Source organism: Juglans regia, chromosome 5 (genome assembly GCF_001411555.2).
Source record: "Juglans regia cultivar Chandler chromosome 5, Walnut 2.0, whole genome shotgun sequence".
Lineage (NCBI taxonomy): Eukaryota > Viridiplantae > Streptophyta > Magnoliopsida > Fagales > Juglandaceae > Juglans > Juglans regia.
Window position 1 is genome coordinate 8160464 of NC_049905.1, and position 72089 is coordinate 8232552.

The following is a 72089-nucleotide window of genomic DNA, read 5'->3' on the forward strand; positions in this document are numbered from 1 at the left end:
TAATAATAGAGTATTCACAATAACCGTCTCTTCCATATTTGCTGCGTAGCGTTTACTACTCGACGATGACATCCCTCCTAACAATTAGTCTAATTGTCCAAGCAAATATACCCTTGAGATGTAATAAATATAATTAGGAAAAATCTACTCATAGGCCGGTCTATGATCACACGGCACACGAATTTTTGGCAAACCGGGTCCACTTTTCTTCCTCCGGTCCATCTCAACTCTCCCTCCCCGAAAACAGATTTCCCTCTCTCGACCAAAAATCAAGCTTCTCCCTCCCCAAAAACCATTCCCTCTCTCAAGCGTCTCCCTCCGAGATTCACAACCTCTCTTCAGAAAACCATTCCCTCTCTTGACTACCACTACCACGATGGAAACTCGACCCCTCGAGCTAGATGTAGGACAGAGCTCGACCCCCAAACCCACGACGGACTGAGTTCGACCCCCAGAAAAGAGACGGATCTCGACCGAGAGAGAGAGAGAGAGAGAGAGCTTCCTGCCGGTGTTCTTCACAAAGGCGATTTGGGTAATTTTTCTCCTACACCTAGGACATTGTCTGGGCCAAGAGCCATAGTTGATGCTGTTTCCATTGTCTGTACTCCTACACCTACGTAAAGTTGTTTCCATTTGGATGCTGTGCGGCAAGACCCAGCCAGATGATGTCTACTGGTTGGTAGTGATAGGACTCTTAGTACCTTGCATACCCAAAAGGGGGCTCCGATTAAAAAACAATGTTTTGATTTTGTTTCAAATGCCGTGTAATGTAATCTCATTGTTATGGTGATTGTAATCTGGACTATGGAAATATGTAGGGATATGGATTGATAACGCCACTTTGAGAAATGAATAACAAGTGTTTGTAAAAAGGACTCAAAGAAAACATTTTGCCTCAATACTCAGGGTGCCCCTCAGTTTGGTACCCTTGATATATCTTATGTAGAATGTATTTTTTGGTAATGTTGTTTGCCTAATGAATTTTGCATGGGGTCTACTTTCTAGGACTACTTTCGTGTGTATGACCACTTTATTTTGGCAAATCTGTTGATGGAGTCCTTTTGGCAAATCTGTTGATGGAGTTCTTTGCTGTTGATAGAGCTCTTTTGACAAAATGACCACTTTCTTTGACAAGGTGTCATCTTCTCCTTATTTTATCATGGAGTTCTTTGCTGTTCTTAGACATATTCGTGAACCATTTCTCCGCAAAGGCATAGATTTGTGGTAAAGTGTTTATAACGCCTCTCATATACTGGATGTTGGGTGTTATGGTGACCATTATAAATTAGCTTTTCCTCCTAAAATCTTCTTCGTAATCTCATATCTGCTATTAATATTTGGTTGGAGCTGAAACACTTGGAACTTCATTTTTCATTTCATTTGGTTGGAGCTATTAATATTCGTGAAACACTAGGAGCTGAAACACTTGAAGGTGAGATATTGTTCAGTTCAATTTCATTTTTGTTTCTAATAAGCACCTGTAAGGAGGGAAAACTGCACGTCATGACTAACCAAATCCCAATTAAAGTGATATATTTAGGAATAATCAATGTGGTCTAGGTTTAGGAGAGGAAATGGTTTTCTGAAGTTGATAAAAGAAATAACAGTTAATTTATTGTATGCCTGAAGTATTCAAATATATCTAGTTCCACGTTTGTGGATTTGTCTTGTGAGCTTTCATTTTCAAGAAGCCTGATGCTTTTTCTTTTTTTATAATCATAGTGACTTTCTTCGGGTATAGCTATCATCTCTATGTTTATCATCATTGTACACCTTTCATGCTAATCCATTTTGATATTTTATCTATTTGGAAATTGGAATTGGTATGTTATATGTATATCTGCCAACCACAAGTTCAGAAACTTAAACCACAATCTCACAGCCACGTGATCAGCAAAAATGTACACTTATTAGCTCTAATAATTGTATTGTATTGGAATAATTTAGGAACAATAGTGAACTAGAATATAATTTCTTTGTGAAGATTCAAACTTTGTCTCAGATTTTTGCATCCTGATGAAAGGAATATATCATGACTTTTCTCTACTGTTGGTTCAGGTGTCAACTTGGCACTCCTCTCTACTAGGGTCATGTCATCCCGGCTTTCCCATGGAACCTATAATGGTGGACTACTTTGAACAGAAGCTAGGACAATTGCACGAGTGAGATGACTATGGCTGGATACTTGGGTCAGAGTAGACTCTTGAATGTCACCCTACTTCACTCTTCATTTGCATTTCCTCCATTGTGGCATTCCATCGAAACTCCGAATCTTTGGGAAGGGTAATAGTTTTGGCAAAAGAAGCCAAATATAAAGCAATGGAGAAGAAGTATAAGGGAATCTTAAAAGTGTTGTTGACATCGTAGTTGTCGTTTATTGTGATTTTTTATGTAATTTTTATGTATCCCAAAAACATGTCTGTATGTCGGGCAGTGCTTCGACTCATGTAAGCTATTTTAGTTTTGGACAACTGATTGTAATGAACATGTGATGTAATTAGTCGTGTTTAGTAACTTTAATGAACATGTGATGTAATGAGTTGACTTTTGTCAATGTTTATGAATGTTATGGACAGGTTTTGACATAAGGGCCTTTTCACTCTCTCTCTCTCTCTCTCTCTCTCTCTCTCTCTAGTGCAAAATGCTCAAGATGTAATGCATGCAGATAAGTGCACTTAAGCATGCATTACGAATATATACATGCAAGCAAGAATATACGGCAAATTAATTAAGAATAATCTTGCAAATGCTGTAAGAGAGGCTGTATATACATGCAGCAACCTGTAAATCCAGCAACCTTTTTTGTTTTTATTTTTTTTTGTTTTTAAAACAAAATAACTAGTTATGTTATATACCGAAAGGTGCCATACCGAAAGGTGCCATACCGAAATTGAAAAATATTGGAATGCAGCAAAACAAAGCAAAGCTCAACCTGAATGAGCAAAACTCACATACAGTCAACCTGGTGCATTTATAATAAATGAAATGCAGCAAAACAAAGTATAACTCAACCTATAAAAAGCAAAACTCAACGCTAGCACAACCTCTAATAATCCCAAAAACATTCCACCAACAATTGTCACATACAACCACAATAGCGAAATAAATGTGCACAAAATACTTCAAGATTTCTATGATTTATATAATAATGATTTTTATACAAGTACTGCATTCGACTATCTGTACATTCTTTACAACCACAACCGCCAACAAAAAGGCTCCACATTTTACAAAATACTTCAAATAACCCATCAAAAATATAATAATGATTTTCATACACATTGAACACCCACAAATCTATACATTCTTTACAACCACGACCTTCAATAGAAATACTTCAAGAAACCCATAAACAATGCTTCACAAATTCTCATCATTGCCCGATGGTGTTTGTTGTGTGACAATACTATATTAGGTTCCAACAACAACATCTTCAACGTTAGCACCAACTTGGGGGGCTGGGACCTCAGCAACTCCAACTTGTTCATCATCAAATATTTTTCTACAAGTCTAATTTCTAAAATGTCAGAAAATACACATCTATTAGAAATGAAACAAACATCAATCCAACAAATATACAATTAATAAAAAAAACCGAGTACATGTTTCTTCTTTCTCTTGGTTGCGGCCTTCTCCAATAGTGAAAATTATGTTTATCGCTGCTTTCTATCCAATGCAATTCTATAAATCTCTCTCCCCACTTCTCCCATCCCTTGGTAAGTAGAATTTTATGAACCTCAATAGATTCTACTTTAGTGAATCAATAGACAATCACCATGTAAATTTTCCATTAAAAAAAACTAGTATAAATGAATCATAGTTTTGAAATGAATTATAATGGTCTGTTTTAATAGGTAGGAATCCCTGCACTGCATGTTTATTCATAAATGTAGCCGAGAAATATAGATATTAGTTGTTCATAAATGTAGCTGGAGCAACAACAAAAAAATGATTACTCGTACATTTAAATTACATACATCATACATTTGAAAACTAAAATAAAAAAATAATTGACTTTTAATGCAATTTTCTCATACTTACTTCATCAACTCTGTTACACAGCGCATCAAAAAAATAAAACACCTAGCAACGGCACTCATATGTGCAACCCAATTGGCTTTTAATGCAATTTCCACTCTTACACAAGACATATAAAAAAAAAAATTAACCTACACTAACACCAACCCTAAGTTCCAAGTTCACAAACAAATTGAGAAATAAAATCTATCAAATATACTGTGATTTTCGGGCAATAGTAGGAAAAAAAAAACTAAAGGAAAGAAAAACCCAAACTTTATCTACTGTGATTTTCGGTGCTCTGTTTTCTTTGCAAGAGTTGACACAGGGGTAAACCATCAAATGAGAGCTCCACGTAGAATGGAACAAGCAGCACTGATCTGGAAGCGAGCTGAAGTTGAAAGAAAAACATAAAAACGAGATTGTAACACATAAGAAAAACGGAAATGGCTCAAAGATTATAAAACAGGAAAAAAAAAAAAAAAGGCAAAAACCTGTGACGTTGAACGTGGAGCTGAAGACTCGTCGATGCAAGCTGATGTTGGCGGTGGGTCCGTCGTGGATAGCTTCTCGTCGGTAGTCCCAGATGGTGGCGAAAGTGAAATGGCCTCTGTCGGAGGAAGAAGAGGCTGCTGGCTCTGCTGGCTGGAAGAAGAATGGAGGAAGAATGTGGGTGTAGGGGGAAAAATGAATTCGAAAGGGTATAATTTTAGGTTTAACTAAACGAGCGTTTAACAAAAAAAAAAAAAAAAAAGGAAGAAGCCAGATCACCTTTCGTGTGCCGTATGAGAAAAAGGGGAAGGTGTATAGAAGGACTCATATAATTATGACAAAAAATATTTTAGGCATAATTTTTTTCTATAAAGTTAATTCATAAAATGATGTAATATGTCAAATTATAAAGTTAATTTTATCATAAAATATATCTAATTAATCACGTAAAGTTACATCAGTTTATTAATTTACTTTTATATAATTGCTTTGTATATGTAACATTTCTCATTCACATAGTATGATTTCAGTTGAAATTGGTTGTGAAAGCATTTGTAACAATACAAATAAAACTCAAGCCATATATGAGACTGTACTCTTAAAAGATTAATTAATATTACAATTGCAACTCGTTGAAATCATAAAGTGTAAAAATTTTCGTTCTCAAGTAATTTGGAATTATATTCACCACTTTGTGTATGCAATTAATTATGTGGTCTAAGGTTTTTTCTTTTTCAATTTACTTTTGAGCAATTTCATGCTTAGTAGTTGTAAAACGTATACGTTTATTGAAGATGTGCAAACTTTAATTTGCTTAGATCAAGAACTTAATTTAAGATGACATTTTACCTAAAGTCATAATTCATCCTTAGTGCTCTTTTACTTACTATATACCGAATTAAAGTTCTTTTCTAAGATTGTATCTAAATCCTTACAGATTTGGCAAACTTTTATGCTTTGCTTAATTGGATGCCAATAATTATTCTTTCTTAGAAAAATTCCCATTCCTTCCTTATTCCGCAATTTTCTTACTACCCCTGAAAAATTATAACTTTTTTTTGTTGAGTTATTTTTAATTGACTCTTCATGATATTTAACTAATTATTATTCTCAACTGGTCTACTAGTGATTAAGGTTAGTCAAGTTTTTCTCGGGGAGATATATTTTAGAATGAAAAATTTTGCTCATTATTCTCACATTACATATATATATATATATATATATATATTTTCTTATCAAATATGTGGTGTATAAATAAAAAGTAGAAGAATTCAATTAGTTTAGGAAGAATAAAACAAAGAAAATTTTAAAAAAAAAATTAAAAATAAGTATAGCGTGTGGTGTGTGGGGATGATGAGTTGTAAAACTCTTTTAAAATTGAAAAATGATATTATGTCGTTTACGTTTACCTTCTCAATTTGACTGCTCATATATTTTTTTTAATTTTTAATTTTTTTTTTACTTAACAGTTAAGAAAGTGAATATTAGTATATCGAATTTTTTTTTAAAATTTTTTAAATATGTTTAAAAAATATGTAAAAGAAAAAAAAAAAAAAAGAAGAAAAAAGTATAGTTTGAACTACGGATACATCAAGTGACAAACTTGGGTGGCATAGTTGTACTCTCTCTTCAAATTAAACCAATGAGATAAATAGAAAACATCTTCATCGGGTTATGGGCTCAGGTTTCGGTTTTTTTATTAATCTCTGTTAGGCCCATGAACTCTATGGCCCATTTTTCCTCTTAGGAGCCTCGTCCAGTTCCTTGATTACCCAAGCCTGTCAATTAATCGAATTTGTTCTTTTTTGCCTAACATTTATTTATTTTCTATACTCTCAAGACTAGACCACAACGAAAAAAGAAAAAAGAAAAATATTTTTATCCCCTTCAAACTACTATTACTTTGAAAATATTTTATAATTTATATATAAAAATTATAATCTTATAATTAAAAACGCATAGACGAAAACAAATTAAACACTTGTGAATAAAAATAATATTATATATCGTCATAAAGTTTATAAATATAATATAATCGTTAAAATAAAATTAAAATTATCTTCTAAAAAGTTAATTATTTTTTATATAAATTCTATAGTTACTTAATTCTTTAAAAGTTTACGTCTATGTTCGTAAGAGCACTCTCATTGGAATAACTAAATTAAAGTACATTTTTTATGAATGTAAAATGAATTTAACTTTTAGCTATTCCATTTATATAAATCTCCACATTGGAATAACCATTTTTTCATTATATGACAATAAAATAATATAAGATGAATTTAATTTTGACTATTCACATCAAATCTCCAAATTGAATTATCTATTTATTCATTATATAGTAATGAGTAATTAATAATTTTGAAAATTTTTTAATTTTTTTAATTATGAATTTATTTTGTTTTATCATATTTTACTATTTATAATATTATATATTAATTTGTAATTGTATTCTAATTATATTTTTTCAATTGCCATTTAAAATGGAGAGAGAAATAATTAATATTAAAATGAGAGAGAAAGAAATAATATAAAAAAGATTTGATGAATGAATAGTGTGTTCCAAATTTAGAAATTAGTTTAGATATTACTGTAGTTAAATATTTGGAATATAGCTAATTCAATGTGAGTAATTTATTTACTTAATAACTAAATTCTCATTAGATTTAATTTTTAACTAATACAATGAGAATGCTCTAAGATTCTGAAGATACGACCGCAGGTTCTGACATTAAGCAAAGCTAATGATGAATCTTGGGGGACGCCAAAGTTTTTTATTTTATTTTCTTACAGAAATTTAGGTGGTAAAATAAATATTTTTTGTAGTTTTTTTTGAAGATAACGAAGGCTGGGAGAATAATATTTAGGTAAATTAATGATAATTTATTTTTAAAAACTTTTAAATTTTTTTTCATTAATATTATTTAAATAAAAATATTTTTTAATTTTAGAAGAATAACGAAGAACATTACTTTTTTCTTATCTTAAGGTCTTATTTAATTTATCAATCTATCTTATCTCTTTATATTTAATTTAATTTTAATATTTATTACAATTATATAAATGCATTTCAATTTTGAATTATGAATTTTTTTATATAATTATTATAATTTTTTTAAACCTCACATATATTATATTTTTAATCACAAAAAATATTTTATAATTTATTTAAATATGTAAACCTCAAATAAAAAAAAAATATATATATATAAAATGAATTAAAATAAGTCTTGTCGTTTGTATAACAATTTAGAAAATATTTAAATAAATAATAAAATGCATAAGAAATAACTTTACAACTTTACATGTATAAAATTTTCGAGTTTTATTATACAACTTCCATCATATTTTATATTATTTTAAAATTTTAAATCTTTTAGTATTTTTTTAAAATTTTTTTGAGTTTTTTTTAAATTATTTTAAATTTTAAATTTATTATTTATATAATAAATATTTAATAAAAAAAATGTAAAATGTGAAATTTGAGAAAGCTGTGAAGATTTATTCAAAATTATCTACTAAATTCTGACAACACTTGATCCGTACTCTCCCTCTCTGATTTTTCCTCAATATATAGAGTCCATGGCTCCCATCAATTTGATGCAGAAAGAAAGATGGCCACAAATCCCAGCAGCAGCGAGACGACAGTTAGCTTGAAGCTCCTCGTAGACAAAAGCTCAAACAAGGTGGTGTTTGCAGAGGCCGGAAAGGAATTCGTGGACTTGCTCTTCGGACTTCTACAGGTTCCTCTCGGTTCCATCATCGGACTTCTTCGGGATAATGACTTGGTAGCTGGGTCAGGGTCCCTGTTCAGAGTCCATGAGAGTATCCAAAACCTTGACCCCTCCTATCTTCTTCCAAACCAAACCAAGGATTCTCTCTTGAACCCTAAACCAGCATTCTCATTCCAATCTTCAACTCTTACTCCATTGTTGCAAAATTTCGTTTCACCTGATCAAGAGATCAGGGCTAGCTTTTCGCAGGCCTTTTCTCAGGCCAATCCATTTGGATATATTACTTCGCAACCTCCAGTCCTTGAGAAAGGGTATGTTAGAGGTGTGGTGACATACATGGTTATGGATGATTTGACGGTGAAACCCATGTCAACCATTTCTAGCATTACCCTTCTCAACTTAAACATCAAAGACATGGGTTCTGTCCAGGAGAAGAAGGTCGAGATTAACATTAATAAGGTTAGATCTTGCTGTTTCTTTCTTTTTCGAGAAGAATATATATATACATATATATATATATATATTTTTTTTTTTAATATGTTTTCTACTGTCATATTTGATTTTGAGTTTGTTCTGCATGCATTCTAGAGGTTGGAGCTGATGAAGCTTTCACTCTACTCCACCACAGTCCTGACAGACCTTTTCCTCGGGCACAGGGAGTAATCTTTCAAGCCAATCCGAAGAAACGTGACTATTTAGTATGCATGGGTATGTCATATGTGTGTAAAAGTAAAGTATTTTGCAAGGGAAAATCTTCAACCATTTAAATGGTTTTGGGAAGAAAAAGAAGAATTTCTGGGCTGTGTATGTAACTAGATCTGGGTTTTAGTAAAGATAGTGCTATATATTTCCTTTGATTCTCCATATGATTAATCATTCTGATTGAAGTTCACTTAAACGGTCAAGAAATTGCACATTCTAACTTCTTATTATTCAATTTCTCACACTCCGGCCGTATCAAAGAACGAAACATCAATGAAAAGAGTGCTGTTAGATTTACATTCACAAACTAATTAATCAACAAAATAATTTTATAAATTTACGCCAATTCATCTGATTTGTTAAATTTATTTTATAATAAAAATAATTTTATAATTTAAAAAATCACATCAAGCGACTAGAATTATTTTTGTATTAGAATATTTTTCAATTAGAATTCAAAATCAAATATATAAGTAATGTTTGGCACGTTTATATTGTTTTCCCGTCCTTGCGATAAGTTTAATTTTTTTTATAATTAATATCATCAATAATTAATTAAAGTAGATAAGGTACAAACTGCTTTACTTTTTTCTCTGATCAACAAACTTTACTTTTTCCAGCAACCTGTCTGTTTGTAATTTTTTTTTTTTTTTTAAAAGATAGCCCAATTCTTATTGGTAAAGCTGTCAACAACTTTTAAAGATGGCCCAATTCTTATTTGTAAAGCTGTCACCATCTCGGATTACTTTTAGACCTTAAGGTCGGATTATTTTTTAATTGTTAAATAATTTTTTTTTTAAAAAAAATCAAATATAAAAAAGAAAAATAATAATTATAACTGAGTATGTGAGCGCCGTTTAATTATTTTAAAAAATATAAAAAAATATAAAATTTATATTAAAAATAATTAATTTTTTATTAATAGATTTAATTTTTTAAAAATAATTGTAAAATATTTACATATTTCACGATTGTACGTAGCATTACACGTTTATGACCGACTTCATCCGTGTTTCTAAATGCACATTAGTTCAGTTTTTAAAAATGACAATGCCAAGGATCTACTGGGAGCTCTTATTTTTTTTTTTAGTTTTTCTTGGTGATTAAAAAAGTTTTGTTTAATAATATTATAAATTTTTTTTCAAAACAAATATTTAAAAGTATTAAAAAATATTTTTTTATATTTTTAACACTTTAAAATATTTTTTTAAAATAAATTTATAATATTGTTAAACAATGCATTCTTAATCATTAAGTAGTAAATAAATTTATATATGAAAAATACTATATGCAATCGGCTTAGGGAACCGCGGGGGAACCCTCGCCCCCGTGGAAAATGAAACGGGGCGTTTTGGCCCCGTTTTTCTGTTTCTTCCCTTAGTATTTTTTCTTCACTCCATTTTCGTATCCCTCCATTCCTCTTCAACAAGTTTTGTTTTCACCCAGCCTCCATTCCTCTTCAACCCAGTCAGCACGGCGACTCCCCTTCGTCTCTGCCTCTCCCTCTCGGAGTTAAAGCCGGCCAGCCATAAACACTTACACCAGGTATGATTTTTCCATTCCCCAGCTTGACATCGGCGGGAAAATCCCTGTCAATGGTGCCGGCACCTACCGTAGTCACCCAGGGAGAAATATTCGTGACAGAGAGCGCACCCGGACCGCCGTTACCAGCTGAGGCGGAGACGAAGACCCCAAAATCGTAGGCTCTGAAAGCAGCAATGGCGATGGCGTCGAGGTAATATGGTAAGAAGATGACGCCTACGCTCAGGGAGATGAAGTCGACTCTGTCAGCCACTGCAGTGTCGAATGCTGCGAGGGTCATAGCAACCCGAGTTCCAGCAGACCTTGTAGGAGGCCAGGCGAGCTTTGGGAGCCATGCCGACAGCAACTCCGCGCGAGTAACAAAGGGTAGAGGCCGGGAAGACGTAGCCAGAGCAAAAGTATTTTGTCGATGAGGTGGAGATGGAGATGGGTGAGAGGAGAAAGATGCGGAGAAGGTGGAAATGGGTGAGAGAAGAAAGAGTAGGAAGAGGGTGAGAGAGGGAGCCATTGGAGGGAAGAGCTAGCGAGATGGCTTTGGAAATGCAAATGATGGTGCTGTGTCACGAAAGAAATTTTTCTCCGTTTTTGTCGATTTTATTTATTTATTTTTTTAATATATCTCGACTGACGTGACACAGCCGGTTCCCCGGGGTTCTCACCCCCGGTTGCCTGTAGCAAAACTCGTAACCATACCCCTTTTCAGACACCGACTAAAGGCTTCTGACAGCCCATGTGCAAATATTCAATTCACGCCTTCCTTCAGTAAAATATGAATTAAAAATTTATAACATTAATGCACAAATTGATGTGCAATAATTTGTATTTAAAATATAGGAGGAAAAAATATTCAAATTTTTGAATAAATATATTTTGATATTACAATATTTAATTTTATTGGAATACATAATTACGACACAAATATTTTCGATTTCCTAATTGAAAAAATAATCAATAAGTCATAGCTAAAATAATATATTTTCTAAAAATATTTTTTGAAAGAGAAATTCTATTTGCAGTCCCTACTTGGAGACTGCATGTGCAGGCCCCTTATTAAATGAAAAAAAACATCATTTTAGAAGGGATAGTTTTGTAATTTTAAAAAAATTTAAAGATAAAATTGTCTAGGCTTGCATTGCAGTCCCTAAATGGAGACTGTATTTAGCATTGCTCTTTTTGAAATATTGAATAGTTTAACAGTTTGGGTCTTGGGGTTTTATTAGAAAATTTGAAACTAATAAATTGGGGAAACAAATATCTATCATACTTTTAAATTTTAATACAAATAATTATCTATTACAATAATCAAAATTATTCTAATTTATAATTAAAATAAAAAATTTCGAATTTCTTATACAATAATTTTTAACTAGTGGTAAGCTTTGAGCTGTGCACTCTAAACCGCATAATAGCACCACCCTTGAATTTATATTAAAACGGGACATGGTGCTTGTGGGCGTTTTACACCCTCTAATGGGACAATGACGAATTATTCTTTCAGAAATGTTTTGGGATTTGAATTTGAATCAGAAGAAGTTTCTGAATTTTTTTTTTTTTAGTGATTAAAGAAGTATTTTTTAGTAATATTATGAATTTTTTATTTTTTTTAAAAAATATTTATGATGATTAAAAAAATACATAAAAAGAAAAAGTGAAATATAATGTTCGGGACAAAACTTCGGGAGCCCTAGCATTACTCATAAAAGACTATCGACGTTCCCGGATTGCCTCACACTTAACGTTAAATGCTGCTCCTTACTCCTTAGCCTTCCTCAATCCGTTCCCCTGATCTCTCTGTCTCTCCCCTTTAATCTCTCTCTTCAAGTTCACTCTCTCAAGCTCTCAATCCATTTACCCAACAGAATATTTATGTTCTTTCTTTTGACCAGACAAAGTAATGCTCTAGAGTCTAGAAGCGGGGGGAAAGTGGCTATCCCTATCGTCCTTTGGTGTCATACGTATGGAGGGAAAAGAAAGCAAATTAAAGAAAGGAAACACCCTCTTTACATCTTTTTCTCCTTTCTCCTTTTACTATTTTTTTTAATAATACTACATATAGTTATAGAATGTATAATAGTCATATAGTCATTTTAAAATAGAGTGATATTTATTATTAAAAATTAATTTTTTTCTCATTTAGATCTCGTATTTATTTACTTTTTTCAAAGTGATTGCACGACATTTACGTACTCACGACTGCAACTATCATTTTTTATTTTTTTGCTTCATTTCTTCTCTCGTCGTCTTCGTCCATGCTGATGCTGCTTCTATTTCTTCTTCTTTTTCTCCACATTTTCTTTGCTCTTCTCTTTTCGTTCGCTTTCTTCTCTCCTTATTTGTCTAAAGCTTGTTTTCAAGATTCACACACGTTTTGAGTTGATATGTTCTGACAATTTGTCTTCAACATTTTTAGATTTGCTGAATCTATGTTTTTATTTTATTTTTTGTGATATAGTTTATGGATTTTGGGTTTTTCTTGTTTGAGTTGTATATAACTAGGTGAATCAGCTCATAGGACGGGGATAGACGGCTTCCATATGAGGCGGGGGCTATATATGGCCACCTTGCTCAAGCCTGGTTGGGGGCAATGAGGTAGATGTGACGATTCGTGTTTTTGAATTGTGTCAAATCATGAACATTTGACTATATAGGTCAACTTAAACCTGATTTATTAAGCTAAACGTATCAAACGTGTCATACCCTAACCCGACCAATTTAGATAACGAATCGTGTCGTGAAACCTGTTTTAAGTTGTTTAAAAATTAATTAGCTAGAAATAGGTCAATACGACACGACTCATTTAAACTCGTTCCATGTAAATTGGTTGAACTAACATGTATAACCCATTTGACGTAATTAACATAATTTTACATAAAAGTTAAAATCTAAATTTATTAATAACCACAATATCTTAAAAATAAAACTACCTACTAAACAAATATCAATATTCTTCAAAGTTTAACATATAATAAAACCAAGATTATAAATTCTACAATAAAAAATATGAGCATAAGTCCAGATTTACAATACCAACAAGAGAAATACTAATATTACAACTTTAATATATATATAATAAAATTTTAATTTTCAAATAAAATCTAAGCATGTCAAAATGGGTTGATTCGAGTTAAATGGGTTGACCCGTTTATAAATTGTGTCTTAACGGGTCAACCCGTTTTGACACAAATCTGTTAACATCAAATCCAAACCTGCTAATTTCGTATCGTGTTTGTGTCGGGTTCACAAGTCGTGTTACATATCACCACCCCTACAATGACGGTTGCTAATTGCCCACAAGTAGCGACCTATTTTGTGGGGTCAATTATTTTTGTAGAAGATCTTCATATATTAATATTCTTTTGACATGTTTCCAAATCAACAATGTGTTAATAAACAATATTGCAAATAGACTTATTTAAAAATAAAAAAAGAGAGAGTATTCATATTCTTATGTTCGGGTGGAATCAAATAACTCAATATGATGGAGTGCTAAAATTATAATAATATTTATTAGAGGAGTAAAATTGGTTTTTATGAAGTTTTCCTCATATAAAAAAAAATTGAAATTTTGGGAGTTGAAGGCCCCCAAGCTAATACCTAGTTAAGCTATGACTGTTCATCCGGGTTCTGACCGGAGAATCCGAGTATGCCCGGATCGGAACTCAGGTTTTAAATCTAGGCTGAATCTAGATCTGATTAGCCCGGGTTAACCCCGAGCCAAAACCCGTATTGAAACTGATTTTTAAAAACCCAGAACTCGAGTTCCGGGTTGCACCCACTTTTTTTAAAATCAAAGCCTACATATTATGAATATTTTTTCATGAAAAAATGTTGATGCAACATTCAAATTCTATTTATTTAATTTTTTAAAATAAAATTGTTTATATGAAAACCACATATTACATTGTTTATATGCATTTTGAATCTTCAATCAAATGATTATCATCTATTAGCAGTATGATTGATCTTTAATTTCCAAGAATCCCAATTAGTAAATAAATCTAACCCAGCTTAATTATGTTACTTTCATAGCCCATCATCCCCAAGATCAAGTACATGCCAGAAGTACTTTTGGTGTTTGAATGCGAATAAGAATTGAGACTGAATTATTGGGCTATCAATATATTGATCATGTCAAGAGCCACGAACAAGAAATATCCATGATAAAAAGTTGATTTTACAGGAAGCATTTCATACACATGTATACAAACCAAATACGGGAGGAATTTGAGTTTTTTAAACCTTGAAATCTGGGTTACGGGTTGTACCTTTTTTTTTTTTACAAAAATTTCTCCTTTGAGATAATTTATATTAATGTCTATGTCATATATATATATATATATATATATATATATATATTTTTATATATATATATATATATATATAATATAGTAATTCACACGATCGCATGCATGCGGTTGAAAATTAACAGAGAAGTAGTGACATATTGTCAATACGTAAGGTTAAACATGATTTTAACTCGTTTTCAATTGATGGACTTTCTTGTACGATTAAATGATTTTAGAGAAATATCACTTCAATCTCAATTCTATCTCCATACTTAATCCCTTTGTACCTTTTCAACCAAAATGCCATATACTTAATTTTGTATCGAGAGTCAAGGACAAAAGCTACATAAATAATCGTGTTCATTATATACGTGCTCCCCCAATATTTCTCAAACTTAACCTTCATATTAGATGCCATACTCATCAAGTTAACATCATCATTTTTACACATTTTGTTCAAAGTGTGCTCAATCATACAAAATTGTTGAAATAGTATATGTGTAGCACGTACAATAATGAGAAATTTTCAAGGTGGCATTATAAAAGGCCTTTCAGAAATTTGAGAAATATCATAACACTTTGCCAAACCTTAAACTCAAAAGCAATGAATCCTCCATTTCAGTAAGCACAAAAATTATTTTGCACTTTTCAACAACACTCAACAATAGGCATGTTGAGTTCCATACAATAGAAAAACCTAGATGTACCATTTTTCCACTCTCAGTATTCAATCTCTTTGTACAATTTTTAAACATAGCAAATCTCGTAGGCGAAGACTTCACAAACCTTTCTGTATTTCTAATATCGATTATTGCATCATATATATCTTTAAACCATCACACACAATGAGGTTTAAAACCAGTGCACCACACCACGTGCAGAAACTCACCTCCCATAATAGTATACTCTTTATCTTTTATACTCATTCTCACATGATCAATAACAACATCATTACAAGAGGCATAATTTATAGTGATGGTAAGAAGCTGGTCAATCTCTCAATCAATCATGATGGACTCTAATATCTAAACAATGGTCTCACCTTTGTGATTAGGAAAATGGTAAACCTAATGATTTTCTTGTTCAATACCCAATTTCTTTCAATGAAGCGAAATGTAACACATATAATTCATGTTTTGCACCGTTGTCTATATACTAGCTGTAAATAAAATCTTTGACAACATAACGAAGCCTGCAACTTTTGCTTCTCGTATAAATTTATAAAACTTTTTTGTAAAGTGGTCCGGGATGATGATAAAGTGTACCCAAGCTCTAAATTAGTCACAAGTTCAGCAAATGTCTCATGCTTCATAAGCCTAAATGACAATTCACATCAGATGAAATATTTGGCAATCGGCACCCTTGTTTTTTAAAGATTATATTTTCCTAACTCTTGAGGATTAGAATCTTCACCATCAATCCTAATTCCTGATTGTAATGGCATTTTATTCGTTCCAAGTTTTTTTCCTCTAATGAGAGAGACTTGACAAGAAAATTGTAGTTGGTGTGTCAGGGATGAAGTGTCATTTTTATAATGACAACCAAATTGGCTCGAGCAGTAATTGCATTACATGGGCGCTAAGGTCAATTGATTTAATTGCACTAACTTTTGTAAAATGATCTCATACCATAGATTGATAGCTAGCCTCTTTGTCTCTTTTTTGCATTTGGAGGGAGGGATGTTGTTGGATTTTCGGTATTCATAGAGGAAGACATTAAATTACTAGTATTTTCCCTCCAAATCCAACGATATATGGGTGTTGTAGTGCTAAAACCATTAAAACTATCCTCCATACGTTTTAAAAGAATAAAGAGAAAAAATATAATAGAAATTAAATGAACAGCAACATAAGCTATTATAATCGAACACAAGCTAGATTCAAATACGATAGCATGATTTGCTAAATTGCTAATCATGTTATTGACAAAACTCAATAACCACAAAATACAAACCATAGATGTAAATTGATCAAAAGTGATAGGGCCTTTATATAAACGAAGAAAAAAAAACAATCAATCTAATTAAATATGCAGAATCAAGATTCTGGTGTACAATAGATTAATTAGTTGGGTTTAGATGTTAGTTAATTAAGTACTTAAGTGATTAATTATGGTAATATTTTATAATGTGTAATACTTAATATATAGGCTTTGGTAGTTTCATTATATATTACAATGTATAACCATATAAGAAATGTATTCAGAAAGATGTAATAATTTTATAGTTCAATATATGGTTTATATATTAATTGTAAAAATTTCATTAGATTTAATATTTTGTTTTGTAATTTGATATTTTTAATTATTCAATTCATTCAAAAAATATATATAAGAGTATAAATAAATCTCGAGTATTAACTCGACTCGGCTCGAGTTCGTGTTTGATCAGCTCAAACTTGACTTGGCTTGACGAGCTCTCAGCTTGAACTCAAACTCGAACACAAATTATTTGAGTCCAGCTCGACTCAATAATCCAAAAACTCTACACGGCTCAGATCGATGCATCTGTTTTTTTCTTTGCAAGTTTTATAGTACATAATATTCTATTGACTATTGAGCCCATCTAGAGCCTTATTAGCTGGAACCCAACTTTTATTCTCGTTTATTTATTTTATTTTTATTTTTTTCATTTTTCTTTTCTAAGCCCAATAAGAAACTTATGAAAAAGACGAAGCCCAGTAAGAAACTCCCCTAAAATTCTCTTCTCGGTCTACAAAAAAATCTTTCTTATGGTTTCAAAGTTCAAACAGCTTCTTAACAAAACCTTTACAAGTAAAGATACGGCTTCTGTGACTGTAACGGTCAGCAACCTCTGTAACAGTCACCGGTGACGATGGTTATTAAATAGAGTAAAGATAGTCTGCAGCCCCATTCTTATTCTTTTAGTTGACCGCTTGCATAATTATTTTATTTTATTTTATTTTTTTATTTAATAATTAAGAAAATAATTTTAAATGTATTAATATATTTTTTTATTTTTAAAAAATATTAAAAAAAAAATATTAGACAATACGTCCAACAGTAAGAGTGGGACGGCATAATAACCCACGCTATTAAAAATAGGGAAGCTGGATTTCGGAGAGAGATTTGAAGACGGAGGAGGAAACTCCCGAATTCCAAACGTCGTTTTCTAAGAGCACTTCTAATAATACTCTATAATACGATTTTCTTTAAAATGTAAAGAATTTTTTTTAAAAATATCCTCCAATAAATCTTGTACTCCATCTTTCATATTACATTATGCTATAATAACATCTTATATGTGGAGGGAATTATCCATTCTTGTAAACATTTTAAACTAATTTCTCTCTCGTACTGTTTGATTTTTTCAATTTCTTTAAAAGTAATTTATTTTTATTTCAGATTCTCTCTCTCATTCTCACACTTTTTTCTTTGCTAGGCGCCAAAGACAAAATCTAATTTTTTCTTTTCATTATATAATTTTTTATTTTTATTTTTTGAATTAGTTTATATTTTGGTTTAGTTTATAAATTTGGATTAATTTAAAATAAAACATAATTATATGATATTGTATATGGAAAGATATTACAAATAACAAAAAGTTTAAGGATATTATTGATAGTTAGAGAAAATATTTGAAATGAATAAAAAAATATTAAAAAGTATAATATTTAAATAATATGAAAAAAAAGTAGATAAGTTGATATATGATATATTGCAAAAATCAATATGTAAAATAGAAAAAGTAGATTTTAGTGATGTATTTTAAAGAATAGAATGAAGAATCGATCCATTAAAAGTGCTCTTAAAACAAAATGTCGTCATTTTGTAAGAATAGGTAAGTTTTTTTAAAATATATATAGCTAGGCGGATACTGCTCGGGACTACCCACCTGTGACTGTTACATAAAAAATTAGACAAGAGATCGAACCGAGAGGAGATTAAGCTCAGGTTTGGATTGAAAACTCATTTTAACTAATTACATTATTACAATTTTTTTAAAACTTCTACACAAAATATAATAAGCAATTTAATTTTTTCAAATTTTAAAATAATAATAATATTAAAAAATAATATTCTAACAATATTTTATTATATCATATTATATTATTCACAAACCATCTCAATTAATTAGTTTATATTTTACATATTTTCTATTTTATTTTTTTTAAAAACAAAATCAAGTAATCAACTAAAAAACCAAACAAGAGCAAAGACAGGAATCTAACTTGTATGTTATATTGTTATATCGAAAAATTATATATATATATATATATATATATATATATTAGGTCAAAACAATGTGCAAAGACATTTAGATTAAATAGTTGTTTTACAAAAATAATATATTTTTTTACAAAATTTATAAAAATAGTTGATGGCATATATAATTTAGAAGACATTGCTTCAACTTTTATACAAGTAATATAATTAATAGAATATTACAAATGTACTTTAACAAAATGATTGAGTTTGCATCATCAAAATGATGGTATTTAATGGCGTGTTTTGGACCAAATGAGATTTATTTTCCTTATTTTCCTATATATTTTGTTGGATAACTGTATAACCTCATTGAGAATATTTCACTATTGTGGTTATGTTTATAAAATTTTGGTACTTAGGATTACTAAGTTGTGAAATTTATTTCCTTATTTTAATGTATTTTTTTTATTGGACCATTCTTTTTCAGATTGGGCTTGTTTTAGTGTGTTTTATTCTCTTTTGGGCCCAACCCATTCGGATTTGAAGCCAAGCCCGTAGCCTGCAGCCCAGTCCTCCATTTCTCTCTAAACGGCACCGTTTTTGATGTAGTTATCTCCACTTCTATCCTCTTTTCGGTGCATATATATTCTCGGTGCTCCTAAGAATCTGGTAGTTTCACCGATTTATTTTATTTTATATTTCAAATTATCAAGCAATATTTTTCATGTTGTAGAATACGATATTATAGGATCTGGTTTTGCTTTTCCATTCATTCATTCACGTAATATGAAGCCATAGTTGGGCTTTGCCAAGATTGCTGTCAATAAAGCTTTTATTTATATAATAAAAAAAATGTAATATGAAGCCGTAGCTTTATCTAACCTTATAGCCCATCGAGAATCTTTTCTCTTCTGGCTCCAGTCTTTGTGATAGTTCTACTTACGTTGTGATTCTTCATTTAAATTCATCGACAGAAATTCACATGGACTGTTTCCAGAGTTTAAAAGATATTAGTCCTTGTTCCCCTGTATTTTGTGGAGTCCTTATCAACATGAATTCTAGAACTTTTTGTTGTCAAATGGATTTTGAATTCATATGATTAGTGGCTCTATTAATTTCATACAGGAACATGATACAGGTCTAGAAAGTTATGAAACCCTTGCTGAATACAATAGTGATTAAGATTGGCTTGTGTCAGTTGGATCCCCTGGAATGCATTGGTGGAACATAGATAATTCTTGCTGTGATTTATTGTGAGCTTCGTGGACCTGCATCATGTCATGATTGGCTTGTGTCAGTTGGATCCTCTGTGATGTTGCTTTCTTGCTGTGATAGTGATTAATGTCTGTGGCATTACAAATTTTAAGAGAACATAAGGCACCCTCTGGAATGCATTGGCGAAACATTCTTTTTTGAAAGTTGTCCTTTTTATACATGTTAGAGCTTTTGGATGTACTTCAACTCCTATTACTTGTTTTCTGTTATCAAGCATCTGCACAGACACACACTTTCTCTTTCTTATAATACCTTGTTAGAACATATTCTCATTACTTTGACGTGATGTTTCATGTGTCTGCATAATATCTTAACATACTCCTTCATGCATAATCAGGGATTACCATACTACAACTATTTTAAATGGGCATATAGTTGTGAAGACAAAGAAAAAGAACTAGTAAAGATAGAAGCTAACTTGTATTGGAAGGAGGAAGGACTTCTAAAAAGAGAGGAAGAAATTGTGAAGAGGGAGTTGGTAGTCCAAAACAAAGAAGTTGAAACTGAAAGGCAACAAGTAAACATCCGGCATAAACGCATTGTGCTTCATGTCTATTGGGTCATTACCATATTAATAACCATGTACTTGATACAATCAAAATGAAGACTCGCTTAATGGGAATTTTGTACATTGTATGTTAGGGACTATTTGGAATGTTGTTGTGTATTATGGAACTAATTGAAATGTTATTGAGTACTATAAGAATATGCCACTGGACGCAGGTTGATTTAAATGCAACAGCTTTATTGTTTGCTGTCCTCCATTTTCAAACACTTTAGAGAGTTTGTCTTAATGTAAAGCTACACACAAAATAAATAATGATTGGAAGGCACATAAAGAAACTGAAAAAGTTTCCATTTGTAGAATCACAAAAAAGAAACTGAAAAATCTTATATAACAAATTATTTATCATCTTGTTTACAATCACTTACTCACAAATGGCAATCACTTACTCACATATTGTTTACAATCACAATTCATAGAAACTTATTCTTTGAACTAGGGGTGATAAACGGTCCGGTCGGACCGATTGTACTGGTCCGACCGGACCGAGACTTAGACCGGTCCTGTCTAGTCCACATTTTAGAGAACTGAAAAGTTTCGGTCCGGTCCACGGTCCAGGATTTTTCCGGACCGGACCGGACCGAATGGAAAAAAAAATATTTTATATATAATAATTGTACAATTAACAATATCAAATTTTAAATATATTAATAATACTTGTTAATATTTTATAAATTAACAATATTTTATATATATCTTCATCTAACCTATCACTATTAACAATATAAAATTTTAAATATGTTATTAACACTTGCTATTATTCTATGAATTAACTAATATGTAATATCGATTAGTTAATTATATAGTAATTATATAAATTAATAATATAATTTTCATCTAATTTATTATCATTGACCATATAAAATATTTTTTTATTGAGTTTGTTACATAATTCACATTAATAAGTCACTTAATTTAATTTAGTATTTTAAATAATTTTTTTATTAATTATTTAAAAAAATAAAAAAATTAGGCCGGACCGGACCGTCCCTTTGGGTGTTCGGTTCGGAAAAATTCGGTTCAAACACCGGACCATTTGCACCCCTACTTTGAACAAATGTGAAAAATCCAAAATACACTTGATACATCTCAAAATCATAAACCAAAATCCCCAAGATCCGGTTGTGTTCCATCCCCATTATCCGGTTGCGTTCCATCCACCCCAAGATGCATATGTGAAGATAATATAACATAATTTAATAGTTATCCACTAGATTTAAGTTCATGCCAATACCAAAATATCAAATAGAGTTGAAACAAAAATGAATCATTAAGTATATTTTCTTGAGTCGCAATCACTAGTTCGCCAAACTGGGTTCCACTAGACTCAAAAACCTCGGGGATGTTTTCACGCAGCTAATACCAAAAAAATAGATGAAAGTAACCCGATTACACAAAATATTTTTATCAATTTCAAATAATAATGAATATTTTTAGCCATCCCACGAAGCGCTTGTATTTTTTCACTGCTTAAGCTTGAGCTTCACAACCTTTCCATTTGCCTCCAAAATCTTTAGCACTCAATACAAGATCAATTAAACAAGGATCATGCATCAAATCAATTAAATATTAAGAGCTCATTTCTACATTGTAGTAATTAGAATAAGGAACTCAAAACTCTTATTCTGCATCCACACAACACTCAGTTATTCTTATGAGTTACTTCATTTTACTTTTTGTTTTTTTCCAATAGCTTCTTGTTTTCTTGTTTCTCCACAATATGTTTCTGTCTCAAATATCATTTTCTTTGAAGAATCTGCTAGAGGGTACGATATTATAGAAGCTGCAGAGTGAGAGGCATACATAAAGGGATTTCATCATCATTGCCCTGCTTTCCGGAACTGTAATAGGTAATGAGTATATGTTTTGAGTGTCTTCCTAAGGACAAGCAAATAAGCTAATACTTGGGTTCTAACAAGTCACAAAAATCTATAGATCCAGAAGAATTTTAGAAAGCAAGTCAACAAGATTCTGGAATGGAAAAAAATCTAAAGAATTGTTGTGTGAATCTGTAATTTTTTGGAATTGATTACACTCTCCCTATGACTGATGGCGTATCTATTTTCACAATTTCACAATCTTATCAATTTTACGACATAAATGCCTGGAATTGCAACTATCACTGTGGAGATTGAGTCAAACACAGAAAAAATGAACAAAACATAACAATAAGGAATTGTAAAATAATAGCCAGTGTGGAACTATATGCAATATTTGTAAAACTGAAGTACCACATCACTTATCTCTCATACTGTAAAACTATCAAATGGAACTGAAGTACCTGTCTGACACATTGGTATTGTTAAGCTCACAACTTCCATTTGCCTCACTGATGTTTTATGTGTTCCACCCTTCACCTTTAATCTCTTCTCAGCTAAGAAACTTGCTACTTCACTCACTTGCTGTCTCATTTTCTTTTCTGATTTGTGCTTTATTCAGGACCTCTTTCTTGGACAATTATTGGGAAGGGTGAAGTGAGGGATGAACTTTACCACTTGCTACGAACTAAAATTTCTCCTTCAAATCTAGCCACAATACTTTTACAATTTTCAACACCCTCTCTCACTGTTTCAGCTTCTGTTTTGAGCACTGTCGGTGTTACCGACCTTTGGCATTGTCGCCTAGGTCATCTATATTTTCCTTGTCTTAGTTTGATCAATGATCCTATTATATAGAACCATATCTCTTCCATTAATACTAAGCCTTGTTACATTTGTCCAATGGCTAAGTTACATCGACTACCATTTCCTACTAGTCAACATATGACATCTTCTCCTTTTGAAATAATACATAGCGATTTATGGGGCCCTTGCTCAACAACTGCATATGATGGGTTCAAATATTTTTTGATAATAGTGGATGATTTTATTAGAAGTACATGGTTATACTTTCTTCATAATAAATTTGAAACTAGAAAATGCATAGAGTCTTTCTACAATCTTATTAAGACTCAATTCAATCTTAAAATCAAAATTTTAAGAAGTGACAATGGGGGGGAATTTCAAATGACTGAATTTTTCAACAACAAGGGCATCATTCACCAAAAAAGTTGTGTTGCCACCTCTCAACAAAATGTGATTGTAGAAAGAAAACATCAACACTTGTTAAATGTCGCTCGAGGTTTAAAATTTCAAGCTGGTCTTCCAATTGAATATTGGAATGATTGTGTTTTAACAACCACTATTTAATAAATAGGACCCGGAGCCCACTCCTTCAAAATAAAACACCATATGAGCTTTTATTCAACTCTAAACCAACTTATGCTCATTTGAAAATTTTTGGCTCACTGTGCTTTGCTTCTACCCTCTCTCAAGGTAGGGAAAAGTTTGATCCTCGTGGTCGCATATGTATTTTTCTTGGGTATCCCTTTGGTATTAAGGGATACAAACTTCTTGATCTTGAAACAAGAACTACTTTCATTTCTAGGGACGTCGTGTTTCAAGAATCAATTTTTTCCTTTCATTCAATTCCCTCCCTCACTTCTTCCTTCACTAACCATCCAAATATGGTCTTTACTAAATCTTTACCAGACTCCCTAGATTGTCCAACTTCCACTCCTTTTCTTGACCATCCCTTACATGCACATCCAGATGCCTCCCCCTCACCCACTTCCCAATCTGATTTACCCTCCCAACCAGAACCCCTTTTCTCCTATTCCTTTAATTTCTGGTTCTCCTTCTACCCCACCACTTCGCCGATCCACTAGACTCAGGAGAGCACCTCAATACTTGCAAGAATTTCATTGCAAGCATGCCTCCCTTCATGAACTAGCTCAATGTTTGTCCAAGTCTTGCACAGAACTCACGAGTACTTCTCATCCTCTTGCTCACTATCTTTCTTATCATAAATTTACTCTATCTTTTAGTGCTTTTTCAGTACCATTTCCACTACATCTGAACCAGTCACCTATAGGGAAGCCATAAAACATCCTGGTTGGTGCCAAGCTATGGAAACTGAATTAAATGCCTTAGAACAAAATCACACTTGGTTCCTCACTGATTTACCTCCTAGAAAACAAGCCATTGATTGTAAGTATGTCTACAAAATTAAATTCAACTCCGATGGGTCCATTGAGAGGCTAAAAGCCAGACTTGTTATTAAAGGGTTTACGCAACAAGAATGCATAGACTACACAGAAACCTTCTCTCCGGTTGCTAAATTAGTAACTATTCAGGTCCTCTTATCTGTGGTAGCAATACAAGGCTGGTCCTTAGATCAATTTGATGTACATAACGCCTTTCTACATGGTGATTTAGATGAGAAAATTTACATGAGAAAACTCCCGGGTTACACTAAAGGAGAACCTCACCAAGTGTGCAAATTAGTTAAGAGCCTCTATGGCCTTAAACAAGCTTCAAGACAATGGCACTCCAAGTTTTCTTCTTCTTTCATTGCTTTTGGGTTCAAGCAATCTCAAGCCGACTATAGTCTCTTCACTGAAGCGGATGGCACTTATTTCACTACTTTATTAGTATATGTTGATGACATTATGGCTAGTAACTGTTCACAGTCCATTTCTTCTCTGAAAACTTTTATGCATACTCATTTCAAGATAAAAGATCTTGGTTGTTTGCGTTACTTTCTTGGTTTAGAGGTTGCAAGATCCTCTAAAGGAATACATTTATGTCAAAGAAAGTATGCATTAGACATACTTTCAGATTCCGGTTCCCTTGGATGTAAGCCACTTAAGTTGCCCCTTGAACAAAATTTCAAGTTGAGTAACGATACAGGGCAGCCCCTTTCAGATCCCAGCCTTTATAGAAAACTAGTTGTGTAACGCCTCGATCTCGCATGGATTGAAGAGTTACTCCTTATAACTTAAAACTCACAATTCATCAATATATTTATAGACTCCAAAATATAAAGTCATCAAAATACTACAAAATCTCTAAATAAAATCCGACAATTCTCAGAAATCTTCTATAAGTAATCCACTATGCTTAAATAATCATCTCACTGATGCTCCATAATCCTGATCCTTAGCTAGACTATTCAAAATCATCTGAAAAATATTTGGAGATAAGGGGTGAGTTATCAACAACTCAGTAAGTAGAAGACATATACTAGTGTGTAAACATGAACATTTACAGAGATCAGAATGCAGAACAAAACATTTTCATTTTCAAAGTGCGGAAGCTGAACATGTTATTAAAATATCCGAGCGAAGATTCAAAAATAAATTCATTCAAAAATATCCTTTGGCATAACATAAATGATGATGATCATCATCAGAACATCATATCAGAACAGAGGCCATGTATAACCCCCGTGGTAGAGTTGTGCATCTACAGATAGCCAAGCAGAACATAAATCACTCTGTCATCAAGGTGTGCACTCAAAACAGAGACCACTACTATAACCCGTGGTAAGGCCGTATCTACTATTATTACCCGTAGTTGGGCCATATCCACTATTATTACCTGTGGTTGGGTTGTATCCACTATTGTAACACGTGGTTGAACCGTATCCACTATTATCACCCGTGGCAGGGCCGTAACTGAACAGAGCTGAAACAGAATCAAATTCAGAATTAGAGAGTCATGCCAAAGGTTTTCAGAAATCGCGTTTTATCCAAATAAAGTACTGAACAAAATCTTCAGAACAGAACAAAATCATATCACAACATAATTTATGCACAAGTTTCATATTCGCTCTCTTTTTCAAAGTTCAGAAACAGAATGTCAAAAATAAGTTCATGTCTACACCAGTCATGACAGAAAATACTTTCTTCTTAAATATAATCTCATGAGTAATGCAGAACAAATAACAGAGGTAGTTCAAATTTATTTTCCTAACCAAAAATGTATATTTTCCAAAAATCAACCTCAGCTCATTTTATTTTAATGCAAAATCTAGTATAAGAACCCCGCTTTCCTGAATTACTTAGCTTTTCAGAAATTTCCTCAAAATGTCGAACAATTATAAATCGTCACCTGTAAAATAATTACGTAATTCTCGTAAATTTCTAATTACTCACGTATTTCGATATTTAAACCTAAACTTCTAAAATAACCTATATAATTCCTCAAAACTTAAAATTATAAATCATCACTTTCTAAAATTATCAATGTTGATTTAATAACTTTGACTTAAACATTTAAAAATCTAACCTATTTATTATTGAAAACAAATTATAAAGTTTAATACTAGATAGTATAATTATCTCAAATATTTTAAAATAAACCATAACTATTTTTAAATAGACTAAATCATATCTAAAGTGTAAAAATAACATTACACTAATATTGTTTACTCCTAAAATAAATCTTTACCTAATAACATTTTAAAATACTTAAAAGTTTTCTGTAAACCTAAACAAAATGAGTCAACCAGTATATATATTAAAAGTTTAAAACATATTTACACAGCTTTTACTCGAAGGGTAATACTGTAATTTCATTTAATTAAAGAACCAATTTGCTCGGTAAGGTAAAGCTAGACCTCTTGTCTTTGAAAACATACGAAACTTGCATGAAAAAAATAGTTTTGCATGGCAGGGCACACCGAGAAGGAAACATGTGACGGCGCGGGGACTGGCTGAGGTCGACGGCGGTGAGGGCGGCGCCTGGACAGTTGCAAATGATAGAGAGAGAGATATGATCGAGAGGAGCATACGGTGAGGGAGTGAGTGAGAGACTGAAAGAAAAGAGAAAAATTAAGAAAAGGCGTGAGCTTACTGGTAGGGACGCGGCGTAATAGGAGTGACGTGGAGTGACTGTCGGAGTTCTTTGTGCTGGTGGTAACGACATGGAGGCGTTGGTACCGTGTGTGGTGGCGTTGAACGACAAGGGCACTGGGCTGTGTTGCTCTATTTTCAATGAATAAAACAGGGGAACACGGCTGGCGTCTTGCAGTGGTTGGTTTTGCTTCGGGGCTAGCGTCTTCCATCGTGCAAGGGCCAGTCGTGTGGGTTGCGACGTGGATGAACTTGGCAGTGGGACTGCCCTTCAGTGGTGGTTGTTCGGTTTCTCGCGGGGCTTGGGCAGTGCTATCACACGGTGGTTTCCCTCGTGCGAGATGTGGTTCATGTGTTTTGGGCTGGGCTCGATCGTGGCAGTGGCTGGAGTGCTGTGCGGCTGCTGGTCTTCAAGCCGGTGTGAGGACGTGCACTGAAGTTGGATGGTGGGAGGGCATGCAATGCTGCAGTTGCTAACTCAAAGTCAGTGCACGTGTTTCATAGTGTAGGAAGGCAAAGGTGGATGGTTGTTTTGCCGAAGTGGAAGAGAAAGTGTGCAGAACGTGTTGAAGGTGAATATATAGAACAAAAACTGATAAAAACCCTAATGAAATAAAAAGTAGAAAAACTGCCGAGAAAGTATATCTCCAATGCAAGCAGTTGCCGTGAATGTCGTAAGGATAGGAACGTGCATGCGGAGAAAACTAAAGTCTGACGTGAAGAGTGAACCTAGTTAAGGGAGGTTCTACGTGTGATGCCTAAAAATAAAAAATAGTTGAAACCTTAAGAGAAAAAAACATAAATAAAGAAACGTGCATGAAATGTGTAACACAAACTATATAAAGTAAAAAAAAAAAAAAAAAAACTCAAACACGAGTTTCTTATCGGACCTGGGTGTTACAAGTTGGACGACTATTGTATTTCACAATCACAAGTCCCGATATTAGCTACACTGTCTAGCTTTTAAGCACTTTCATGGACGACCCCACATATTGACATTTGGCCACAGCTCACAAGCTTCTTAGATATCTAAAGACAACAGCTGGTCAGGGCATTTTACTGCCTCCACATCTCAGTTACAACTAAGTGCCTATTGTGATTCAGATTGGGCATCATGCCCAGACACATGTCGCTTCGTCATAGGTTATTGCCAGTTCTTGAGTTGAAAGATACGTGGTCCATTCTGGTCGGAGAAACGATCCTGGAGGTTGAGCCATATGTCTTGTGCATCATCAACGAAGACCACGCTGGATATGATAGAGGCACTGATGGAGTTTTGAAGCCAAGAAGCCATCATATCGTTGTAGCACTCCCAAGGTTCAAGCAAGGGGTCATCTGGGCCAGATGGGCGTGGGATATCACCCGTGACAAAGCCCACTTTGTTTTTGGACCGTAGAGCGTGGCGCATGGCACGTGACCAGGTGGGGTAGTTATTGGGGTTGAGTGGGTCAGTGACGAGAAGCATGGCTGGGTTATTGCCATTGTCTAGGTGGAAGGGATTGCTAGGGTCACTCAGGTTCAAGAAACGAGTCGTGGGTGTGGCACGAAAGGTGTTTGTATTTAGGTTTGTGTGGACTGCGGTAGGGTCAGAGTGGTGGGAGGTAGAATAAGATGAGCCTTTAGTTGGGTCTTCCATGGAATTATTCTCTCAGACTACTGATCCCATGTAAGGAACAAAGAAGGAGAACAAAAGGGATTGATGTGCAGAGAGAGTTACGCCTGGAAGTTCCTGAATGAAGAAGAAAATCATGCTCTATAATTATGTAGTGGAGGATGTACAGTACTGCTGCTTTATACATGGGTTTCCTAACAGAATAAGATTCTTCCTAAAATTATAATTTAGCTCATCTAGAAGATATTACCAAGAATAAAATAATAATAGCAAAATGAACAAATACAAGTGAAATAAACAATAAACAAATACAAGTGATTTATCCTTTATTCAAATAGACCAAGGCATCTGGGAGACTTGCAGAAGCTGGAGAAGGAGAGTATGTGGTAGCTTGATCATGGGCTTTGCTATCTTGAGGCTGGGCTTGTGTAGATGGATTTTGGACTTCACGTTCATTGCCTAATAGTTTTGAATTCACTACCACCTTGGTTTTTTAGGGGCAAATGGAAGAGTTGTGAAGCTCAAGCTTCAGCCGTGAAAAAATATAGATGAAAGGGCAAATTTTGTAATCTAAAAATTTGAAGTGAATGTTTCTTCTAATGCATGGGCTTTCATGAAAATGGAGGAAATGTAACCACTTACCACAGAGGACGCCGACAATTGGGTGGAACACAGTTGGATGGAACACAGGGTAGAGGAGTGCAGCTCAGCCAAGGAAAAATGGCTGAGAGAGAGACGTTGGTCGTGGAGGAAAAATGGCTTGCAAAATGAGGTGCAAAAGTGGCAGAGACGATGTTCAAGTTGGAGACCCAAATTCGGGAATGGGAATGGAGACGACGTGCTTGGGGGGAGACGATGGTCAATGCTCTGTTCATGCAAAATGGTGAAAGAAATGGCTCTTCCTAGCTTCTTCTCATTTTTTTTAATAATAATATAAAAATCCATGTCAGCAAGCATGCACAAAGGAGTGCACGAACTTGTTTGTATGCAGAAGAACTGTTTTACAAAACAGTCGTCATAAATATAAATGAGTGAGGATAGCATTCACTTGTAGATCCAAGGGTGAAGACTCTCCCAGCTAATAGGGCCTTCAGGGAATCACACAGCAATTTCTTTCCTCCCACTCTCAACTGAATCACTTCCGTGAATAACGTTCCTACATAAAGTAACTTAAGCATTAGATGTTTTCCAATCCTTAGGTATCACTAATCCATTTTCGAAGTAGAATTACTCAAAATTCATTTTCCATTTCTGCATTAATTTTCCTAGCTTCAAAAAATTCCATCAGAAGATGTTCTGGAGTAGGAGGAATACAAAGCATATAATTTGCTGGGACCATAATTTTCTTGATCCGTAAAGGAAAATTATATATAAAAAAAAGTTTTCAACCAGAATAAAAGATTACGGGGTATTGAACACATTTACATGATCACAACCCACATTGGGAGATTTTGTTCACATAAAAAACAAACCAAGTATAATTTTTTTCCTTGATATATAGGTAGAAGCCAAGTGAACAAGTTGAAACAAAACAGTACTTTAAGACCATTGATGCCTACATGAGATGACCATTCTTTATCAACAAAACAAAACTGCACTTTAAGACCATCAATGCCTACATGAGATGACCATTCTTTATCAACAAAATGCGTACTGGAAATCATACAAGACCATGACCAAATTTTGCAAGAGAGAGAAACAAACCTTGGTATTTTGAAAAGTATTCAGTTAAAGGAAGATGAAATTACCTCCCAATTTCAACTGCAAAGTCACCACGGATGGTTCCAGGGGCGGAATCCGAAGGATTTGTAGCTCCAATAATCTTTCAACCAAAAACATGAGCATTTCAAATTGAACCCTCTAAGAGTAGACCACCTATGGCATAACTGTCATTTCAGATTCTCATGTAAATTATGCAATCAGGGTCTACATCTAAGTATAGATGCACATATTGGAAATCATCATATGTAAAGCTTACAGGCACATATTACTGCCAACCCATAAGTACTTCACAGCTCATATTCTACGATGAATGATCGAAAAGATCTTACCTTTCAAATAGAAGCCCTTCTTCTCAAATCTGCTAATGATCTCACCAACCTGAAACACAGATAAATGCTTTACGAAATCAAGCTGTCTCGATTAAACAAATGGCAGTTGCAAGATAGGTACTGGCCAATCACAACTCAACGGCTTCACCATTCAACCGAATCACACAATTGTAAACTCAACCACATTTTACACTTCACACAATAGCTATGTAATCTTGGTTTAGAATCAAGATAAGACCCATGAGTCACTTGGAAGTCTTAATAATAAGTTCATTTCAAGAGAGGCTAAACTTCTTGGTGAGGTTCATGGTGTCAAAGCATGAATTGTGGTCTAATGCTTGTCCACGACATTTCCTACATTAAAAGTAAAGTGGAACCATGAATGAAGGCTATTTAGATGAAGAAAAATAGGAAAAATCTAAGGGAACATAGGTAAAACCAAAACTAAGTTTACCTAGTATTTACACTTCAGACAGTTATATACAAATGGCTAGATGAAAACTGATTTTGATCAGAAGTTTATTATGTATGTCTTGATTTTTTAGTACTCTAGCATGTCACAAAATGATAGATGTAACTAAATTGAATTTACATAGGAAAGGGAAAGAACATGGGCTAATTAGAGACCCACGGCCACCACCGATGCTCCCTTTGGAACAACATCAACAAATTAAAACCCAGATAAAAAAGAAAACTGCATCTAACTAACGCTTGGAGGGAGAATAACCTTGGCAAGATTAATACAAAAGCACTATATCGGTACTCGGGGGTGGAAGCTGTCTAGCCACATCATCATGGGTCTAGATGCTTGAAGAGCAGCGAATGAAATAGAAGAGGAAGACTTAGAAGACCATAAAATGGCAAGAAGAAGATGATTTGGAAATAAGGGTTTGTAAATCTTACCTTGGGGTAGTTCGAATATGTCGCGGAGATCAGTGGAAGGAGAGACGGAGAGGGCACTACAAGAAATAGGGCCTTTCCCGCCGTGGGTTGTGCTCGAGATGAGGTGGCGGTGGAGTAGTGGAGTTGCGGGCGACGGACTGTGCTTACTGGCGTGGGTTGTGCTCAAGAAGGAAGAGTTGGGGAGAGAGAAGGGGAGGGAGCAGGGGGCGGGGGAATTAGGGCTTGAGGGAAATGACAGGAGAAAGAGCGGGCATTTCAATTTTATTGGCTTTTTGTGGCGTCTCCATATCGCCGCAAATGCCTAAACCTCGCCAGAAATATGAAAAAATCATTAACAACGAAAACAATATCGCTCCAAATATGCATTTGTGGTGACTAAAAGTCGCCGGAAAAAAACTAAAAATCGCTGCAAATAACCACTTTCACAATTGCAGCGATTAACTAACCGTCGCAAAAAAAATTTAAATATTTCGACAAATTTTTCATCGCAAAAATTGAAAAGTCATTGTAAAAGACCAATTTTACATTTGTGGCGATTTTGTCTGTCGTAAAAAGTATAAAAATCGCCGCAAAAGACCATTTTCCAATGTGATGTAAACAACCCACGTCGACGTGAAAAACGCTGCAAATAATAGGTTTTCACGACGATTTTATTTGCAACAGACCTAAAATCGTCGCAAAAAGCCTTTTGTCTTGTAGTGGCAGTAGTACTCATGCCTTCGTAATCCTTTTCTATTTTTCACATTAGCCTACTTTTTATTAGAACATAGAATTGGGTCTAATGGGCATGAGATACATATATCATAACAAGATATACGGGATTCATGTCTCTTTTAACAAAAACTAAATTCAAGCCGGATGGAGCACGAACCAAGGGGGTTGAAAGAGAGCAATCAAGCCCAAATTAACCACAAGGCAACGAATCATCCACTAAAATAATTAAGAAAAATAACAACAAAAAAATGTTTGGTCCAGGAAAGTAAATCTTAACTCATCATGTTATTCTTCATAAATTAATTGAATTCTTTTACCTATCATTCATATACCATATATTTAATAAAAGGAAAAAAATTAAAAAATTATGTGTGGTGTGAGGATGATGAGTAAAATTTTTCTTTTCAATTTTAACTTTTTCATCAAATCATTATCTAATCATTATAACTAGCACAAATTTCAAACAAAATACAAAAAACAATTTTACATTTTCCAATCTCAAAATAAAAATAATATTAAAGAATTAGATTCTAACAGTATTTTAATTTTATAATAATTTTATTACTTTTTCTCTCTCATTACCCAAAATTCAATAAATACTTAATTCAAACTAGCTCACTACGATTCACAAACCATCTTACTACTATTTACAAAATTTTCATTTAATCTCATTTCCCAAGCATCCCCTAAGGCCTCGTTTGGTTTTATAGATTGTCTCATTCCATCTCATTGCATCTCGTCTTAACATTCAAACACCATTCAAACACAAATATTTTTTAATTTTTAACTTTTTCATCTAATTATTACCTAATTATTACAACTCTCAAACTTCAAACAAAACACAAAAAGTAATTCAACTTTATTAAATCTCGAAACAAAAATAATATTAAAAAAATAATATTATAACAATATTTTAATTTTATAATATTTTTTTATTCAACTTTTTCTCTCTCATTTCTCAAAACTCAATAAATACTTAACTCAAACTAACTCACTGTGGGTCTGTTTGGGATTACGACAGGAGCTTTTAGAAGTACTTAAATTGCCTTAATAACTCTTTAATAGAAAAATTAGATTGTTTGGATGTTAAATATTAAAATATTTTTAATTTTAAATAAGCTAAACAATACGTTTGAGGAAAAGTATCGGTTTGATGCTTTTCCCAAACGTGTTTTTTCGGATAATACGAACGTAATTTGAATTTTAAAAAGATTATCAATATACAAAAATATCCATACAACTTTAAGATAATTATAACTTTCAAAATTTCAAGGATGTGATCATAATCTTCAAAAATTCAAATAATCGTCATTTCTACATTAGAAAGTATTTTTTTTAATTTGTTTCCGAACAAACTTTACATGTTTGAAAGTGCTTTAAATATATATGGTTATCAAACAATAAATAACTTTTTAATAGTTTAACTTATTATTTAAGTTATAAGATGTATGCCCTAAAACTATAAGTTATATTTCTCACTACAATCCCAAACATGCATTATTATTCACAAATCATCTTATTACTATTTACAAAATTCTGATATCTTCTCATTCACAAAGCATCACCTAAGGCCTCGTTTGGTTTTATAAATGGTATCATTTCATCTCAATATGTAAACACCATTCAAAATTTCAAATGTAAATACTTTTCAATTTTCAATTTTTAAATTTATTATTTAATTATCATCTAATCATTACAATTTTTTTGAATTTTAAACAAAATTTAAAATATAATTCAATTTTTTTAAAAAGATTATATTAAAAAAATAATTAATTTAAATTTATAATATTTTTATTCAATTTTTTTTCACTCATCGCCTAAAATTCTATAAAATATTATAACTGAAATCATCTCATTCTATTTCAGATTTCTCATCTCATTTCACAGTTGATATGTAAAACCAATTTTATCACTAAATGTTTTTTTTTTATTTTGTGGGCCTCTGTGGACGAAGTTTATAGAAGATTGCCGAAAGGGCTGGCATTCAACTATTTCTTTTTCTGAATCTATCGCATTGATGGTGACTTTGATGACTGGTATCAGAACCTCTACGAGAACACTAGAAGTTTCATTCTTTTTCTTTTTCTCTCTCTGCTTTTTTCCCTATTATGGAGAAACCAGAACCCTCTTCCGGGACCTATATATAGGGTGCTCACCAAGCTTGATTTCAACGCGAGATTCATCACCAAGCTTGATTTCAACGCGAAATTCAACACAACTCAAAAGCTCTATCTGTATCTGGTTTCCCTCGTCAAGATTTCCTTCGCTCCAAATTTTCCAGACATGTCGCTCGTTCCCAGCCTCTTTGATGGTCGTCGAACCAACGTGTTTGATCCATTTTCTCTAGACTTATGGGAACCCTTCGATGGACTCCTCTCCTCCGCCGTTGCCAATGTCCCCCCCTCAGCACGCGAAACCGCTGCGTTGGCCAACTTAAGAATCGACTGGAAGGAAACCCCAGAGGCCCATGTCTTCCATGCAGACCTCCCGGGCCTCAAGAAGGAGGAAGTGAAAGTCGAGGTTGAAGATGGAAGAATTCTGCAGATTAGCGGAGAGAGGAGCCAAGAACAGGAGGAGAAGAACGATAAGTGGCACCGCATTGAGAGAAGCAGTGGCAAGTTCCTCCGCCGGTTCAGGCTGCCGGAAAATGCGAAGATGGACCATGTCAAGGCTAGCATGGAGAATGGGGTGCTTACTGTGACTGTTCCAAAAGAGGACGAGAAGAAGCCTGAGGTCAAACCCATTGAAATCTCCGGTTGATGAGCAAGACATATATCCTCCAACCTTTGAAGTTTGAAGCTTTTGTTTCGAGTCAATCTATGTCGAATAATTTCAGTATTGTGTGTTTGTCCGTGTGTTTCTTTTTAAAGTTTGAAAATATAAGACTCTGTTGGTTGAATTTAAAATAATTTATACCTTAATATTTTGGGAATTGCTCGTAACTTCTTTACTTCACAAGAACTTCGTGTCTTGGCAAAGAGAGAAGAAATAATCTTTAGTTTTTTCAGTGTAGGATATAAATTAGAGTTTATATTAAAATAGTTACTTGCGTTTTGTTTTTAGGCAGATTTATCTCTTTTCCCCTAATATAATTTTGATTATTTCGATTTTTCTATTACAAATTTACTAGATCAAATTCGTAGATCATGTATTCGTGGCCTACTATGACACATGACAAATTCTAACTGACACGACACATGGCAATGATGTAATGAAATCACCATTGGCGCCGTGAGGGCACATGACACGCTACAACAGAAAGGGTCCTAAAAGATTCCAATTTTGTCTTAAAAAAATTTTTAGAACGAAAAAAATTTGTCTCAAGATCGTTTCAACATCATTATGCTAAAAGGTATTTTGAGATGAAAATTATAATTTCATTCTAAAAAGTATCTTTTGGGATGAAATTAAAGAAAACCGTTTGAATACATTCGAACGGAAATTTTTTTTTGTCATGGTTGAAATATCCCAGAGTATCGTTCAAATGGAAACAATTTTAAGTTCGAACAGTAATGACGTGTTTGAACGATTGTAAAATATGTTCGAACAAACAGGAATTCGTTCGAACGGTATGAATTTATCTTTGTGTTCGAATGTTAAATGGTCAAGACGAACGGTAGATGGGTTCGAACGGTATAGGTTATATTCGAACACGATTGAAATAAATGATGTTGGAACGTTGTGTAATCGTTCGAATTCTACGAACATAAATTTCGTTCGAACATTATGTTAACGTTCAAACGCTATTGTCGTTTGAATATAGAGTTCGAACGTTTTATGTTCAATCGAATAAAATCTCTTTAATTTAAATCAATAATAGAAAATCAAATAAACATTCATAATATTTGAAAAAATACATTATAAATTGTTTAACACTCACAAAAGTGTTATATTAAGCGCAAACTAAATAAATAACAGCGAGACGGGCATTGTTCGTACATAAATAGATAATCCTAAAATCTGTACGTAAAAGGTCATTAGTTGCTTGGAGGCCTGTACTGTTGCATAAGCTGCTGCATTTGGAGTTGTATCTGTTTTCTGAACTCTTCTTGTTGTTCTTCATGTTGTTTGAGGTGCATTTCCATATTTGTTTGTTTTGCCAATTGAGCCTCTAACTTATGCTGCATTGCAATCAATTCTTTGATTCTGGAATTTGCATTCTCTAGCACTATAGAAGTCATAGATGCATTCCCAGAAGAAGAGGAAGAGGGACCAGGTTTTATACAGCGACCCAAACCCCTCAAATATTCTGAACGTTGACCCAAAATTTGTGTAAAAATATCAATATCACTTGTTGAGGAATTTTGATCTGACGTAGATTCAGCAAGTAGGGCAACCATTTTATCTTAGACATATATAAGATAAAGAATTAATATCGTCATAAATATTCTAATATATTTAATTAAATCAGGTTATAATACTTACATAATTTTGACGGACATCAGGATGAGTCCACTCTCCATTACGATTAGTGTGCGATACATCATATAATTTTGTCAGATCATAACTAGTATCTGAATCTTGCTACAATAAATGTGTTAAGATATAAAGTCATTATGATTCATCCAAATAATTAACTATATCCAATAAAAAAAATAGCAATATCAATTTCTTAGAAAGGCGATGGAAAGATCTTGAGCCTGCATGATGATTAATCTTCAATTTTGATCTATTTGTTTTGTTTATAGAATTTCACTCTTGCAAAGAAATTGAAAATATTATGCAGGGAAATGACAAATACGACAAGTAAAATAATTAAATTTAATTATACCTGATATGATAGATCCTCAAACATGTTACAAAGTTTTTCCCACTCAGAAGGTCAGACTTCCTGAAAAGGATGTTGGCGTGCATCTTCCTTCTTCTCAAACTTATTATAATGCTCATGACACCACGCCTTATATTTGCGGAATGCATTACCCATAAGCTCTTTTACAGTCTTACGCTCCTTTCTTCGAACAAAATTTAATTCGAAATCATCCTTGAAAAAAATAGTCACAAACACATTATCATTTATAATATTCTAAATTTAAGTAAAATATAAAAATTTATTCTACTAAATCAATGTTTTAAACATTACCAAACAACGCTTCTTGATAAGCTCTTTAACATCTTGAGGGACTTTCTTCCATAAAGTCGTTACCAAAGGTGCGTAAGTTCGTGTAAGAGCATCCACATGCGATGCAAGCCAAGCTGCTGGTTGTCCTTTGCCCCTGGTATGTTCGTCAGGATTGTAAGATCATAGTCACCAACCTATGATCTATTATCTGTCACATCCAACAAAATTTTGGCAGCATCTCCCCATAGTTCTCCAAATATGCTTGTTTGGTTGTGTGCATTGACGATTAACACGTCGTTGCACCATCACTGAAACTGCATATTCGGAGAACAACGGATGAATGTACGAAAATCATAATGTTGGATGACAACAGATATAGTTCTATAGTTTGCGAGAGTGATCTTACAATCCCAAACTGTCCACTCTGGACAATTCAAGAGTTATCAATCAAGCATTCATCCGGATTGATAACTCTCGAATGGGTCTAAGGTTTATTTTGATGAACAAACAATGCAAGATATGTTAACATATGTCAAACAATAACAACATATTATTTATACAACAATATAACAAAAACATAATTAGTAGGTATTATTTCAAGATTTATTTCAGATTTTAATTTAAATATTAGTTTTATTAAGTATTTAAGTATTATTAAATCTTAACTATTTGTATTTTAATTTAAAGATTTAGTAGTATTTTAATTTACAAACATCATTTTATTAATTTAGAATTAAGTATTTAAGTATTATTAAATCTTAACTATTTGTATTTTAATTTAAAGATTTAGTAGTATTTTAATTTACAAATTCCATTTTATTAATTTAGAATTAAGTATTTAAGTATTATTAAGTCTTAACTATTTGCATTTTAATTTAAAGATTTAGTAGTATTTTAATTTACAAACTTCATTTTATTAATTTAGAATTAAGTATTATTAAATCTTAACTATTTCTATTTTAATTTAAAGATTTAGTAGTATCCAGTTAATTTACAAACTTCATTTTATTAATTTAGAATTAAGTATTTAGGTATTATTAAATCTTAACTATTTGTATTTTAATTTAAAAATTTAGTATTATTTTAATTTACAAACTTTATTTTATTAATTTAGAATTAAGTATTTAAGTATTATTAAATCTTAACTATTTGTATTTTAATTTAAAGATTTAATAGTATTTTAATTTAAATATTAATTTTATTAATTTAGAATTAATTATTTAAGTGATATTAAATCCTAATTATTTGTATTTTAATTTAAAGATATAGTAGTACATATAATTTACAACTATCCTTATATATTTGTATTCTAAATATAAATACATTTTTGTAATGTTTACGTTTGAACGATGCTAACCTATGTTCGAACATAATGAATACGCTCAAACGGTAATCCTAACCCGTTCGAACGTACTCGTTTCAGATTTCAATCGTCTTCAACAACGTCGAAAACCCCATTAATCACAAACTCACAGCAACACAAACAACAATATCAAAGCATACAAATTTCTAACATTGCAAAATATTAAGTTCAAACCATGCATGAGAATATAAAAGGTATACCGTAATTTTTGGAGATGAAAAGGGAAGGAGATGATGATATGCCGTGCGAAGAAGCTCCCCTACAAGTAATAATCCGAGAATAATTGAATGAGATGGAAATTGTTTTGAGTTTGGGGGCTAGAGGAAGAATACCTCTGGTACGCGAAGGGGGTAAACTTCGGCACTGAGAGGGCGTGCGGAAGGAGAGCGACAATATTGTGAGGTTCTGTCGTGTTTTTGCAGAAGATTTCATGTTCGAACGTGAAAATATTTAGCGGGAGAATTCCCTCCTAATTTTCACGTTTGAACGTATAAATAGTATGTTCGAACGTTATTGAATTATTCCCACTCGAAAATTAACCGTTCGAACTTTTATTTTTAACTGTTCGAACGGTATTGTAAATGTTTATTAATATATTTTTTTCATTATGCCTTTAAATAAAAGAACAACATTAATATATATAGACATATTAGATGATACTATTGTTTAATTGGTTGGATATTTTTCCACAACTGCAATAATTCGTTCGAACTATAACAAATTATGTTCGAACGGTAATCCAGCAGTCTTTAATTGGCGGGATGGTTTTCCACCATTGCAATAATCCGTTCGAATGTTTTTTTCATACGTTCAAACGCCACATATGTGTTCAAAAGTTTAACAAGTACCGTTCGAACACATAACCTTTATGTTTAAATATAATTTTTTTCATCATTAAATAAAAAGTACTATAAGATCATATGTATTAGTTTTATATACTATCATATATATAGTAATATATACTATAATATATATAGTGATCTATACTATCATATGTATTAGTAATATATACTCACATATATATAGCCTCAAATATACTAAGGTCACATAATAAAGTATAGAGAAATTTATAAGATGATAGTGTATTAGTAAACTATACTCTATATATATATGCTGTGTAGTATCATATATAACTTATATAGTAAAGTATAATGGAATATATAGTATGACATATATTAGTTAAGTATAAACTCATACCATATAGTACTAAATGCTATCATATAGTACTATATATATATATATATATTACAACCTCATATATAACACTTTGATAGTAAAGTATTATGATATATTACTATTATACTATAAAAAAAATACATATAAATTATTATGTTTTCATTTAAAGTATTCTACTGTCATAATATATATTATAATATCACATATATATTACAGTATATATAATATACTATAATAGTATATATATTATATTAATTTATAGGATTATAAATATAATATACATTTAATATAATTTTTACTAAACTTAAAAAACTTCCGTTCGAATGTGAAATATTAATGGTCGAATGGTTTTATATTAACGTTCGATTTAACGTTCGAACAATTATGCACGTATAAGTTATCGCGGGCAGAGATTTCTCTCACGCCGCCGTCCCCACCTTTTGAAAAAGCGAGAAAACGTTTGAACGCACTACAATCGCCGCCGTAATTAGCACCAACGTCAATCACTTTTCCTCCCAAGTGAAGGTATGTATTTTGAAACTCATTTTACCGTTTATTTTATAATATTATGGTTTTATTTGTTTTTAAAAAAAAAATTAGATTTTTTCATCAATAGTCACCGTAGAACATCATAAATCTACCGTAGGATGTTTAGAAATGAAGAGTACTATGTTTTTTGTTGAAGAAACCACAGAATCGATGCTATTTTGGGTGTTTTCATGGCCGCTGAGTTGACTCAGCCATGGCCGAGTTAGATCTGGTTTCCGTTCGAACGATTTAACCTGCCCGTTCAAACAATTTTCAAAAGTTTGAACGTTCTAATGGTCTACTCGACCATATATTTAGGCATTCGAACGCTTATTATTAAATTCAATCCATTTACATTGTATTAGCTTATTAAATTGTTTTCATCGTTATTGATTATAAGTTCTATCAATTAATTTATTAAATTGCTATTAGTATATAATTTTGTAAATCTTTTAGTCGTATTTAGATTTTATCACTAATGTTGAATATATATTTTATTTTTAAAATTTCAGGATCATAATAATGTCTTATCGGGGCCGTAAACGTGGTAGATCAGGAGAACCTTCCATCCAAACAGTTCGAGAGCGGACTGTTTTACTTGAGCGACAGGTAAAACTGTCTGATTTTATAGCTCTTATATGTGAGGGTCATTCCCTCCCATCAATATTCAATGATCGTAGTTGGGCACCAATCTTAGATCAGCGAGAAGAAGGAATGGAGATCGTTTCCTTCATTGAGATCGTTACTGAGTTCTATAAAGAGCTCGGTGCTGCCAGCCCAAACGATGGAGGGGCATATAGGAACTGTGTCCGAGGAGCTCCTGTTATATTTTCATCGGACGGACTCGCTGCATATCTGGGTATTCCTAGGCTTCTTGATGCCTATCCAAACATGCCGCCTAGAGAGCCTGATCCTTCAGGTGATGTAGCTATGTCTCAGGACGAGGGACCAGATTACACAGATGAGATCGATACACTTCTGATCATGAGGTTAGAGACGTGATAGTTGGTCCAGATGCTCCAGTGTACGATGGGACGAAGAGTATTAGGTGGGTAGATTTATCTTCTTTCTTCAAGATTATGAATTTGATCATTGCCAACAATATTGACCCACGACAGTACAAGACCGAGATCGGCATGGATCGAGCGAGATTTATGATACGGGTTGCTCGTGGCATCCTGAACGACCTCATTGGTTATATATTTGAGAAGATCCAATCAGAGGCACAGTTCATTACGACAGATATACTACCTTTTGGGATCTTCATTACTCGATTTTTGCTACATGCAGGGGTCGTGTTCGAACCTGCCGAGCGTTCCCGATTTCCGATGGCATTGATCAACAGCACCACCCTGTCACGGAGCACGGGACACTCTAGATTTCGTTTTGGTGGGGCTGTTCCTGACAGGGCTGTGATTCAGAAAGATGCACAGCCGGGAGATACTGGAGTATCGGCTGGTGAGACATCTACACAGGCTGAGGCATCACGCACATCTATTCGCGAGGAGATGGCTGACATAATGTGTGCTGAGATCGGCGTAGACACATCAGCAGTGATTGAGGCAGTGCATACTGCCATGTCTGAGTTGCGTACAGAGATTATGGCTACCGTCTCTGGGTTACGTACAGCGATTAATGCCAATAATGCAACTCAGGTCACGCTCAGTACTCGACTAACACAGATAGAGACACAATTAGCTGCAGTCGTGGATGTGTGTAGAGACCTCGCATCACAGTAATTTCTATTTTTTATTTATATTTTCTTTTGTTATAGTTATGAACAATATATATGGTGTTTTGATAATTTACTTTATTTGGTTGATTAATATATATGTGGTTGATAATATTTATTTAACTAAAAATCTTATTGAACATAAAAGAAATCATTAAAATATTTTAAAATTAATTAATGAATTTGTATATATGATATATATTTTTTATATTTTTAATTTTGTACCGAGATTAATATTATACCTTCGAATGTATAAATGTGGTGCTTGAATATGTTCTAACTAAATATATTCCGTTCGAACGGTTTAGAAACTTTCCCGCCAGGATTTGCTACCAAATATTTTCCGTTCGAACACAACAAATTATTGTTCAAATGTTTTTGAACTTTCCCTAACGTTCAAAACAGGCATGGTGCTTAGGGCAGCCTCTTTCATTTCCTAACGTTGGGTTCATTCGCGAATGAAACAAGTTTAGCTAGGAGTTGCCTTCACTGGCCAACCCTTTATTAGTAGCCAAAGTATAGGCCCGCATGAGATCAAAGTAACTTGCCGTCTATTCGCTCTTTGTTCAACAAATGGCATCGATATTCACTTACTTCTTTATAAAAATCTTTCGTCCAAGCTCAACCATTATAACTTATATTAAATAATGTATAGCAATCTGAACATTAATCGATCTTTATGCTTCCCAATATATATCCATTCAAAATCGACTACCAATACCTATAAAGACTAGTCGAGTTCTTGAGTCCTGGGAAGGGTACCATCAGTATAGGGCCAATTTAAATGCTAGTGGGAGGCCTGGTTTGAGATGCATATCTTGAAAGAGATCCATCACCTCATCCAACATCCCTTCCTTTTTGATAGTAAATTCTAGAGCCAAAACATAAAGCTTAAGAAGCAATTAATCTTGATCCAATTCCCGATGCAGGGGCGACTACTAGTTGAAGCCCCTGAATAGGAACCTATCGAAAGAGAATTCGTAGTAGTGCTACTTAGGAGTGTCAAATCATGTTAACAAATCGTGTTCCAAAACATGTATATTATACTTAGTGGGTCAACACGAACACGACCCATTAAGGATTTCGTGTCAAAATCTCAAACCCTAACATGACCCATTAAGATAATGGGTTGACACGATACGACCCGTTTTGACCTGTTACTGAATATGAAATAGATTGACACAATGCGACACGGTACGACCTAAATTACAATCTAAACAATAAAAATACCAACATTAGAATCCAACAGTACCAAATATGATAAACACACAATTACACAAATATGATAAACACACATTGTAATAATATTAAAGTTACAATCCCAAATATGATAAACACATTATAAAATATTAACGTTTCAAGGGTTACTTGTTGAAGGGGGCAGTGTGAGATTTGGTCACTTGAGTAGTTGAGAAGTTGAGATTTGAGAAAACTGAGGGACTCGAGGGCCGTAGGGTTACTGGTTAGGGTTTTATGAATTTTTTCAATTTTAGGTCTAAGGGTACAAATGTAAATTCAACTTTCTTAACGGGGTCATAACTGGTTGACCTGTTAAGCAATCGTGTCTTAATGGATCAACCCATTTTGACCCGAATCCGTGAAGGCCAAACCCAAATCCGCTTTTATCGTGTCGTGTTCGTGTTGGGTTAACTGGTTGTTTCACATATTGCCACCCCTAATATTTGCTGCTTGCTATAAATATCTTTTGGACGATAGGAGACATCGAAAATTCTTGTGAATTATGAATCTTCTTCGATTAATGGATAACAAAAATAAATGAGAAAATGATTTCAAAAGATGCTTTCAAAGTGAAAGTGAATTATATCAGATGAACGCTACCCTTCAAAAGAAATGGTGTGATTTGCCTACCTATATTCATAGCATGATGAGCATGGGGATTCAAGATTATCGAAGCCTGATTTTGAATCTTACTAGAAAAAGAAAGATAGACAAAAAGTGTAATCTTGCAGTGAAAGTTCAAGTCGAAGATCAATGTGAAAGTTGCAGATCTCTTCGGCCCCCTTCCCCTATCGATTCTCTTTATATGAGGTTTTGCCTTAAACAATAGTATGAACTTCGTCACTCGTTGTGAGGCCCTTTCCTTAAATGTCTCATCTACTAGGAATTATGCAGCTAGTTAAGGTCGAAGCCAAGGATCCAGTACATTAGTCAATCTTTAAGAGTACCATATCCATTGAGTAAAGGTGATTAAGGAATTAGCTCAAGGGTTAGGAAGGATTTGGTGTTTCATTTCTCACATGGCCACATGGGTAAGCTTATTCACTAGTTTTATTATCGAAATCAGGATTTTGTGTTTATTCTTGGATGATTGAGTAATTTCTCAATTTAATAATCTTTCAGGAACCCTCTCCTTGCTTCCAACCTAGTTGTTATTATCAGTTTAGAGTATGTAGAGGAAGTCATCTGGGAAGTCATCTATTCTGTGAAAGGGAAGCAAGTCGACTGTTAGTTAGTTAATAGATTGGTCATGTGTTTCTCACATGTATGTTTAAAAGGGTCAATATACTTTTATATCCTCACTTACTTATTGAGGATTACTATAATGCCCTTCATGTAAAAGTCACTAACTGTCATAGATGTCTTTAAATACTGAAGTCTTCCTTTGTACGAATTCATTGAAAAAGCTTAATAAGAATTGTGGAGGTTCTTGATCCCTTGAAGATCAGAGGTTCTTTTTTCTATATTTTGTGTTTCTTCTCAAGTTTGTTGCTACAATTGGCATCAGAGCCCTTCGCAATTCTGGGCAAGATTTTCTTTCCTGCAATGGCAAAAGGCACACAATTTAAAGACTTGGAGAAGATGGTTCTTGGCTTGAAGCAACATCAAGGACTTCAGGAGAAGCGAGTTGTAGATCATTAGAGTGCTCTAGATGGTTTGAATTCAAAAATGAATCTTTTGTTGGAAGTTGTGAATGGGGGTAGAAATACTAGAAATGGGAATGGCAAGAATGGTGATGGGGTTCAATCTAAGAATTCGACTATGACTTCACGCATGTAATTTCGAAGTGTTAAGTTGGATTTCCCAAGATTTGATGGCGGCAACCCAACCAGCTAGCTTTATAAGGCAAATCATTATTTTGCCTTACATCCCATGCCAGATGGACATAAGATATTGATGGCCTCATTCTATATGGATGGGAATGCATTAGTTTGGTTTCAAGATGCTGAGGAAACTGGTTCTTTCACCACTTGGAATTCTTTTGTTAAAGCAGTTCAGTTAAGGTTTGGGAGCTCTTCTTATGATGATCCTATGGAGGCACTTACAAGGTTGAGGCAGACTTCTATAGTTGGTGCATACAAGACTTAGTTTGAAGTCCTTTCAAATAGATTGAAAGGTTGTCTGAAAATTATAAATTCTCTTGTTTCTTGAGTGGCCTTAGAGACGAGATAAGATTGCCTATGAGAATGATGTACCCTCAGACTTTAAATATTGCCTTTGGATTAGCCAAGATCCAAGAGGAGTATATTATTAGTACTTGAGGCAATAACAGGTTCCAGTCTTCTTTTGTTCCAGGGGACAACATCACTTCAACTCTTGGAAGTTCTGTGAGGAAAAAGGGTTTCTCTAGACCAAGGACTAATGGCTCCAAGCCATCACTTCCATTTCAGAGATTGACACCAACAAAGATGAAAGCAAGGTGATAGAGGGGTGTGTTACATCTGTGAGGATAAATGGCAACCTGGTCACAAGTGCAATAAGGCCAAGTTGTTTGAAATGGAAGGTTTGGAATGGTTGCAAGAAGTTGAAAGGGAAGGGGGGTGATCAACAAGATTCTCATGGACATGATGAAGCTGGTGGGCTAGAAAGTGAGGTGTGTGAGATTTCACTCCATGCAATTGCAGGTTCTTTGAGCCCAAGAACTATGAGAGTTAATAGCAATGTTAATGACTGCTCAGTGATAGTTCTTGTGGACACTGGCAATACACATAACTTTCTTGACCCTATGATAGCAAGGAAAGGGGGATTAGATGTCAAGCACAGTGGAAATATTGAAATTAGGGTTGCCAATGGTGAAAGGATTGCTGGTGAAGGATTGGTCCAGAATATAAAGTTTCAGATGCGAGGCCACCATTTCAACACTGATTTCTTCTTGCTACCCTTGGGAAGATGTGATGTGGTGGTTGGTATGCAATGGTTGTGAACTTTATGTTTTATTTTGTGGGATTTTACTAATCTTACCATGACTTTTCAACATGCCAAAAGATTTGTGACTTTTGGCAGATGTCCAGCAAGCCTGAAATATTGTGTTCCAGCAAGCCTGAAATTGTTGAAGATGTCCAAATTTTCCAATTAAATATTGTGGAGAGAAAATTAATGCTACTTCATATTGTTGCCAAGGAGACAAACTAAGAGGTGGGCACACTTGCTGCTGATGTTGAGGCAGTACTGACTAGATTTGACAGTGTCTTTGCAAAGCTAAAGGGCTTGCCTCCAAGAAGAGCTAAAGACCATTAGATTACTCTAAAAGAAGGGACTATACCAATATCTGTTAGACCTTACAAGTATCATTTTCTCCAGAAATCTGAAATTGAAAAAATAGTTAAGGAATTATTGGATGCAGGAGTTATAAGGACTAGTCAAACCCCATTTATTCACCTGTTCTTTAGGTGAGAAAATTTGATGGTTCTTGGCGTATATGTATAAATTATAGGGGATTGAATAGAAAGACAGTGAGACATAAATTCCCTATACCTGAATTGATGAACTCTTGGATGAATTACATGGAGCCTCGATTTTTTCCAAACAAGACCTTAGATTTGGATACCACTAGATTTGTGTGAGGGAAGGGGATATTGAAAAAAACTGCATACAGAACTCACTAAGGGCAATATGAATTTCTGGTTATGCCTTTTGGCTTAACCAATGCCCCAGCCACTTTTCAATCCTTGATGAATGAGGTGTTCCAACCATTTTTGAGGAAGTTTGTAATTGTTTTTTTGATGATATACTAATATATAGTAAATCTAGAGAAGAACATTTAGAGCATCTTTCTATGGTATTGGAACTTTAGCAAGGCATACTCTTTTTGCCAAAAAGAGTAAGTTCAAATTTGCTTGTGGGGAGAGATTGAATATCTGGGACATTTGGTCTCTGCAAATGGTGTTAAAGCAGACCCTTCCAAGACATGTTAGATTGGCCCTTACTAAAATCTCTTAAGTCACTAAGAGGATTCCTTGGTTTAATGGGTTACTATAGAAAGTTTGTAAAAGGGTATGGCTTAATTGCTGCACCATTGACTAATCTGTTGGAGAAAGATGACTTTGAGTGAAGGGAGGTAGCCACTAAAGCCTTCGAAGACTTAAAGAAGGTTGTGACAGATCCACCTGTCCTTGCTTTGCCAGATTTTTCAAAGCCATTCTTGTTGGAATGTATGCTTTTGGCAGAGGGATTGGTGTTGTCCTTAGTCAAGAAGGGAGGCCCTTGGCATACTTGAGTCAAGCCTTGAAAGGAAAAACATTGGATCTTTCTACATATGAAAAAGAGTTACTTGCAATCATGTTGGCTGTGAAGAAATGGAGGCCATACCTGTTGGGAGCTGTGTTTGTTATAAAAACAGATCAAAAAAGCCTGAAATTTCTGTTGGAACAGAAGATTGGTACTCCATCTCAACAAAAATGGATTACCAAGTTGCTTGGTGATGATTTTACGATTGAATATAAACATGGCAAAAACAATGTGGCAGCAGATAGCCTTTCTAGAAGAGAAGATGTGGATGTTGTTGAGCTGTTGGCTATCACAGTTCTTGATCCACTATGGCTAGAGCAGTTGCGACAGTCATATATGAATAATGTAGAGATTTCTGGAATATGTAAGAAGTTACAAGAGGGCAATCTTTCTGATAAGAAATTTGAAGTCAAGAATGGGTTGTTATTTAAAAAAAGGAGGCTGTTTTTGTCATCTTCATCATCTCTAAAGGAGCAAGTGCTGCAGTTTATACACAACAGTGCCTTTGGGGGACATTCTGGTTATCATATCTTTGCATAGAGCAAGGGCATATTTTGTTTGGAGTGGCATGAGGAGAGATATTAAGAAATTTAAAAGGGAGTGTCAGGTTTGCCAAAGATGCAAGACAGAAAATTTGCAACCTGCTGGGTTATTGCAGCCCTTGCCTATCCCTAGCAAATCCTGGAGTGACATTTCCATGGATTTTATCGATTCATTGCCATATTCCAAAAGGTTCTCTATTATTTTGGTGGTAGTAGATAGACTCACCAAATATGCACATTTTTTACCCTTATCCTATCCTTATATAGTTGTATCTGTGACTGTTGTATTCATATCTCAGGTATTCAAGTTACATGGTATGCCATCTACCATTGTAACTGATAAAGATGTCATTTTTACGAGTAATTTTTGGAAAGAGATGTTCAAGTTACAGGGAACTAAATTACACTTTACATCTGCCTATCATCCACAATCAGATGGGCAGACTGATGTGGTTAACAAATGTGTGCAATAATACCTAAGATACTTTGTTAGTGAAAGGCCAAAGCAGTGGGTGCATTGGCTTCTTTGGGCTGAATGGTGGTACAACACATCAGTCCACTCATCGACTAAAATGACCCCATTTGAGGCATTATATGGTGTTCCTCCTCCAACCTTAATTCAGTATGTTGATGATACTATTCAAAATCAAGTTGTGGGAAGAGAATTAAAGTCTAGAGATGAGATACTCAGTTTGTTTAAAAAGAATTTGCTGGTTGCACAGGTTGTTATGAAATAGCAATATGATAAGCATCACACTCGAAGGAAGTTTTAGGTGGGTGATCTGATTTATTTAAAGATGCATAAGTATAAGTAAGGGTTTAGTCCGGTCTTGAACAAAATTTAGGACCGAACCGGTAGGCACCGGTTTTGCATTTTCAAGAACTGATTCCACACCGGTTACCCTCTAAACCAGTACTTCTGGTTTTACTAGTTTCGGTCCGGTTTTTCGGTCTTAATATATCATATTATATATTATATAATATATGTAATAGTATATTATAGTATATAATACTATAGTGATAATATATTGTAGTATATTATAATATATATTATAATTGTATTATAGACTATAGTGATATATTATGATATATAATATAGTGATATATTATAGTATATTATAATGTAAAGTGATATAGTATTATTATAACTATTAATACAATCGACTATAGTGATATAAGATTTTAAAGTTTAATATTATATTAATTAGTAATTTATCATATAATACAAAACTATTTTATATATAATTATGTATTATATATAAAAATTATGTACAATATAAAAAATTATAATATATATATGAACCGGTTTGGTTCAGTCCGATCCGGTTTTAGAAAAAGAAAAATTAGAACCGGATTGATTTTGACCGGTTTTAAGAAAAATAAAACCGGTACCGGACCGAATCAAACTCGGTACTAGACCAAATTCACTAGTTCAGTTTGGTTTACTGGTTCACCTGTTTTTTTTACACCCCTCAGTATAAGCAACAAATAGTTAGTCAAGTCAGTAGATCCAAGTTAGCTGCAAGATATTGTGGTCCATTTATGGTTTTGGAATGCATTGGAGAGGTAGCTTACAGACTTGAGTTTCCACCAAGTTCAACAGTTAATTCAGTATTTCATGTCTCGAGGTTGAAGAAATATATTGGGCCTGATTCTCAGATTTCTCTTGTGTTACCATTGGTTGATTCTCATGGAAATTTAAAGGTGGAATGTGAAGTTATACTTGATAGAAGAATGACTGCAGTGGATAACAAACCCTTTATCGAGTTGTTGGTGAAATGGTGCGGGCTAGCTGAGGTAATTTCCACTCAGGAACCTGTCGAAAAGTTGAGGGCTCATTATCCTAACCTTGTGGGCAAGGTCGTTTGAAGAGGAGGGCAGTTGTTATGGTCAGTTTAGAGCATGTAGAGGAAGTCATCTGGGAAGTCATCTATTCTGTGAAAGGGAAGCAAGTCGACTGTTAATTATTAGATTGGTCATATGTTTCTCACGCGTATGTTTAAAAGGGTCAATATACTTTTATATCCTCAATTACTTATTGAGGATTACTATAGTGCCCTTCATGTAACGGTCACTAATTGTCATAAATGTCTTTAAATATTGAAGTCTTCATTTGTATGAATTCATTGAAAAAGCATAATAAGAATTGTGGAGGTTCCTTATCCCTCGAAAATTAGAGGTTCTTTTTTCTATATTTTGTGTTTTTTCTCAAGTTTGTTGCTACACTAGTGGTGTCAAGAGATTGTATTTCTTCTCCCTCTTGTTAGACCTATGTTAGAAAGCAATGACAGAACATGGAAAGATGTGAAAAATGTGCGTACTTGTTAAAAAAGACTCGGAACTTTTTGGGTAACTGAGTTATTAATAGATATTTTCAAAATTTCTTATAATTTTCTTTTTCAAACATCATTCTAATATAAAATATTGTTTTAATTTCAGATTTTCAACATTTTGATCTAATCATTATCCAAACATAAAACTCAATACAACTTTTCTAAAATTCCAAACAAAATAAAAAAAAAATACAACTTTTTCAAATTTCAAAACAAAATTGATATTCAAACACTTTTTTAACTATATAATACCTTTATTCAATTTTTTTCTCTTATTTCACAAAATTTAATAAAACATCTAAATTTAAATTATTTCACTACTATTTACAAATAATTTCGCTACAAAAAATTATACTCAACAGTCTTATATCACAAGAAAAAATCTATTCATCATTCTAATTTTTATCATCTTCTCATCATTCCATGATGATGTGACATTAGAGGATAGGTTCATAAGTAAAATATAATTAATAGTCTCCAATTATCTAATACCACATCATGAGATGATGAGAGGATGATATGAATTGAAATGATGAGTAGAATTACATATCACATATCCATTGAGGGAAAAAAATAAAAAAAATAAAGACACACGTTAAGTGGTATGTTGTTCATTACTATTTACGTAATTATGAAATATTCTAAATGTCCTAACGAGCATTAACTTGTGGCAAAAACCAGATTCAGTTCCATAGTAGCTCGCCCTAGACAAATAGGCAAGACAGACAAGCTTTGGGAGGGAACAAGCTGAAACTTTAGACAGAGCTCCTCAATATAGGCATACTAGGCTGGGGATAATATAATGGACCCAACCCAAATGGAAGACTCCACAAAAAGGATGGGGGCCCTAGGACTAGACCAAACTGACCTTAATGCCCGCCCAGAAGGTGCTCACCAATCAACTCTTGCCTTGAGAGAGTAATGTTAGCAGTTGCTTGGGATATTTTTTATCTTTACACTCATCCCTTGTTTGAACTTCACGAGCTACTGCCAAGACGAAGGTCGAGCCCTTCAACCTTTTTCTTAGTCGGACGATCTCCTTCTAGGCTTCTCCAAGCCTTTTGTCCTTTACATGATGATTTGAGCAAGGTTGCATTTAAGTATGATGAACCCATGTGGTGGTGAGAAAACAACATGATTTATGCGTACAAAGACTGTAAAGATAAGAATGCAAAATTTGGATTTTATTTTCACACTTATTTTTATAATTTTTTATTTTTATTTTTTGGATAAAGGCTACCGTCACACTTATTTCTCATTCTCTTCTTCAACCTTCCACATGGCCACGCTTTCTATTTCCTTACAATTTCTTTGAATTGGTTCTTATTACTTTGTTTTCTTTCAATTGCCATGTTTTATAACTTATTCCGGATCTTGAGCATTCTGTTTTTGCTATGCAAGTCAAAAGTTTGAATAATTCTATTTGAATGTCTTTATACCATACACTTATATCTACGTGATTTAAAAAATAAATTTTAGCATTTGATACTTACAAATCAAATAATGCCATGTGAATGATGTGCGATGATATAAAGGCTTTCAAATAGCACTAATATTATTAGGCCAACAAAGTTTCACATTATAGACAGTGTTCTTTTCACTTAAATAGATAAAAAGATATTAGAAAAACTTGAATAAAAATTTTATTAGTAATTTTACATCTCGAAAAGTAAGAACACTATTTTTTAAATAGAAAAGTCTACTAAATATAAATAGAAATATTATATAATTAATTTAACATAATAAAAAGGCCTAATTAAAATTTATTGCCTTAGGCCTCAGACCATACTCATTTCCATGATTTTAACACTATAAATAAATGGTACAACTCATTCAAGTTTAACTAAAAAGCCCAAATATAATTGGGCTTTGCAATGACAACATATCTTGATTAGCTAATGTACTTACCTATGGGAGCCTCCCGCACAAGAAGATATCTAGTTCGTCCCAACCCGATATTCTTTTGGCCCATTCCACACATCTTCCACTAACGTTTATATAAATCACGTTCTTCATATTCCATCTATATCTAAGGTCTGGTTTGATTTCATAAATCTTTTAAATCATATCATTTTATCTTATTTTATCTCATCTCAATATTTAAATAACATTTAAAAATAAATATTTTTTAATTTTTAATTTTTAAGTTTTTTATCTAATCATTATCTAACTATTACAATTTTTCCGAATATCCAAACAAAATATAAAAGTTAATTCAATTTTTTCAAATCTAAAAAGAAATATTATATTCTAACCCTCTTTTAACTTTATAGTTTTTTTTTTATTAAATTTGATTTTCTCTCATTTTCTAAAACTCTATAAAAATCTTAACTCAAATAATTTTATTATTATTAACAAATTATTTGACTATTATTCATAGATTTTTCATCCCATAATTATAATCATATGAGTACTAATTCTAATTTCTCTAGCTACCAAACTTTTATTTTTCATTCTCTTTATCCACTCCAAATTCTAAAATAGAAAGTACTTGGCATGTGGGCAAATAGTAGATGTGTCAAAGAAACGGACGGTAAATTGTGTTGAACAATGTTTGGAAAGTAGCATTATTTACCGTCCATTTTTTTCACCAATGACTTGTTTGCCCGTGTATTATACCACAGTTCTTTCATAACTGCCTCTACTCTCATCTTCCTGTCTCAAGTGCGCATCGCCGAGTCAGATTCACGACATTGATTGTTAGTAGTGTGAACTCCAAAAATACTATAAAGTTCACATATACTATTTATTTATTTTCAGTTGAAAATAATAATTTAAAAGAATACTCATCTTGTGGCACCTCGTCCCTCAACAAAGGTTTTGGCGAGGTTCCGTAGTGCCAGCTAAAAGGTCAACACCCAAGATTTTGTCGATTTAGGCGTGCCTCATCCAGATAGAAGTGCACATGTTAGGTTTCAGATATAAAAGTCGCAGTGAAAAAATAGAAGTTTAGTCGATAAGCTAGACCTTACAAGTACAAGAAATCTATAACACATCATATAAATTATTATTGCCATTCCTCACAAATATTAACTTAGAGTTACAAACAACCCAAATAGTTTGTTCATCACCAAATGGGCTGTAGACCGAAATACAAATGGTGGCCCCTTTTCTTAAAAGTTTAGGTGCAACTCAAAATAATGCATGGCTCCAACGACAAAGACAAGCCTCTTCTGGGTTCGGATGGGGTCGGCTCTTCTTCCTCAGATATCACTCCTGATTCTAACTCTGAATCAAAACCTATTGTTTTGAGAATGAAACCATAAATAAGTTAGGCAACTATGACAAAAACTGCTAATAAAAAATTATGCTCCTAAAAATGTAATGAACAATTCATATAAATAGTAAAAGGACACATATATGTACGGCTTTGGCAAGAAATCACCCTCTTTGGCATAGATACTTGGGACCCGTAAACATAGTGAGGAATTTCCCTTTTAGTGACACACACACACACACACACACACACACACACACACACATCTTTATATATATATATATATATATATATATATAAAGTGGCTATCGAACGACAAATCTTGTTTTAATGGTTTTTGTTGTTTTTCCATTAAAATTAAAATCATTCATTTAAATCTGTTCGAAGCCCTCCACCCAAAATCTGTAGTGTAAAACAGATAAAAAATAATGCAAGAGGGGAGAAGAAAAGGCTCGGATTTGCAACAAAACAGTAACAAGATCATAGAAATTAAAATGCAAGCTATTACCAGACGAAAAAGGAGGAGGAGAGCTACGGCACAACTAGATTTGCAGATGAAGAAAGATGAAACCGAAAAATCTTCTTAGAGCACGGGTAGAGGGAAAAAGAAATGGAAATGCAAAGGCGTTGTTCACAAGCTTGAAGCCGAAATACTAAGGGAACGACGAAGAGAGACTGGCGAGCATGGAGGCAGAGTTATGCTCACGGTTTGGGGTTAAAACAAGGCACATGTTTGGGCCAAAAAATAGAGCATGGGTTGGGGGAGAAATGGAGGTGAGGGCAGATGGTGGTTCAAACCGCGGAGCGTGGGGCACGAAGGAGAAATGTCGGAGAGAGATAGAGGAGAGCAAGGAGGCTCACAAATAAGGCCTGCAATGGAGAAAAACAGAGGAAACCGAGAAGAGGAAGAAGAAGGAAGGCAACGACGCGTAGGAGAAGAAGAAAACCATAAGGGTTGGCCAAAACGGCGCTGTTTGAGGAAGAGAGGGTTGGGCTGAAAAACAAGCCCTATCCAAAAAATACAGGCCCAATAAAATAAAATGAGAAAAAAATATAAAAAAGGCAAATAAAAACACTACAACTAAAAATTAATAAAATAAGACAATAAAGCCCAACAATGAAATAAATTAAAATAGAGAGCAACTTAAATACTAACATATAAACCCAAACACTCAACCTATATAAATTGGAAGATACAAAATTTTAAAAGATAATAATTAAAAATTAAAAAAATGTGTAAATCTTAATGATTTATATACAATAAGAAACTGACTGACACAAATCACATGCTACATTGATCGATCTCATTCCCCAACACTCAAAACATCCACTTTCCCCCAAAAATCAACAATAAAGAAAAAAACTAAAAAATCATAACATCCAAATAAAAAATTAGTAGAGAAATATTTTAAAATAATTAGTAGAGAAATTGTTGGTAGTTGCTTAGAATAGGGAATTAAGTTTGACAGATAGTTTGTAAAACATTTTTTGTATGTGATATTGAAATATGCTTTTGTTAGATTCCAATTTCACAGTATTTTATCATTTGATTATTTATTTAATTGAGTGTAGGAAATAACTGTTATTTATTTCTTTCATCTTACTTGTGTAGAATAGTATCCAACAGTTGAAATAATCATTTCCTTCATTAACATAATGAGAAGTGGTAAGATTCTGTAAATAATTTTTTAAAAAAATTTACAAACGAATATATAAATTTCTATAAAATTTAAGTTTATAGACTATTTTTTGAAGATCATGGAAAATAACCTGTAAAAAGAATTCTGTATAGAGATTTACCAGAAGAGAAAAAGGAAGTGATCCGTAGAAAACAAAGAGAAATATATGCTAAATAAAGAGCATCCAAAAGCAACTCAATTCGTATAAATGATTCCACATCATTTGGTGATGATAATTTTGATACATCTGTTGGTGATCAAACGACAACGTCGATTAATCAATATTCAAATAATGATATCCAATATACAGACAACATTCAAGACTTTAGTCTTGTTCAAAGAGTATCAAAGAGACAACAAAATTCTGATATTCATATTGATATCATTGAAGAGGATTCGTCTCGTAAAGTATGTGATTTTCCTGGTGTTGATATCATTAACATACCGATCTGCCCCTCTATCATCTATTGATATTCGAGAAATGGTGAAGAATTGCGATATTGCAGAGTTGATGAAGGGTTTGCAACCCATGACGGTAAATATTATTTTATTAGTAGTAAATTAAAATATTTACACAAACATTGATTCTAAAAATTGATTATGATTTAATGTAGAAAGAAAAATTCTGGATAGAGGCGAAGATAAATGTGATTGACTTGGCCCAAGTATTTTATTACATGTCATGTGTTGGCTGTAATAAAGGAATTAGATATAAATACAAGGAAATCTTCGTTTGTATGTATTGCAAAAGTCAAGGGGTCTGCAAACCACGATATGTATCTTACAATTTCAATTTATAATTGATATCTACTAATTTAATTTAGAATTTAACATTATTCAAATTAAAAATAATATATTCAATGCATTTAAAATGCTAGGGCATATGTTGAACTGGACGATAATACTGGAAAGCTAGCTGCTACTATGTTTGGTGAAGTAGCAGAAGAGGCATTTGGTTGTTCAGCAGTTGAATTGATGAAACATGCTGAAGATGTATCTTTTAAAATTTTTATTCAAAAATTGAGTTTGGTTATAATGAGTTAATTAAAAAAGAAATTGGGTTTTTATTAATTATGTAAAACTATTCAAAATTTATTTTGTAGGAACATCAACCATATATTAAAAGTGTTGTGGAGAAGTTATCAAAAAAAAAAAAATTGGAAGATTCAAATTTAAGTAGATCCAGAGAAACGGAAGGAGAAAAAACATAGGCATTTTAATGTCCTCTCTATTGAGGCAATGCAAGATGGAGAAAATGCTGGATCGTCATCCTAGAATCAAAATTATCTTAAACAACTTTCATAAAACTATGGGCGATGTTTATTTATAGGACCATGTTATAGCTTCTATTAATGCTCTTCTTTTATAATATATCACAGCGTGTAATTATATATAAATTACATAAACATACATCATTATTTAATTAACAAAAAACATTACGTCCTTATCAATAAAAAATTAGTTCTTAACAAAGAAAAAAATTAAATATAAACTAAGCAAACGTGCATTGCACATTGCTTTCACCTAGTATATATAAACATGACGAAAAATCACCATTTGAGAATTTACCCTCTTAAGTAATATATTTCAAAGCATAAATATTACTTAGGCAAGGAATCACACATCGCTCTAGTTTATCAAATCCATGGAATCATGTTGGTTCCAAAGGCACAGTTACTATCACACAGATATTTATCACATAGATAATCATCATACAGACATAGGTCGCATGATGGGGTAAATAGGGAATCAACTGCTCCACCATTCGACATCGGGGATATCTCTTCTACCCAATTGGCATGGTGCAAGCCAACTCACCTCGACCCCAACATAGTTCAACTATCACACAGAGATAACATGTTGCACCGAGAAAATGTCTACTCAGCCAATCAACTCGAAAATACCAATAGGTGATACACTAAGAGATTTTACATCCCAATTATCAGGTGAGGCCAACACGATGCCACTCCACCCCAACCATTCACAAGGAATCCCTTTACCATCCGAAGCTCGTGGCGACGTCTCGTAGGAATGGTCCAGGTAACTCCATCTTGTCCCATGATTATGGACGCACGATACACTTACTCACACATAGATATAGACATCCACACCGGGCTCATAAGTCAAGAGTAAACAACAAACATATTCAAAGTCTTGAAAAACGGGAAACGATCATAAAATAAACATAATCAGTAATAGATTTATTCATGTTCAAAAAGGGAAATGTTACAGAATATGCAAATGTCTCTTAGATACAACATTCACCATACATTTCACGACACTATTTTAGAAGCTAACCTACCTCACAGCTTAGGATTCGCTACTTCATTACGGTTACCCTTCATTGACCCCTCTGAAGAATTTGGCTCCACAAGATTTCAGGTGTTTAGGATCTCAAAAGTCCTTTTATAAGGCAAGATTGTCATACATCATTCTGACTCTAGGTATGCTTGGATAGAAGTCCTTTTGCCTCATATGTCATATTGCGGGATGACAAAAAAAGGGTTAGGGCATGATCCTCACTTTCTTAGGATCTACCAACTCCTCAATCATTCCTTGAATGAGGGAATTCCACGTGGAGTCAGGCCATACCTTTGGGTTTAGATGATATGATTTCTCGAGTCGTAATCCCCTTCAACAAATCCACTCCAGATATTACTCTTTAGGTGAAGTATGGATTTTTGCATATGACACTGCCACACTTTTCCGTGTAGTTTTGAAAGCTCCCATATCTGCTCCAATCTACCCTAGACCGTTGCTTGCCTTGGGCAGGTACCTCTTGTCTTATTAGAGCCACTGGCTTCTTCACCTCCTCGTTCTCACCTTGATGATGAACTACTTTCCTAGCTCACCTACCATGAGGCGAGATGCTCATCTCCACCTCATGTTGGGATGTATCTGCCAGGCCTTTTACAAGGTGCTTGCTCATCCACATGTTTCTCATCCACATGTTGGGATGTATCTGCCAGGCCTTCTTTTCACTAAACCAATAGAGTGTTTCTCATCTTTCTTTCCACTCAACCTCCATTGGTGGTCTGTCCCCTTGCGTTGGTAGGACCCTCACACATCTGCTTACACACGTGCTTGATTAAACAGAATGACACTATCGCTAACCTCACTTGATTCATAAATTTGCCAATTTATTAAAGGATAACGATTTCCTTCCAATTAGATTAGAAGAAACTTTTTGTAATCTATCTATAAATATGACAAGTGCACATTAAACATGCAAAAATATATATACCTGTTTAAAAATTTAAATAGATGCATGCCAACTTTTTTTTAAATGGATGAGGCGAAAATTTTTGCATTCATTTAAAGATTTATTATATTCTGAAGTTTTTTTGAAAAGATTATACTCTCAAGTTGGTGTAAACACATCATTCATATTATTTAAATAGTAAAATTTACTTTATAAAATTCAAATTTTAACATTATCAAATTATGTCATGTAAGTATTACTAAGGGCCTATTTGGGATTGTGATATATGTTTAAAAAAGTGCATAAATAATCTCCAAAGCTATTTAATAGAAAAATTAAGTTATTTTGGTGTTACATATTAAAGAACTTTTAATCTCAAATAAGTTAAAAAATATGTTTGAGGAAAAATATAATTTTGATTTTTTTTCTCAAACGTGTTTTTCCAGATAATGATGAACATAATTCGTGTTTTAAAAAGACTGTCAATAGACATAAATACCAATACAACTTTAAGATAATTACAACTTTCAAACTTTCAAGTATATGGTCATAATTTTTTAAAATTCAAATAATTGTCATTTCTACCTCAGAAAGTACTTTTTTAATTTATTTCCAAACAAACGTAATATGTTTGAAAGTATTTTAAACATATGGTTACCAAATAATAAATAACTTATTACTTAAGTTATAAGGTATAAACTATATTTTCTACCGCAATCCTAAACATGCACTAAATTTATGCAGATATGCTTGATAATAGAATTTTCTTTACGCCTCCAACCAAGTTAGGTCACACTTGCTCGATGATTAACCTCGAGTCAAAGCTCCAAAAATTGCCCGCATCAAGAGCAGGAAAACTAAAAGTTTGGATTTGTTTGAGATTGCGTTGGGAATCTTAAAAAATGCTTAAATAGCCTTAAAAATTCTTTAACGAAAAAATTAGATTATTTTGGTGATACATATTAAGTACTTTTTATTTCAAATAAACTAAAAAATACTTTTGAAAAAAAAAATCATTTTCATGCTTTTCCTAAAACGTGCTTTTCAGAATAATCCAGAATGTATTTCAAATTTTAACAGATTGTCAATTTTTAAAAATATTTATACAAATTTCAGATAATTATAACTTTTAAACTTTTCTTTTTCAGTCATGAAAGGATATAAAGAAGAAATGAAAGGGATTCCTAAAATCACTTTGTCAGACATGTTTTTGACTAAAACAGAAGGAATCCGAAAACAAACATTATCCTGGCAAACATGAGCATTATTGAGCTCATAATTAATGGTCATCTTTGATCCATTTGCCGAGAATAATCTATTCTGATTCCCTTTAAAGGATCAGATGTAGTTAAATTATTTGTTCCTAATCTACAGGGAGGATTGCATCTCAGTCACCTGGGAACTTACCATTTGAGAGATTACCCCAATTGTACCACTATCTGCCCTAAACGCCACTCCGGCTTGCACGGGTCTTACCTGGGTACTATTGAGCTACTCTGACCTGATCCTGAACCTAGGGAAAGTAGAAAGTCTCGCACCGAGTAGAAGAACAACAAATAAAATAGAATGCAAGAGAGTGTAATTAACAGCAATTAGATACCAGAATGGCTCTGATACCATAAACAGCGGAGAAGTAATTCTTCAATTAGTTCCAGGTCGGCTTTGCCTCCTGACATTGTTAATGAAGAAGACTGCTCTTTTGGTGAAGAGTTGTCTCCTGCTCTGAAATCTTGGAAGATTCCAGATATTGATCCAAACTCTATTTACAAAACTTCTTGGTTTAAAGAAACTTTTCTGAAAACCTTGAATGTTCGAACAGTCGAACAAACCTATAGTATATCTAAATCCCAATAAAAATGTTTTCTTTTCACAGAAAAAGATATTCTTAAATATCAAAACATGGGATATAAATATATTCACATAAGTTCTGTTCAAGTTGCTGCTAAGCCTTTAACAAGGCTAGGCATCAACGCCTCTGTTCTTTTCTGTTTACGAGATGGCAGATTCCTCAATTTTGAGGATAGCATTCTCGGAATGATTCAATCCTCCCTTTCGGAAGGACCTGTTCACTTTGATTGTTATCCGAATCTTACTTTGTGTTTAACTGATAAACATATTTCAAAATGCTTGATTTTAAATATTCTGACTTCTGGCTATCAAATGCTTGAAGGAAGCAAACCTCTTGCTTTGATTTTTCGGATTTATTATCGTCTTTTGAAAACGAATTTAGATCCAAAAGCTATTGTAAAACCTTTTGGGAAAAATACTTTATTGATCCAAAGTACTTCCTCAGATGTTGATATCAAAATTTCAAAAAGGATTTATTGGGAGACATAACCCTTCCCACTGAATGGATTTTGGATCAAGAAATTCCTCCTCCTCCAAAAAATATTGTCCCGGATGCTCATGCTGACATCATCCAACAATATTTAGATGGAACTGTTAAAATTTCTTTTGATAGATCTGAAGCCTCAAGCAAAAGAAGAAATTCTTTTTCTGGCTCCCGATCTAAAGCTAGTTTTGACTCCGTCCGGAACAATCCAAGGAATAACTTAAATTTTAATCAATTCCTTGAAGATTCTGTACGAACGGCCCAACCTGTTAAGCCTGCTTTGAAACTGAAAGGACAATCCACGTCCTCTCAGGTTACTTCTGCTTTTTACACTGCACAAGGAGCTGGATCTTCTAAAGATCAAAACATAAATGATGAAGCTGACAAAGAAGATAACTCTTCCATGTCACCAACAGCTTCAGATATGCAAGCCCCTGTTGCACCTGTTCATCATAGTTTAACTGTTTTAAACAAACCTTTTAAACTTGATTTAATTGGACTTTTTAATGAATTTGCTTTACCGGAAAATAAGCAAAGGCGAAAAGCCTATCTTGCAAAATTTTCTGATTTAGAAAAACAACGTGTTAAACGCAAATGGAAAGAAGAGATGAATAGGCTCCAACAACATATTTCTCTTCTAGACTTTGCTGAAAACACTTATGTTGCAAAAAATACTTTAAATGTTGTTAAAAATGATTTTGTCAAGGAAGAAGGCAAGACTGCCATACAAGCCAGTCACCCGCCTTTAGAGACGATTCTGATTCCCTTTAAAGGATCAGATGTAGTTGCTTCTCCTTTCAAAATCCCTGAATCTGTTTCCAGAGATCCTGAGAAAGACAAGGTTTTGAAAGAAACAAAAAAGATTGTTCATCAAAACAATTTTGTAAACCTTGCTCTTCACTCGATCGGACAACAGTTAGATAGGATTGAAGAAAAGGTTGAGAAGCCAGTTTTTGCTTCAAATCTTGTTTTTAAAAATGATTATCCTTTGATTTTCCCTAAAGATCAGCCAAAGAAAAAGATTGAAAAACCACTGATCATCTTACCAGAAGAAAGGCCAAAACTTGATTCAAAAAATTCTCAGGCCAAAACTTTGGAAAAGATAGATCAAATGATAACTGATATCAAAAGAGAACAACCTTCTACCAGTACTTTAAATAGCAATGGTAAGGAAGATGTTCTTATTGAATCTACAGAAGAATCATCTGACGATGATTCCTCTGAAGATAAGGATATTCATTTAATTGAAAAGAATTTTCAAGATAATTTTAAACCTGAAATAGCCAGATTCTCTTCAAAAGGACCCAAACCAATGAGTCTGACGAAGAACTGGTATTCAAGGCCTACTTCCCCTGATTTACAGTTTGAAGAAAAAGTTTTTCAAAACCAATCTTCCTATTCTGCCGACAAAGTTTACGAATGGAATATTGATGGTTTCTCCGAACAAGAAATCTTGAATACCATGAGTAAAATGTCTTTAGTGGCAAGTGCTTATGTTAACAACAATATCAGACAGCCTGATATTGTAATTATTTTGACTCAAGGATTTTCTGGTGTTTTAAAACATTGGTGGGATAAACACCTAACCAATGAAACCAAGGAAACCATTCAGAACGCTGTTAGGTGTAATGAAGAAGGGTTACCTATTTTTGATGAAACTATTGGGATGGCACATCCTGATGGTGTTAATACTTTGATTTACACTATTTTAAAACATTTTATTGGAACACCATCCAACATAACTAGTCGTGTTAGTGACCAGTTGAATAATCTCTGATGTCATCAGATGTCAGATTATAGATGGTACCAAGATGTTTTTATTTCTCGAGTAATGCTTCGTGACGACAGTCAAAAGCCTTATTGGAAAGAGAAATTTATTGATGGCTTACCTCGATTGTTTGCTTATAAAGTAAAGGAAGAACTTACTGATACCTCTGGGTTCCTCAATTACGAAAATTACACCTATGGTGACATTTTCAGTGTAATTAAGAAACTTGGTATTAGTATGTGCAATGATCAAAGAATGTTTCGTGAACAGATGAGAAATAGTAAGAAAGCCAAATATGAAATGGGAACTTTTTGTGAACAATTTGGCCTTCCTAGTATTGCTCCATCTAAGAGAAAGCATAAAATTTCTAAACCTCATGGTGGTTTTAGGAGAAAACCCTGTGATGAATTTTATAAGAAAACTTATAAAAAACCTTTTTCTAAACCATTTCCTAAGAAAAAGAATTTCAAAAATTCCAAAGAATTTTCTCAAGGAAAATGTTTTAATTGTGGCAAGACTGGACATTTTGCAGATAAATGTCCCAAGAAAGCCCAAAAAATTAAAAAGAAGCTTAGTCAGATGGATATTGGTGATCATGATAAAGAAGAATTATTTCGACTCCTAGAAATAGAATCATCTTCATCATCGGATACCCTTGAGCTCAGTTCTAGTGATTCCGAATATCACTCTGACACTGAGACTCTTGAACCCTCTGATCCAAAGCTGGGTTGCAACTGTAATTCTACTTGTTGTAAGCCTCCTAGTAAGACAATTAATGTCTTAACTAAGGCTGAAGAACAAGAAATCCTCTTGCTAACCCTTATTTCCCAAATAACCAATCCTGAGCTTAAAGAAGAATATCTTCTAAAGCTAAAGAAGACGATGGTTCATCAAGAACCAGAAACTTCTAGACAAAGGATTAATTTTCAAGAAACCTTGGAAAGATTTCAAAAGAAAAAACCCAAGGATATTTCTACTTCTGATTTACAACATGAAATAAAATCTAATAAAAAAGAACTTCTTGAACTTAGATCTGAAGTTAACAACCTCAAATCTAAAAATGAAGTTTTAAGACAAGAATTTTTATTAATCAAAATTGATAAACAACTTGATCAAGATATTCCTTCAGATAATGAGCAAACAGACGAGGCTAGCCAACATGAGAGCAACCAAATTTGTTTGATTAGACACACTATTCCTCCAAAATGGTTTTCACGTGTTACTATTGTTATTTCTCGTGATTTCCAATTTTCTGTTGTTGCTATGATTGATTCCGGATCAGACCTGAATTGTATTCAGGAAGGACTCATCCCTAGCAAATATTTTGAAAAATTCACAGAAAGATTATTCTCGGCAAATGGATCAAAGATGACCATTAATTATGAGCTCAATAATGCTCATGTTTGCCAGGATAATGTTTGTTTTCGGATTCCTTCTGTTTTAGTCAAAAACATGTCTGACAAAGTGATTTTGGGAATCCCTTTTATTTCTTCTTTATATCCTTTCATGACTGAAAAAGACGGTATCACTACCGACCATTTTGGTCAAAAGGTAAAATTTCACTTTGCTTCTCGTCTTGAGATTGATTTGGATAAGAGTAAGAAATCTTTGCTTTTAGCAAAAGAAAAACATTTGAATTTCCTCCAACAGGAAATTAAATACAAAAAGATTTCTGAACAACTATCCTCTTCATTGTTAATTTCCAAAATTGATGATTTTAACAAACGTCTTGTAACAGATGTTTGCTCTGATTTACCCAATGCTTTCTGGTATAGGAAGAAACACATAGTTTCTCTCCTATACATTAAAGGTTTTGATGAAAAGAATATTCCAACGAAAGCCACCTCTGTTCAAATGAACAAACAAACTTTAGAATATTGTCAAAAAGAAATTACTGATCTTCGTAAAAATGGCATTATTAGGGATAGCAAATCCCCTTGGTCTTGTTCTGCCTTTTATGTCCAGAAAAATGCTGAACTAGAAAGAGGAACTCCTCGTCTAGTTATTAATTACAAACCCTTGAATAAAGTCTTAGAGTGGATTAGGTACCCTATTCCCAATAAGAATGACTTAATTCATAGGTTGAGTGATGCTGTAGTCTTCTCTAAGTTTGACCTTAAGTCCGGTTTTTGACAAATCCAAATAGCCGAGTCAGATAGGTACAAGACTGCTTTCGTTACACCCTTTGGTCACTTTGAGTGGAATGTGATGCCTTTCGGTCTCAAAAATGCTCCTAGTGAATTCCAAAATATCATGAACGACATTTTCAATTCGTTCTCTGCTTTCACCATCGTCTACATAGACAATGTTCTTGTTTTTTCCAAGTCTATTGATGAACACTGGAAACACTTGCAAACGTTTCTTGACATCATTAGACATAATGGTCTTGTTGTTTCGGCAACAAAAATTAAATTGTTCCAAACCAAGATTAGATTCCTTGATTATGATATTTCTGAAGGCAAAATCAGGCCCATCCAACGAGCCATTGAATTTGCTGACAAATTTCCTGATGTCATCACTGACAAAAAACAATTGCAGAGGTTCTTAGGATCTCTCAACTATGTTGCTGACTTCTACAAGGATATGAGGAAACAGTGTCGTCCTTTGTTCAAACGACTCATTTCCAATCCTCCTCCTCGGACAGAAGTTCATACTAATCTAGTAAGGAAAATCAAAGCACATGTCAAAACTCTCCCGTGCCTTGGTATCCCTACTTCAGACTCTTTTAAAATTGTTCAAACAGATGCCTCTAACATTGGTTATGGTGGCATTCTGAAACAATGTGTTTCACCAGGTTCCTCTGAACAAATTGTTCGCTTCCATTCTAGAACTTGGAATTCTGCACAAGAAAAATATAGTACTATTAAAAAAGAAATTTTGGCAATAGTATTATGTATTTCTAAATTTCAATCTGATTTACTTAATCAAAAGTTTTTGGTTCGAATTGATTGCATGAGTGCTAAATTTGTTTTAGAAAAGGATGTTAAAAACATTGCATCAAAACATATTTTTGCACGCTGGCAAGCTATTTTAAGTATTTTTGACTTTGATATTGAATACATCAAAGGATTTCAAAATTCTATTCCTGATTTTCTTACCCGTGAATTCTTGCAGAAATCCCCACGATGAGCAAGAAAAAAGGAAAAGAAAAATAAACTGCTCCCCCTCCACCCATTCCTGATAAGAAAAATATCAAGAATGAAACTGTTTCAACCCCTGCTTCAAACATTTTGCAAATTGCCAATAGGTTTACCCCTCTTGGTAAAATAATTCAACCACCTACTTTTGCTTCAACACTTGTTAGCAGTTTTGACCCCTATGCCAAGGCAATTGCGTCCAAAGCTACTTCTACTTCTACTTCTACTTCTACCCAGTATTTCCTCCCAAAAGGAAAAACTGTGTATATTAAAAAGGTGAATCCTATTCACCTATTTTACATTGAACCGAATAGATCTGCCCAGACAGATCCATTCAAAATTGCTTCTTCCTATTTTCCCCAAGGATTTTACTGGATCCCTGAAGATTCCTTCAAGAATCTCCAGTTCTACTCCAGCATTCTAATCCATACTGATTCAATTATCATAAAACCAATTTATGATAAGATTGACCCCAAGAAATTAATTTTTCACAGTGCCTACATTCTCCATGTCATTAATGAGGAAGAATGGGGAACAAACCCATCTACTCCTAAAAGACTGGCCAAAACAGACACTGCTTTCAATTATTATGACTATATCTCTGCTTGGAATCGATTCATGTTTTTCCAGCTCCCAGATATGAGTCATTCATGGTTTCTTAATTTTGACAAAAAATTCAAAGGAAATCTCCCATACTGGTTCCTCCGTTGGTGGGACCAATTTGGACCTATTCCTGAAATTTTTCCTGATGAGCTCATCCGAGCTTTCAAATCCTACTGCACTTTTGCAAACCCAAAAATTGATCGGCATATGCAAAAAATTTCCTTACATTCTCCATTTCTGCCAAAGATACAAAGTACCCTGGATAATGAAATGGACTTATGAAAGACATGCTGATATTTTGGTTCACTATTGCTGCACAAAATGGTGGGATATGTTTTCCTATACCCAACAGATTATTGAACATGTAATTCGAGATTTTCCCCAGACTGCTCCAGACTTGCAGAACAAAAGGGAATTTCCCGAAATAACATATGGTTCTCTTGTTTCAACTGGATATCCACAAATCCAGGCCCCTACTTCACCGACTACTTCCCAGCGAGGAAAAGCTACCAGTAGTTCCTCCAAGAAAAGTTCCTCCAAGAAAAAGAATATTCTTGAAGAACTCTCAAAAAAGGATTTAGTCCAATTATTAAAGAAATCTCTAGAAAATGATTCTGAAGAAGATAACTCAGAAGCATCTTCGGAAACTTTAACTAATTATCCATATGATCAATTTGGCCATGATTCTCCAGATACTCCAAGACTATCTGAAGATTGACCACATTAATTTTGAAGACTGACCGTCCAAAAGACTGATCGAGCTCTTCAAACAAATTTGCCCGGGAAAGGCTGACCGTCTCTCAGACTGATCGAGCCCTTCTTTTGATGTTTTAATGTTTTGTGTCAAAAGCAGTTCAGCAAAGACACAATCCGACATAATGATGATTTACATGCTGCCACTATACGCCGAAAGCATAAAGTTGACAGCCTGCTCATACCCGTGCTAAAACAGTTCCCACTGTTCACTCACGGACTTGCTTTTACTATTTCACTTTAATGATTGTAAACAGGAACTCCTTGTGTTATAAAAGGAGAACCTTGCTTCAGGATTAGGCAGAGTCCATTGGAGAGTTAATTGAGAGTCAATTCCAGAATTCATTCCAGAGTTCACTCGCTTCTTTCCTTCCCTTTCCTCCAGCTTATTTACTCTCACCCTACTTCAACTATTGTAAGTGCAAATCTGCACTACCTGCTTCACTTGTAATTTCATTATCATTTATGTTAATGATATTTTGTTCATATACTTTATTTTGTTTTGCATGCATGCATATGGTCGGTTTAACCGCCTGTTTAAAGATATGATCATAATCTTTTAAAAAATCAAATGATTGTTATTTCTAGCTCAAAATATAATTTTTTTAATTTTTTTTCAAACAAATGTACCATCTTTAAAAATATTTTAAACACATGATTACCAATCAATAAATATCTTTTTAATAATCTTACTTATCAAAAGAAAGAAAAATCTTTTTAATAATAAAACTTATTAAAAGTTTAAGATAAAAGCTATATTTCCTACTGAACATTAACTTTGTCTCTCTGTTTGAGATGACCAAAACCTTAACATCGGCAAGCTCTCCAGAGATCCAGTCTCCACAGCCATCTGTTTACGGCTAGCACTTCCAGCCACACATGGCCCAACTGTAGCCACGTCTTTTCCCGATCCAACGTGCGCTGTGCCACCACCCACCCAGCCGTCTTGCACACCACTGCTCTAGTCTAGCCATCGTCCACGGTAAACATAGCAATCTCTCTCTCTCTGTCTCTCTCTCTCCATTTGCTATTTTCTTCTTTTTCAGACACCTGTGGCCATACCCTCCCTCTGCCCGTCTGCGGTCTGTTGCTCTCCAAGATTCCACCACGTCTTGGCTTCTCTCAGTTGCTGATATAAATTTGAAGCAAGGTTGAATACTTTTATTCCAAGAATTTTTTATGGAGTTTTACGATCACTGAACTGACATGTGGTTTAATTTTAGGATTACCGGTTGTAATGGGATTTATTTTACACTACTCTTTTGTTTATTTGATGATAATCAGGAAATATGAGAATTTTATCAAATCATGCTCCTAAGATATAGATGACAGTGAAAAATAAGGGAAAAATTGTTGTTGCAAATGAGAGTTAGTTATACTTAATATCTATGGATTACTTAGATCTTTCTGTTAATTTCAGAAAAGATTACCGTGATGGAGAACAGTTCAATGTAAATTCTCTTCAGTGCCTTCTTGGAATTTCATTATGTAATAGCTATGTGTTGTAGCCAAATGTCCTATTCTCTGCTTTGGGCGATGAACTTCCATCCCACATCTGGAGGAACTCAGGTGTGCATTGTAATTCTCACGGGTAGATTTGTTTTTCAATATGAATCTATGTTCTATCAGGTTTCCTTTAAAGCCAGATATTTCAAAAGATTTGATAGAGCATTCATGGGTTTGGTTGTGCAAATGCAGCCCTTCATAGTTCATTTGTCTTAGATAAATCTGGTTAATTGAATATCTACTTGGGGCTAATCTGATTGTGACAAGTAAACACGATGTAAACAAGCATGTAGCCTCACAAGTCATAAATGTTTGGTTCTGCTTCAAACTCATACTAAGTAATGCTGTGTTCTTATTAAATTTGAAAAATTAGAATTTTATGTTTGTCTAAGATTAGAATTTTTAGTTGATAGATGATGAATTCGATGATGAATTATGCTGTAATTTTTCTTTTTTGTAAATATTATGCTGTAATTTATCTATCAAGTATGAACTTTGTATAAATATATATATGTAAATGTATAAACGCTTCATAACTTGTATATGTAGCTGGCAACAATAAGATTCTGCATGGTAGTAGTTTGAGAGTAGGAATTTGATTGCAGATAATCTAGCGGTCTAAATTTTAGAATGTTCATTTCTATTTCCTGTTTTTCCTTTCATGTTTCATCTGTCAAATCCATGTGATATTAAATTTGTTTCTTACTATGGGCTTTTATCTTGAATAGAGTTTTAATTTCCTGTTAGTACGAGTTCCAGAATTTCTGAGAAAGGGTGGTTAAGCTCTCATTTAAGAAATACATAGGTTAGCCCATTTACAAAAAGTGAGGATTTTAATGATTTAAAGAGTTATCTGTTTTGGTATACGCTATATGTTTATACGTACGGTCCTCTTATTCTTTCAATGGAGAAGGGTTTGGAATTATTAATCTGAAAGGTCAAACTGACCGGAATCCTTTATTCAAACTCATATTGTAAATCTATATTTTTATTTGTATTTTTTTAATTAACCACCGGTTATATGGCCTAATTTTGTATAACTTTTGAAGTTCTGATGTTAGCTTGGTTAGCTTGCTGCAGTTTCTGACAGCTTGAGATTCAGAAGCCTGCGTGAATAAAGGAAAAGGCCATCAAGCATCTGAGGTACAATTTTTCTTTCTGCTTTTTTCCTTCCTTTATGTGTTTTGTTAGCCTTTATACGCTAAGATGAATCCTATGTCTCCCTGCCCCCCATGGCCTTCCGGGTGGCCAAGTAGGGTATCATTCTGTTTGTTTTTTGTTTGCTTTTACTTTTATATACGAATCCATTGACTTGATTTGATTGTTTGTTCTGTTTATTCTACCTTGTTCCGATGACTGTCTTTGAAAATATTTATTACTATCCACAACCCTTCCTTTTGCACCTCTGTTGTTGCCGCATATGAGTGTAATGATACACAATTCAAAAGCTTTATCATTGTTTGTGGTTAGGAGCAAATCAGTGAATTAGTTGATATGGTATTTCTCCTCCAAGCATTTGAACTTGATTTGTGAACATGGAGCTGTCAAGTTCTTTAATGGTCTACCAATAATCTGGTTTGATCATTTAATCTGCTTTCTTTAGCTTGATCCAGTTGGTTGGGACTTGGGAAGTGAATATATTACATTATCACTAGGAAGACAAAGCAACCTACTGATAAAAAAAAAAAAAAGGAAAAAGATAAAAGGAAGACACAACAAACTAAGCCCTAGTGCGAGATTAGCTGGACCTCTCCCTCAAGTTCTTCTATATCCTGCCACTAACATTATAAGGTAGCATTCATTATAAGAGCCTTTGAGAACAAACATCATCTGATCCAGTAAATATCTTTTAGCTTTATTTAATTTCCTCCTTATCAATCTTGGTTTGGCCAGATTGTTTTAGCATCTCTTCTTCCATTATTATTGCCAAAATTCCTGTTCTAGTAATCAAATATTACCCCAAAAAAAAAAAAAAAAGGCCTAACCTTACAGCTGTAGGGTGTTGTTATTTTGGTGCAATCAGGGTTATCCTCATACCTCTTGGTTGTTGGCAAATGTGAGTCGCTCTAGCGCAACAACTGTAATTTTTGTTTTGAAGACCTTTTCTTCTATTTTCGTATTCTTTTAGTTCTTTTTTGTAGCCACTTTAGTTCTTCTACATCCTGAAACATTTGTTATTTTTGTAGACTGGAATAGAAATTGTATGTGGCAAATGCCACCACAATAGTTACATGATTAATTTGTTAAAGTTCCTCTGTGGACCATGTTCATGGCTTGGTTAGCCCACAGAAAATTTAGATGTAATGTTTTTAGGGTTAGAATCTTCTGACAGATGCAATTTGAAATCTAATTGGCTCATTGTTAACAATAAATCAGGACTTTGGACTTTTGAAGGATGACGGTTTTAAAGCGGTATGTGCTCCGATTGTTCATATCAATAAAGTACATCACAGCGAATGTCGTGGACAGAAATAATGGACGGATAGTTGTAACAGCATCAACAGTGGAACACGATATCAAGGGATCACTTGAGTGTGGCCGGTCTTGCAATGCCAAGGCTGCAGCAGTTGTTGGAGAGGTGCTGGCTATGCGACTCAGGGTGGAGGGTCTTGAAGAGGGTCAGGGAAGAGGGATTCATGTTGATGTTAACAAGGAAGTAGAAAAGAAAGGCTTTAAAAACCGTACCAAGATATGGGCCATTGTCAATGCTCTTAAAAGCAATGGGATCAAACTTATTCTGGATGATAAGGATGACAATACTAGGTCAAATTACTGAGATGTTCCTTCCTTTTCTGGCTTCCCCGCCTATAATTTATGGACAAGATCTTTATGATTTTTCTCGTCTTTTCAATTTTTTTTATTCTATTTACCATCTGAAGACAGTCTCGTTACTCTGGATTCTGGTTACCTTTGTGGAAGACTAATGAAGCCATCTGAGCTATCATTACTGAGCATAA

General features: G+C 33.6%; 5 protein-coding genes across 13 annotated transcripts; 3 read left to right on the forward strand and 2 right to left on the reverse strand.

Moving 5' to 3' along the window:
* Nucleotides 1-8061: 8061 nt before the first annotated feature.
* LOC109002646 lies at nt 8062-20625 on the forward strand. 2 transcript variants are annotated; one of them, XR_004801568.1, is made up of 3 exons: nt 8062-8702; nt 8832-9071; nt 20611-20625. XR_004801568.1 is itself a non-coding variant. In XM_018980491.2 (2 exons), the coding sequence occupies exons 1-2, from the start codon at nt 8124-8126 to the stop codon at nt 8904-8906; spliced, it is 654 nt and encodes a 217-aa protein (XP_018836036.1). In that variant the 5' UTR covers nt 8062-8123; the 3' UTR covers nt 8907-9109. The 2 variants fall into 2 exon arrangements, 1 of the variants encoding a protein (XP_018836036.1); XM_018980491.2 differs by lacking the exon at nt 20611-20625 and having other exon boundaries at nt 8832-9109.
* LOC109002608 (subtilisin-like protease SBT1.5) lies at nt 10414-10995 on the reverse strand. The gene has a single exon (XM_018980435.1). The coding sequence runs from the start codon at nt 10993-10995 to the stop codon at nt 10414-10416; it is 582 nt and encodes a 193-aa protein (XP_018835980.1).
* A 7975-nt stretch (nt 20626-28600) lies between the features above and the next one.
* LOC118348418 lies at nt 28601-29092 on the reverse strand. Its single transcript, XM_035690035.1, has one exon. It carries the CDS (start codon nt 29090-29092, stop codon nt 28601-28603), a length of 492 nt encoding a protein of 163 aa, XP_035545928.1.
* A 5759-nt stretch (nt 29093-34851) lies between these two features.
* LOC109002642 (17.4 kDa class I heat shock protein-like) lies at nt 34852-35668 on the forward strand. The gene has a single exon (XM_018980483.2). It carries the CDS (start codon nt 35020-35022, stop codon nt 35494-35496), a length of 477 nt encoding a protein of 158 aa, XP_018836028.1. The 5' UTR covers nt 34852-35019; the 3' UTR covers nt 35497-35668.
* A 32729-nt stretch (nt 35669-68397) lies between these two features.
* LOC109002643 lies at nt 68398-72086 on the forward strand. 8 transcript variants are annotated; one of them, XM_018980486.2, is made up of 4 exons: nt 68398-68776; nt 69047-69195; nt 70203-70275; nt 71509-72086. In XM_018980486.2, exon 4 carries the CDS (start codon nt 71528-71530, stop codon nt 71906-71908), a length of 381 nt encoding a protein of 126 aa, XP_018836031.1. In that variant the 5' UTR covers nt 68398-68776; nt 69047-69195; nt 70203-70275; nt 71509-71527; the 3' UTR covers nt 71909-72086. The 8 variants fall into 8 exon arrangements, with proteins under 8 accessions (XP_018836031.1, XP_018836029.1, XP_018836030.1 ...); XM_018980484.2 differs by having other exon boundaries at nt 70213-70275; XM_018980485.2 differs by having other exon boundaries at nt 69052-69195; nt 70213-70275.
* Nucleotides 72087-72089: the final 3 nt, after the last annotated feature.

Excerpts from the sequence above, each read along its gene's own strand:
- LOC109002608 (XM_018980435.1), bottom strand. The coding sequence starts at position 10,995 with ATGGCTCCCTCTCTCACCCTCTTCCTACTCTTTCTTCTCTCACCCATT.
- LOC109002643 (XM_018980486.2), top strand. The coding sequence starts at position 71,528 with ATGACGGTTTTAAAGCGGTATGTGCTCCGATTGTTCATATCAATAAAG.
- LOC109002642 (XM_018980483.2), top strand. The coding sequence starts at position 35,020 with ATGTCGCTCGTTCCCAGCCTCTTTGATGGTCGTCGAACCAACGTGTTT.
- LOC118348418 (XM_035690035.1), bottom strand. The coding sequence starts at position 29,092 with ATGGAAGACCCAACTAAAGGCTCATCTTATTCTACCTCCCACCACTCT.
- LOC109002646 (XM_018980491.2), top strand. The coding sequence starts at position 8,124 with ATGGCCACAAATCCCAGCAGCAGCGAGACGACAGTTAGCTTGAAGCTC. Across the intron at positions 8,703-8,831 it reads TCGAGATTAACATTAATAAG|AGGTTGGAGCTGATGAAGCT; the intron begins GTTAGATCTTGC and ends CATGCATTCTAG.